Below are 72089 nucleotides of genomic sequence, written 5' to 3'. Positions count from 1 at the left end.
ATCAAAGTTAAGAGAAGAATTCTATTTGCCCTACTTTGGATTAGAAGTTTTTCTGTATTTTTGAAATATTATCCTTATAGTTTGATGTAAACCTTGTGTTATAATTGTTCTTAATAAAGTCAAACAATGTGGGTAAAAGACGATAAGATATAAGAGCAGAATTAGGCCATTTTGCCCATCAGGTCTGTTTCACCTTTTCGTCATGGCTGGTCCAATTTTCCTCTCAGTCCGATTCTCCTGGCTTCTCCCCTTATCACTTCATGCCCTGACCAATCAAGAATCTATCAACCTCCACCTTAAATATACATAAAGACTTGTCCTCTACAGCTGCCAGTAGCAAAGAATTCCACAGATTCACTACACTTGGCTAAAGTAATTCTTCCTCATCTCCATTCTAAAAGGAGCCCCTCTATTCTGAGGCTGTCCTCTGGTCTTAGACTCTCCCACCAGAGGAAACATCCATTGTATCAAGGCCTTTAACCATCTGATAGGTTTCAACGAGGTCACCCCTCATTCTTCTGAATTCTAGTGAATATAGGCCCAGAGTCATCAGATGATCTTCATATGATAGGCTATTCAATCCTGGAATAATTTTTGTTAGCCTTTTTTGAACCCTCTCCAGTATCAGCACATTATTTTTAAGATAAGGGGCCTAAAACTGCTCACAATTCTCCAAGTGAGGCCCCACCAATGTTTTATGAAGTCTCAACATTACAATCTTGCTTTTATATTCTAGTCCACTTGAAGTGAATGCTAACATTGCATTTGCCTTCCTCACCACAGACTCAACCTGCAAATCAACCTTTAGGGAATCCTACACAAGGGCTCCCAAGTCCCTTTGTGCCTCAGATTTTTTTTTGTATTTTCTCTTCATTTCAAAAATATTTGTCCCTTTCTTCTACCAAAGTGTATGACCCAGTAACCTCTTGTCATTTTGCCTTAAGTCTCCCCAAGCTTTGCTAAACCTGCAAATCATTATGGGCTTCAGTATTTAAACACTTGAAGGGTGAAACATCCTTCCACTTAATAATAATAAGAGGAAACCACTCAATCTCACTCTGTTATTCAATCTTAATGCCGCTTTCTCAGTACAGAACCTGTTCCCCTTAATAACACTGTATTCTTTGCCCATTCTCCTAATTTGACTAAGTCCTTCTGTAGCCTCTCAACCTCCTCAAAACTACTTGCTCCTCTATCTATTTTCATATCGTTCGCAAACTTTGCATCAATTACATTATCCTAATCATTGACACACAATGTAAAAGGAATTAGTCCCAACACAGACCCCTGTGGAACAGCACTAGTCACCTACAGCCAACCAGAAAAGGCTTCTTTTATTCCCTCTCTTTGCCTCCTGCCAATCAGCCACTGCATTATCCATGCAAGAATCTTTCCAATAATACAATAGGCTCATAGCTTGTTAAGCAGCTTCGTGTGGCACCTTGTCAAAGCCCTTCTGAAAATCCAAGTACACAACATAAACTGATTTTCATTTGTCTATCCTACTTGTTATTTATTCAAAGAATTCCAACAGATTTGTCAGGCAAGATTTTCCCTTGAGGAAACCATGCTGACTACGGACTATTTAATCATGTATCTTCAAGTACCCTGACACCTCATCTTTAATAATCAAATCCAACATCTTCCAAACCACTGAGGTCAGACTAACTGGCCTATAATTTCCTTTCTTCTGCCTCTCACCTTGAAGAATGAAGAGACATTTGCAATTTTCCAGTCTTCCAGAACCATTCCAAAATCTAGTGATTCTCAAAAGATCATTACTAATACCTTCACAATCTCTTTAGCCACTTGGGGTGTAGACCATCTGGTCCACATGACTAATCTACCTTCATACCTTTCAGTTTTCCAAGAACCTTCTCTCTTGTTATGGTAACTTCACACACTTCATGATCCCTGATACCTTGGAACTTTCAGCATACTACTAGTGTCTTCAACAGTGAAGACTAACACAAAATACTTATTCAGTTTGTCTGCCACTTCCTTGTCCCCCATTACTACCTCTCCAGCATCGTTTTTCAGCAGTCCAATATCCACTCTTGCCTCTCTATTACACTCTGTGTATCTGAAGAAACATTTAATATCCTCTTTAATAATATTGAGTAACTTACTTTCCTATTCTATCTTTACCATCTTAATAACTGTTTTAGTTGCCTTCTGTTGGTCTTTAAGAGCTTCCCAATCCTCTAACTTCCCATTAATATTTGCTCTGTTATATGCCTTCTCTTTGGCTTTTATGTTGACTGACTTCTCCTGTTAGCCCAGATGTATCATCTTTCCTTTTGTTACCTCACTGTTACCATCAGGTAGGAGGTACAGAAGCCTGAAGGCACACACTCAAAGATTCAGGAACAGCTTCCTCCCCTCTGTCATCCGATTCCTAAATGGATATTAAAGCTTTGAACACTACCTCACTTTTTTAATATACAGTATTTCTGTTTTGCATGTTTTTTAAACTATTCAGTATACATAACTGATTAACTTGTTTTTTATTATTATTATTTTTCTCTGCTAGATTAGGTATTGCTTGAACTGCTGCTGCTAAGTTAACAAATTTCACGTCACATACCGGTGATAATAAACCTGATTCTGATTCTGAATACTTCTTCCGCTTTGGGGAATATATAAATATATATATAAATATATTCTGTGCCTTCAAATTGCTTCCAGAAATTCCAGCCATTGTTGCTCTGCCATCATCCCTGCCAGTGTTCTTTTCCAATCAATTCTGACCAACTCCTCTTTCATGTCTCTGTAATTTCCTTCACTCCACTGTAATACTGATACATCTGACTTTAGTTTCTTTTGAAATTTCAGGGTGAATTCAATCTTATGATCACATAACCCTAAGTGTTCTTTTGCCTTAAGTTCTATTAATTCTGGTTTAGGGCACAATACTCAGTCCGGAATACCTGATCCCCTTGTGGGCTCAACCACAAACTGCTCTGAAAAGCTATCTCATAGGCAGTCAAGAAATTCCCCCTCTTGGAATCCAGCTTCAACCTGATTTTCCCATTCTACTTTTATACTGAAATTCCCCATGACTATTGTAACATTGGCATGGATTTTCTATCTAGAACATAGGAAATAGGTGCAGGACTAGGCCATCTGGAGGAACTGCTTTTCCCGAGTGTGGTGAATCTGTGGAATCCTCTGTCCAATGAAGCAGTGGAGGCTACATCAGTAAATATATTTAAGACAAAGTTGGATAAAGTTTTGCATAGTGGGGGAATTAAGGGTTATGGGAAAAAGGCAGGTAGGTGGAGATGAGTCCATGCTAGATTATTGAATGGTGGAGCAGGCTTGACAGGCCAGATGGCCTACTCCTGCACCTATTTCTTATGTTTCTTAGTTCTAGTCTCACCTACCAATGGAAACAATTTTCCTGCCTCTATCTTATCTATCCCTTTCATAATTTTATATGTTTCTATAACATTTCCTCTCATTCTTCTGAATTCCAGTGAGTACAGTCCCAGGTGACTCTATCTGTACTCACAGTCTAACCCCCTCATCTCTAAAATCAACTGCTGAACCCCCTCTGCATTGCCTCGAAAGCCAGTGTATCCTTCCTCAAGTAAGGAGACTAGAACTGCATGTGGTACTCCAGGTGGGGCCCTGTAGAGTTGCAGCATAACTTCCCGGCTCTTAAATTCAATATCTCTAGCAATGAAGGTCAGTATTCCATTTGCCTTCTTGATAGCCTGCTGCATCTGCAAACCAACCTTTTGTGATTCATGCATAAGCACTCCCAAGTCCCTCTGTACAACAGCATACTGTGATATTTTACCATTTAAATAATAATAACCTGATCTTCCAATTTTCCTTCCAAAGTGGATGGCCTCACATTTACCAACATTGTTCTCCACCTGCCAGACGCTTGCCCATTCACTTAGCCTATCTATATCTCTCTGCAGACCCTCTGTATCTTCTGCACAATTTTCTTTTCCAATTAATTTAGTATCATCAGCAAATGTAGATAAACTACACTTGGTCTCCTTTTCCAGATTGTTAATGTATTTTGTGAACAGTTGCAGGCCCAGCACTGACCCCTGCAGCACACCACTCACCTCTGATTGCCAACCAGAGAACACCCCTGTAGCCCAGCTCTCTGCTGTCTATTAGTTAACCAATCCTCTACCCATGCTAATACACCTTCTGCAAATCCAATTAAATAACGTCCATCTGTTTCCCTCTATCCACTGTTCTCGTTATATCCTCAAAGAACTCCAGTAAGTTTGTCAAACAGGACCTGCCTTTGCTGAATCCATGCTGCGTCTGCCTGATGGATCCATTTCTTTCCATCTCCCATTGTAATTTGTAGGCCACATGCTTACTACTGTTGTGGGGGGGGGGGGGGGGGGTCTGTATACAACTCCCATCAGGGTTCATTTATTTACCCTTGTTTTTCTTTAGCTCCTTCCACAATGATTCAACACCTTCTTGCCCTATGTCAGCTCTTTCTAATGATTTGGTTTAATTTTTTACCAACAGAGCAACGCCGCCCCCTCTGCCTTCCCGCCTGTCCTTTTGATGCAGTGTGTGTCCTTGGACATAAAGCTCTCAGCTATAATCTTCTTTTAGCTATGATTCAGTAATGCCTACAGCATTATTCATGGCAATTTGCAACTGTGCTGCAAATTCATTGACCTTATTCCGTATACTGCATGTGTTAAAATAAAATACCTTCAGTCTTGTATTCCACCTTTTCGATGTTGCCCACCTTTTACACTGCAAGTCATCCCGCAATGACTGCAATTTTGCCCTATCAACAGCCTCTCCTCACATCACATTGCCTCTGTTTGTAAACCAGCTACCTCATCTTCAGCATTATTATCTGCCTTTCCTACGATACTTCTTGCATTGAAACATGCACAGCTCAGGACACAGTTGCACCATGCTCAAGCTTTTGATTCCTAACTTTGTTTGAGTTCTTACCAACATCTACCTCCACAACCTCTCCACTAACTGTTCTGACACTCTGGTTCCCACCACCCCTGCAAATCTAGTTTAAACCCCAGCATGCAGCATTAACAAGTCTTCCCACTAGGATATTAGACCCCTCCAGTTCAGGTGCAAACTATCCTTTCGGTACAGGTCCCACCTTCCCTGGTAGAGAGCCCAATACTTCAAAAATGTTATGCCTACCCCCCCCCCCACCCCACACTAACTCATTAGTCAAGTATTAAACTACATAATCTTCTTCGTTCTGGTCTAACTAGCACATGGCACAGGTAGCAGTCCTAAGATCGCAACCCTGAAGGCCCTGCCCTTTAACTTAGCACCTAACTCCCTGAACTCCCCATGCAGAACATCATCTCTCATCCTATCCATGTCATCTTGGCTTCTGGCTGCTCACCCTTCCACTTAAGAATGCCGTGGATTTGATCTGAGACATCCCAGATCCTGGGACCCAGGAGACAACATACCATCTGGGAATCTCATTCTCACCCACAGTACCTCCTTTCCATTTCCATAACTAACAAATCCCCTATCACCACTGCATGCCTCTTCTTTCCCCTTCCCTTCTGAGTCACAGTGGCAGGTTCAGCGCCAGAGACCTGACCACTGTGACTTTCCTCTGATGGGTTATCCCCACCTCCCCAACACCCCCCCCCCCCAACAGTATCCAAAGTGATTTAGTTGTTGACAACTACAGGGGTTCTCTGCATTGGCTCCTTAACCCTTTTCCCCTTCCTGACTGTCACTCAGTTTCCTGTGTCCTGAACCTTGGATGTAACTACCTGTCTATATATCCTATCTATCATCCCTCAGACTCCAAATGATCTGGAGTTCATCCAGTTCCAGGTTCAATTCCCTTACACAGATTGTTAGAAGCTGCAGCTGGATGCACTTCTCACAGTTATAGTCATCAGGGACACTGGAGGTCTCCCTGTCTTCTCATATCCCACAAGAGAAGCATTCAAATATCCTACCTGGCATCTCTACTACTCTAGCTAAGCAGATATAAAGGAAGAAAGGAAAATAACTTGAGCTTTTCTTTTCATTTGCTTTCTCTGATTGAAACCTCACTTCGTGGAAGCCTCAAAGAGTTAAAGCCTCAAGATCATCACTCTGACTCTGTGCACTCAGAAGATGACCAGTGTGCTTGCCCCTTCCTTCCTTTACTTTGGTCTTCTGATCAATCCCAAATGCTGATTGGTGGCTGATCAAAGCTCTTTTTTTTTGCTGTAGTGACCCGCTACTGCTTTTTGCACTTAGGCAGTGAACTACTTTGAAGTCCCCTCCTCTCAGAACTTCCGATGTCCAGGTTGACTGCTAATTAAAGCTCTTTTTTGACACAAGCAAGTACTGTATTTCTTTACCAAACACTCCAGCAATGTCTTCAGCCAGACTCAAGAACATACAACCAGCTCCCCAATGTCACTTCCATTTCCAGGGTGAACTGCCTGCATTGCATGCCGGGAAATGAAGTTTGTTATTATGTACACACATAATAACACATCGTCCCCCTTTAAAGTAAAACCAAACACAATACTATGTCCTCATAAACCCACTGGAAACAATAATGTTTTACAACACAGATATTTACTTTAACTTCTATTGCAATGAGAAAATACAGACCTTTATTCACTCAACTACTTTCAAGCCATCTTTGTGGTGGTTCAATGATCCCTCTTGGTTTGCTATTTGTTTCCACAGATGTCTTGCTATCAATTGTTGTGCTAATATTAGTGTCTTTTCAATTTACATGTTCATTTCTTTCCCATCCGTCTGCCAAGATCCTATCTGTTTGTCTCTGTTCTTTTTCTTGCTGTGTGGCCATAAATCACTCTACATGCCTCATAATGGAGCCCTGGGCTACATCCATGTGATCAGTAAGTTTTTGCATGTGTTACAACTGATTCGGCTGCAATTCTGTTGACTGTGAATCATAGATAGTAACTCCTCATGTTGGTTTGTGTTGAACTGGTGCTTTTGTTCTGACCTCAGGGTCTGTGTGGTTTCATCATCTTCCTTTTGATTTTTCCTCTTCAACTTTGGAGAGGATCATGGAGATATTTTTGTTTTCCTGTCTTTAACCGGAAGTTGATGAGAGACAGATTTTGAAGCAAAGCTGCATGATGTGGAAGCCAGACATCATGATCATCATGATCACTCTGTTTCACACTGGTATCCTGACTGTCATGCTGGTGCAGCTGGTACGGATGTCTATGGAAAGTGGGGTTCTTGTACTTCTCTTGCGTAACCTCTTTGGAGCTCTCATGGATGTTGTTACGAGTTTGCCTGGTAAGAATCTGAGGCCCTCAAAGACATCTGCGTACTTTTCCATGAGTGATGCATGAACATCCTCAGTCTATGAAGCCACCACGAAAACTCTTTTCACCAGGTTGAGCTTTTCACATGCACTCAGACCTAATACTGGCTATACTCTCTTTACTACAATCAGTAGCTGTGCCTTTAGGTGTTGCCCCTTGTGCATGATGTTTACCATGTTATCCTTTTACTGGAACATTCTCTCCAGTGTAGCCTGTCACTTTTAATTTCACTAGATAAATCTTAATCTTTATTTTAAGAGTCTTGTAATCATCCATAGATAACAGACTCACCTGGGTTCCGGTGTCAAGCTTGAATGGAATTACTGTCTCATTCACAGTTACTGGGACAATCCATTCTGTTTGACCAGCACCAGCAGTCTGCAGAAAATCTACAAAGACTTCTGCCATTTCTTCAGCAATTGTGTGCACCTTTCTCTTGGTAGCCCCAGGTTTGCAGCACCTTTGCAGCAGGCTTACTGTAAAATGATTCTTCTTCCCACAATTATTGCAAGACTTTCCATCAGCAGGACACATCTTTGGAATGTGTGTACCTCCACATTTGCTGTACTTGCTGTTTGAGCCTAACTCTTTGCTTTGCTGTTACTTTAGGAAATGCCCTGTTCTCTGCTCCTCTGTTTTCATAGAATGCACAGTTGTTTCTGCCCTATGTAGCTCCTCAGCTTGTGATTGTGTGGGCTTAACTGCCATATGCATATCCACAGCCTTTTCGAGCATTAAAACTTTTTCATGTAGCAGTCTTTCTCTGAAAACATTATCTGGGATTCCACGAATATTTTGTCTCTAGCTAGTGAGTCTCTCAAATCTCCAAACTTACAGAACATACACAGTGTGTGAAGCTCAACTAAGTATTGGTCAAAGCTAACACCTTTTTGGTCACAGGAAAAGAGCTTACATCTTCCTAATGTTGTGTTTTTTACTTGGGACAAAATAATTGTCAAATTTTGTCATGAGAGTGTCCAATGTAAAAGCTGTCTCATTAATTTGAAAGCTGTTATAGATGTCCAAAGCATCTTCAATTACATGTAGAAAGATTGACACTTTGAAATGTTCATCAGCCCCTACCGCTCTGTGTGCTGCTACATATATATAGCCAGGTTCTCCACCACTAGCATCTTCTTCATAGTCACCTGTGATATTTAGATCTCATGCCGACTTCTGAAACCATTTCTTAATAAAGACAAACAGTGTGGGTAAAAACCCTAGTGCATATTTATTTACAGGACACTACAGTAATGCTTTAACCTGACCCGAGCGTATGTAGCTAGCTCCCCAATGTCACTTGCAGTTCCAGGGTTGACTGAAGTTCTCTAACACACCTTGTTCTTTTGACTGGAGATCTGTAAGCCAAAACTAACATTTTAAGACTCATTAAAACAGTTTCAGAAAATAATAGAGAAAGTTTATGAATATTTTGTGATCTTGAAAATTTGTAAATATTGGCAGGGTAAAGCACTGATATTGACAAAATGTGTGTGCAGATTGTATGTTCTTTCTGTGAGTGCCTGGGTTTCTTCTGGGTGCTCTGGTTTCCTCCCACAGTTCAAAGACATACCAGTTAGTAGGTTAATTGGTCATTGTAAATAGTCCTGTGATTAGGCTAGGGTTAAGTAGGTGGCTTGCTGGGCACCTATGATATGTTCCACACCATATCTCTAAAAAAAATATATGCACAACAATTGCTCAAGGCTACTCCTGCAGGACCTCCCAAGTCTATAACTTCACCACCAAGAATAACAAAAGCAAAGGGCAGATGGGAATGCTATTACCTGCAAATTCTCTTTCTATGTATCACTGTACCAGGATTTACAAGTACTTTTGCTGCTCCTCCATGGTTGTTGGGTCTAAATCCTAGAACTTCCTGCTGAACAGTACAGTCTGAATACATCCCCTATAGAATTACTATAATGCTATTGTGAATCACCACGATTTTTGAGATAGTTGATAGAAATTGACGTTAATAGTGATAGACTCATCACATACAATATGATTTTGTTTTCTCGCACAGATATTGTTTCCTACATGAAATCATTAACTAGGGAGTCTTCGTATTACATGTACTTTAAAAATTAATTCGTCTTTAACACATTGAAATACCTATGTAGCTTAACAACTGAATTACTTCAAAGGAGTTCATTTGTCCTGCAGGATGGTGGGCTTTGAAGCTGAATTTGCATTGAAATTGCATCTTAATTAAAATATCCTGTATTTACCGTGTATTGTTTTTTTTCTGCCCGTTTGGATTCTCATTCACGATTTCTCCAGATTGAGCAGTTAAGTTTGTAGATATTTTTTTCATTTCTGCCTCAGCAGCCTTTGTAATGAAAGATCATCAGCCTCCTACTTGCAATTCAAGTAGCTCCTGTAGACATGAGCCCATCACATTATATTTCCAAATAAATAACGAAAAAGTAGCCGGACAGATAGAAAAATACATTTAAAGCAACACATCACAGAAAAACAGTGCGTCCAGGCCAATATTTCTCCACTGATGAGTTTTCAAATTCAATTTTTGCATTAAATTGATGGCCCTAATCAGACACCATCTGGGACGAAGCAGGGATGCAGTGAAATTGCAGAGACGTCAAAGTCATTATTGCAGCTACCACAGCAAGTCCCTCACAACCAAGACTGACATGCTTCCTTTTCATTCATCAGCCAAATTGGAGGCTGGAGCAGAAAAGACTGCACACTTGCCAATTCTCGCAATCCATCTGATACAGTTCAGAGGTCAATTTGAAAATCACACATGGGTGCCTGTTGTGTTTGATAAAAGGAGCAGATGAGTGGTGCACTCTTTCCACCATTGACACTGGGCTTCTGTATGCTCCCCACTCTGAACTTTTATAGTACAAAGACAGTGTGATGCAGCTGGAGCAGGTTTGGAGTAGACCTTTGTCTTGAGGTTGTTGAGTGTAAGACCCATCTACTTATAATCTTCATGGAGTCATAGGGTACTACCGCACAAAAGCAGGCCCTGCAGCCCAACAAGTCTACACTGACCCTACTGCTCACCCAGGCTACTCCTAATTTCCTAGGTTTGATACATATCCCTCTAAGCCCCGTCCTTCCTTGTACATCTCCAAATGTTTCTTAAATTATACTATTGTACTGTACCTTCCTCAAAAAGTTCCTGTGGCAACTTGTTCCTTATAGTCACCACCCTCTGCATGAAGAAATTGCTCTTCAGATCCCTTTCAAATCTTTTCTTTCTCACTCTAAGTCAATACCCCTTTGTGCTGGTCTCCTCTACCCTGGAGAAAAGACTTAACATCCACCTCATCTATTCAGTGAAGGAGTTGACAGTGATTCATTTCAGTCTCTGAACATGCAAAACCAGGAGTTTCATCTGCATGCAGCAGCTCAGCTGCTGATTGTGGGGTGACCTTGGATGAGCAGTGTGAGCCCTTTTGATTGAACGGCTTCCTATTAACCCTGTGGACTGACTGCAGAATATTTACTGGAGGTGAAATGCCACAATGCAGTGGGATGAATGAAAGAAAAGTAAGGGCAATGAGACAGCCTCACTTGAAAACAATCTGTATTGAGATTGACACTGTTGGGGACAGATTGGTTACACGATGGCTTGCATGCCATCAAAAGCAAACAGATGATGGAGGGATATGTCTGAGACTATCCGCCTTCTTTCATGGCCTGTCCTGGTCAATGGTATCAAAGCCTTCAGTGAAACTGAAAATGGCCATGTGCCGTAGTTGATGCTGCTCCCTTAAGATAATGTCTCCAGGTGATGGAAACCGCAAATGATTTAGAGGGTATCTCTTAAGCCACAGGGAGGAGGTATTTGAGGGAGGCCTTGGTGATAATGTGGCAGAAGAAGGGGAAATCCCTCTGTAGTTATCACAGTCCAAGTCTCTTGATGACTTGGACTATGCTAACTGTAACCCCTTTTATGGCATTTTAGTGGTGTTCTGATATATTCTCTGTTTTTTCACAGATGGTCGTGGCAGCAAAGCTGGGCCAAATAGATGGCTGTAAAATTCATGTGACAATGCTCATGCCAGAGTTGAGGAAGTTTTCAGTATCTTTTTGAGTAGGTGTGAACTGTATCTCTGTCCTTGATGAGTTCACCTTTCTCCTTTGCTCCATGGGATGGGATATATACGTATATACCCATTGCTCTATCTCCAGCCACCATCTATTCTTAAGGTCATATGTCTTCAGCTGGACTTTAGCCTTCAGATGCTTTTGAAGCTGTTATCGCCCTTGAGGCATGGTGGATCTTCCAGTACAGTTAATCAACTTATGTGAATTTATTTCCCATCATAGCTGCTCAGTGCCTTAACAGATGTTAAATACATTTGGGATAAATATTGGTAATTGCTTAGATTAATCTCAAGAATTAATAGCAATAACACTGTACAGAGTTCTTCAAGAGATGGAAGGCTTATCGTTAAGGCTTTAATTTCCCCTTACATTAACCTTGGCTGAACTGCCAAAATATTTGACACCTCCAGTGTCTACTCATATATTATAAATATTACTTATTTATAATGCCAAAGCATCCTGTTGCTACCTATTAACCTGTCCACAGGCAAAAAGAGGTCATGTTTCTCATAAGCTGATAGGCTTCACAAGACATTATCTTCCTTTAATTAATTAGATTAATCTTGTTTTCTTTACAAACCTATTACACTTTGATGGAATACACACAAAATGCTGGAGGAACTCAGCAGGCCAGGCAGTATCTATGGGAAGGAGTACAGTCGATGTTTTGGGCAGAGACTCTTAATCAGGACTGGAAAAAAATGATGAGGATTTAGAAGTTGAGGGGAGGGAAGGGGGAAAGAAACACAAAGCGATAGGTGAAACTGGGAGGGAGGAAGGTCTGAAGTAAAGAGCTGGGAAGTTGATTGGTGAAAAAGATACAGGGATGGAGAAGGGGGAGTGATGAAGACTAGGAGAGGACAGAAGGCTATGGAAGAAAGAAAAGGGGAAGGAACACCAGAGGGAAGTGATGGGTAGGCAAGGAGATAAGGTAAGAGAGGGAAAAGGGGATGGGGATTGCTGAAGTGGGGGGGGGGGGGGTTGCATGGCCATTACTGGAATGCCATCAGGTTGGAGGTTACTCAGACAGAATATAAGGTGTTGCTCCTCCAACCTGACTGTGGCCTCAGCACGGCAGTAGAAGAGGCCATGGACTGACATGTCAGAATGGGAATGGGAAGTGGAATTGAAATGGGTGGCCACTGGGAGATCACGCTTTTTCTGGTGGACAGAGGGTGGGTGCTCGGCAAAGCGGTCTCCCAAACTACATCGGGGCTCACCAATATACAGGAGGCCACACTGGGAGCACCGGATACAGTAGATGTCCCCAACAGACTCACAGGTGAAGTGTCACTTCACCTGGCAGGACTGTTTGGAGCCCTGAATGGTAGTGAGGTAGGAGGTGTAGGGGCAGATGTAGCACTTGTTCTGCTTACAAGGGTAAGTGCCAGGAGGGAGATTAGTGGGGAAAGACGAATGGACAAGGGAGTCACGTAGGGAGTGATCCCTGCTAAGAGCAGAAAGTGGGGGGTAGGGAAAGATGTGCTTGATGATGTAATCCCTTTGGAGATGATGGAAGTTATGGAGAATTACCGTATGTGTTGGATGCGAAGACTGATGAGGACAAGAGGAACTCTATCCTTGGTGGGGTGGCGGGAAGATGGGGTGAGGGTGGCACCTGCAACAGGAGTTCAATTCCTGCCACTGTCTGTGAAGGGTTTGTATGTTCTCCCCATGATTACATGGGTTTCCCTTGGGTGCTCTGATTTCCTCCCACATTCCAATGACATACAGGTTAGGGTTAATAAGTGTGGGCAGGCTATGTTGGCCCCAGTCGTTGGGCAGGCTATGTTGGCAACTCTTGTGGGCAGGTCCACAGCACAGCCTCAGACTGTGTTGGTCATTGATGCAAATGACACATTTCACCATATGTTTCAATGTTTGCATGTACATGTGATATATAAAGCTACAGGTAATCTTTAGCTTTATTTGGATCTAGGGATCCCTGGGTTGTTCACGTAGTTCTGTTGACTTAATTAATGCCATCTATTCACCAAACAACAATCTCTTTAATATCAGGTCAATTTGTTTAAACTGGCTGATCAAGAGCCTGCAAAAATTAGTCTCATCTTCTCATTTGTATAAATTCCATTATGTATTTCCTGATTTGTATCATAATTTTATTATTTTATATTTCTGAACTTTTATTCACCTCCCTTTTTGCATTTTATTTACATGAGTGCTTTAGTTTTCTCTTTCATTTAAACTTGTGTCAAACATTTTCTTTTTGAATTTACCTGCTGTCTCCTAATTGTTTGTTTTAACTGTTCAAAGTTTTATTTTATCTTTATTTTATTTTGCTGTGATCATCTTTCAGTTTTAATGCCCTTAAATATTGTTGGAGGACAGGCAGCCCACATTAACATTCATTGACAAAACTGCTGCATTCCTTCAGTAACGCTGTATATTAAAGAGGTTCGCAGGGCTGCCTTGGTACTGTGTGTGGGACAGAACCGGAATGAAGGAGTTTTAATAAGAATTGAGGATAAGGTTAGTTTGATGCCAAGAAGTAAATTGTCGCTCAAGGAACAATGTTTTGGAAATGGATTGGTAAAACGCACATAAGATCAAGAGTGGAATTTTTGAAGAGGAAGTGGTGATAGTTTTAATGTTAATAAACATTGTGTTAAGTAACAGCAATTTTCTGGTCAATGTTGAGTTTGCATTTTTGGTTTTCATCATAGCCATGCAGAGAAAATAAGTTGGGGCTTGCACTTTTACATAGGCTCATGTGGAGTTCTGGCTTTTTAAATTTCTGATCCAAACCAATATGTCATTAAGCATAATCATAAAAAACAAAAAGTGTTGGAAATATTCTCCAAACCTGAGGTACTAACTCTCTTCCCACAGATACACCCTGATCTGCTGAATGGTTTCAGCATTTTCTGCTTTTATTATGTATCAATAGAAACATTGGTCATTCAAGATGAGGTTGTAAATTGGGTTAGTCATTGCCTTTGCAGGAGAAGCCAAAGTGTGGTACTAGATAATTGCCTTTCTGATTGGTGGCCTATCATGAGTGGTGTGCCTCAAGGATTGGTGCTAGGTCTGTTGTTGTCTGCCATCTACTTTGTATATCAATGATCTGGATCATAATATACAAACGCAGTAAACTGGATCAATAGATCTACAGATGATTTCTTGAAAGTGGTATCGCAGGTGATGGGGTTGTAAAGAAAGCTTTTGGCACAGTGGCCTTCATAAATCAATGTATTGAGCACTGGATATGGGATATTATGTTGAAGTTGTATAAGACATTGGTGAGGCCTAATTTGGAGTATTATGTGCAGTTTTGATTACCTACCTACAGGAAAGATGAATAAGAATGAAAAAGTACAGAGAAAATGTACAAGGATGTTGCCATGACTTGAGGGCATGAGTTATAGGGAAAGGTTGAACAGTTAACACTTTATTCCTTAGAATGTAGGACAATGAGAGGGGATTTGACAGAAGTATACAAAATGATGAGGGGGTGGTTGGGTAAATATAAGCAGGGTTTTTCCACTGAAGTTGAATGAGACTAGAACTAGAGATCATGGCTGAACGGTGAAATGTTTAAGGGGAACATGAGGGTGAACTTCTTCACATGAGAGTGTGGAACGAGCTGGCAGTGGAAGTAGGGGGTGCGAGTTTGATTTCAACTCTTAAGAAAAAATAAGATAAATACATGGATAGGAGTGGTATGGGGGACTATGGTCTGAATGCATGTCAATGGGACTAGGCGATGTATGGTTCAGCGTGGATTGGATAGGCTGAGTGTTTTTGTGCTGTAGTGTTCAATTCAAAAGAAGTTGATACAACAGCTGTCCCTTGAACCTGCATTCAGTGACTCATGACTGATTATCTACCTCATATCCATTTTCCCACTGATTCCCAGACATCTGAGTGTCCAAAGCTGTGTCCATCTCATTATCTGGTAAACTGAGTAGCTGAGAATCTACAACCGTTTGTAACGGAGATTTCCAAACAGTTCTTTGTGTGAGAATATTTGTCATTTTATTCCAGTAGGGCTGTCCCTAGATTTGTACCTAGTCCTCCACTCTCCAACCAGAAGAAATGACCTCTCTTTATCAATACTGCTGTTTCTGCTCAGAATGTCATATGTATGTCTCAGTGAAAATCCCTCCTATTTTTCTAAAGATCAATGAGTAAAGACCAATCTTTCTCAAACCCTATTCCTATCAGCCATTCTGCTCCCCTTTTATTAAAGATCTAAAACTGAGTATTCTGTTGCAATGAAGAATGGCTGAAGCTAGAGTCTAGGAGATTTGAAGTAAATTAGCAAAAGAGAATTTCAATTATTTTGAGAAAATATCCAAAATGTGAATATTAGAACAAAAAGGAGCTTGTTTGATAGGTCTCTGACACAACTTGTCGGAACACTAGCTTGTCTACTGGTAGGTTGAACAGAAGGTTGCATCTCCAATTCGCTTCCAACCTCCACTTTTCACATCACCAGTTTCCTGTGGTCAGTGTTTTCAATGAAATGCTATAAATATAGTTTGGACAGTTTTTTAAAAATTGTTTTGCAGTGAAGTAAGAAATGGAAGGAGGTTCAGCCCCTGTCTTGCTCCTGCATGCATTATAATAGATGGATTACTGAATGCCTGGGAACAATAATCTTGTTATTTTGGCTGGATTTGTGCTTATTTTTGGAAGTTCAGAGATTTTGTCTCTTGCAAATATACATATTTAATAAAAGTTTTAGTACTCAATCTTTCAGATTTAATTTTAGAGCAGATGATTATGATAAAAAAACCTCATTTAATTTGGAAGCAACGAAGCAAATCATGTTTATGTGATAAACTTCATCCTTCTTCCCACACTACTAGTTTAGACTGCAAGTTCAACAGGATGTTACCTAGAATGGACTATAAGGAGAGATTAGATAGACTAAGTTTATTGTCACTGGAACATATACCTAAAAACATTTATAAAATGATGAGGGGCATTGATTTTTTTTTCTCCAGGGTAAGGATTTAAGATGAGAGTAGAAAATTTAAAGAACCTATAAGGAGTAAGATTTTCACACAGAGGATAGTGAATATGGGGAATAAACTGCCAAAGGTGAAGGGAAGGGAAATTACAATATTTAACGGGCATTTGGACAGGTATGTATAAATAAAAGATGTAGACATAAATGTGTGAAATTTGGAAAAATGTTAGGCATCATGGTATGTATAAGGTGAGATGAAAGGCCCCATTTCAATGCTGTATGTTTCTGTGACTTTATATGTACTTTTTGCAATAAACTATTTCACAAATCCAGAAAAAATATTAACATCTTTTTTCAGAGGAATTAGTTGATGGTCTCTTTTAATCTATGCAATGGATATTGCATATTCTCACTACATATCAAGAAAAAGTAAACATATATCGTTTCCAGTTTAAGATGCCACTGGTAAAGCACACTGACAGCTTGCCAGTAGCAAACAAAACAAACAAAACTATAAATCACTGTATTAAACACGCTTTTTTCAGGTACGATCACTGCAATCGATAGCCTTTTGGAGTTGAGCACTTGAACCACCTATACGACCTGGCGTTTTTGCAGTGTGAACTGAAGTCTTCAAGGTGCACAATGGTTGCAGCATGGCAAGTGCGGGCTGAGTGGAAGCGGCCTGAGAGTGGGAAATGAGCCAATGTTTGTAACGAGATCCTGGACTGACTGCAATGTTGACTGGCTTCATTGCTGTAGACTCACTTTGTGAACTTCACTTCTGAATATTATTTGCTTACTTTTATTGCTTGCTCAGTTTGTTTATTTTATCTGCACACATTGGGTATTTGACGGTCTTTTTTAATGGGTTCTATTGGATTTTTTTTTATTTTGTGGCTACCTGTAAGGAGATGGATCTCAAAATTGTATATAGTATACATACTTCGATAAAGCACTTTACACTTTGAACCAGACGACAGACAATGCTTGTGCACAGAGCTTAGGTATTGAATTATACAGTAGCCTAGTTAGGCATGCAATATTTAAGCATCCCTTTCCAACCATATCATTGTTAACAGCATGAAACAGCATTATCAGAATAATTGATTGAAACAGCTGTCTTTTCCAAAAATACTAAAGTTTCTTGTATTTTAATGACTTAAATGATAAGAAATTAAAGGAAATTATTTATTAGATATTTGAACATGTAAATTCAGCATTATCAGTCTCATCAGTTTAATGGGAAAGAAAGCAGTGGTGTAAATGGCAAGTGCATTATTGTTATTCTCAGCTAAATGTTATTGCTTATATTTGTATCACCGTTATTATAATTCCAAGCAATTTTTGAGAGAATTTTGTTCTCTCAGTACCACTAAAACCACAATTGTTCTCATCATACAAAGATTCTATTGATTAAAATTTGGCAATTTGCTGCTATAGTCATATGGATTTTCCATAATTTATTATCTTAAATGTCATGTAAAGTCACACAATGCATCATTTTATAAAAGGATTGTTCTTGACAAAGCCTACGCAGTTATTTCTCAGCAACACTACGACGGGTGCTGAAACACTCCTTACCTCTACACTACACCCTGCAGCTGGCAATCTCAGATTCTAGTCAAAAAGATAGTACAAACTGTTGTTTAAGTCAGAATTTCCGTTAATTCATCACCTTAATTACTTGATCATAAGTGGAAAAAGTACATAATTTTAAATGAACACGAGAAAGTCTGCAGATGCTGGAATCCAAAGCAACACACGCAAAATGCTGAAGGAATTCAGCAGGCCTGGCAGGTGATGAATAACTTTAGGCACATCATATCATCTCTGTACCTAATAATAAACTTGGGGAATGATGGTATTCTACAACTATTGCAATTAAAGATAAATGAAAGACAAGAAATGTGTGTAACATCTTGACAATACATTTTCTCTTCACAGTCATATTGACATATCTCTGGACTAATACACACACAAACAATTTTAAGATGTGACACTACGTAGAACAACATAGGAGCTGCAAGTGGTTATAATAGGAGCCCCAGCATTTATGACTTGCATGTCAAACAAATGGATGTGTTCTTTGAAGAAAGTTAAAGGAAAATGTAATATCATAAGAGTATGAACAATTTAATATGTGAGCATATAAGAGCAATACCTCCAACACTGATGGGACAAAAAGCATGTTTTATGCTGTGTGACATTCTGCACTATCAAATGCAAAAGTCATGTTATTGAAAGATGTACAGAAAATGAGAGTTTATTTTAGTCCAAGTACAGTATACTTAGTGCAATAGCAGAAATAAGAAATTGCATCAGTTCTTTTTAATTGACAGATCCTTTATCCTAGTAAATGGCCTGAAACCACTACTAGTAATATCAAATCAATTATGTCTCTTATCGCAGTTTTTAGAACCCAAATTTGGGCAAATCAGTACGATTAGTTACAGTAAATCAGTTACAGTATGATTAAACAATCAAGCAAGGTATAAGAATTCCAACAGACCAGCCCTGTGAACGATCAGCTTTTGCATGAAGACTTTAGTCTTGGGAGTGAAAATGTAATTAACAGCTAAGTACTATCATAGGGGCTTTGCATTAACTACATGTGAAAGCACAGAATAATCCAAAAAGACAGGGTTTGAAAAAAAAAATGACAAAAAATATTAAAAATATGGACAGAATTTGATCTGTTTTGATTCACAGAACTGAAGCCCTTCCATAATGATTGCACTGAGTTATCAAGAGAACAGTTTATTAAGGGTGGCAAGAGAAAGGTGATATTACTACTGTGAGAAAAAGGAATTCAGGCCAAGCTGAAAGAGAACACATAGTCAGCATGAAAGCAACTTCAGGAAGTTTTCTTATTGGCTTCACTTGGATTGTGAGCTCAAGTCAGGCTAAGTTTATCATCACGTGCACCAGTCTGGTGAGTGAAAACTTGCCCCAGCACATAGGGTACAGGCATCACACAAAATATAAATTATCCATAAATTATACAAATTGATGAAGAGAGAGAGAGAAAAAAAAGACTGCCAAACAAGATTTTAGTGCAAAATAAAACCACAACCAGTTGGTAAGAAAAATATGGACAAAACTGCAGGAGAACCCAACAAGAGCTCCTTTATAATCAGCCTATGGTCTACAAGACCTTTGAAAGAGTACATGTAGATTTTTGTAAAAGGAAATTGACTTGGTAGTGGTTGATAGTCACTCAGTGGATTAGAGTGAAACACATGAGTTCATGTTGCACTATAGATGAACTGAGGCCTATATTTTTATGTTTTGATTTACCTGAAGAGCTTTCTTTCCAGTCAGCATTCCTCTTATGTCAGTATTTCATTGCCAAACTTTGATCAGAGAATGTTATCAAGTCCCTTCATATCCCCTAGATTCAAATAGAGAAATGGAAATGTAAGATGGAAAATAGATAAATAAGCTCTCAAGAAACCAGTGTTATGGTTTTAAACCTTACTATGTAGCCTAAGTGCTACACCTGTCCATTCACTTCCTCCCTCACCTCCATTCAGGGCCCCAAACAGTCCTTCCAGGTGGGGCACCACTTCACCTGCGAATCTCCTGGGGTTGTCTAGTGCATCTGATGTTCCTCTACACTGGTGAGGTCTGTCGTTAATTTGGGGGACTGCTTCATTGAGCACCTCCGCTCCATCCACCTAAAGTGAAAATTCCTGGCGGCAAAACATTTTAATTCCGATTCCCATTTCCATCCAACATGTTGGTCCATAACCTCCTCTCGTGCCATGATGAGGTCACCCTCAGGGTGGAGGAGCAGCGCCTTATATTCCATCTGGGTACCCTCCAACCTGATGGCATAAGTATCAATTTCTAATTCCAGTAAAAAAATTCCCTTCCACTCCCCTCTACTTCTATTCCCCACTCTGGTCTCTTCTCAACTGCCTTTCATTTCTACTTGGTGGCCTTCCACCTTTCTGTTTCTCCAATCGTCTGCTCACCTCTCCTATCAGACATCTTCTTCTCCAGCCCTTAACCCTTCCCACCCTCCTGGCTTCACCTATCACCTTTTAGCTATTTTCCTTTCCCTCGCCCCACCTTTTAATTCTGGCGCTTTCCCCCTTCCTTTCCAGTCCTGAAGAAGGACCTTGGCCTGAAATGTTGACTGTTTGTTCATTCCATGGATGCTGCCTGACCTGCTGTGTTCCATTAGCTTTTTGTACGTGTTGCATTGGGTTTCCAGCATCTGTGGAATTACTTGTGCTTCGTATGAAATGCTGCTTTAGGTAATTTTATTTTGCTGATGATCAGTCAGCTCTCTGTGTACTATCTCCTGTTGGAGAAAGATCTGAGAATGGTTGTGAACTTTGTTAAACTGAATTTATTTCTCGTGTTGAATAGCCATCAAATCGAAAAATAAATTACATCAAAATGATCAAGAAGGATGTTGTTTCAAACTAAATAAACATACTTGTGCTCTTTGTCTCCTGACTGATTAAACTTGCCATTGTGGTCAGTAGAAGTATTTAGAATGGTTGAAATGGATGGCAAAATTTAAAGCCTTCATACAGGTCAAAGGCTTCGCATTTGAGATGATCCCAAGCTGAACATGAGTCTGCATTGAATTCAATGCAGATCTAAGAAACTGACACATCAGATCCAAGCAAGTTTGACAGTAAAACAAAATCCAGAGCCAAATACTTAAGTAGCTTTAATAATGAAGCCACTAGGGTAATCTGGAAGACCCTAAACACAGAACACGAAAGTAAACGTATTTGTTTTCACTGAAGATGTATATTGATAAGCTATGTTTCACTTTTGTTTTGGGCTTAAAGAAGAGATTTCTGCTGAAGCAATGCTTGTTTCTACTTCCTACCCAAGATCCACAAACACAACTGTGACGGTAGACTCACAGATTTTGCCTGCTCCTGCCCTACAGAACGCCTGTCCACATACCTTGATTCCATTTTGTCCTCCTTGATTCAGTCCCTTCCAACCTAAATCTATGACACTTCACGTGCTCTCCATCACTTTCAGCTCCTTAGCTGTGATTGCTTTATTTTTACTATGGATAATTCCTCCCCCCATTAGGCACCCAACAGTTCCCCTCTGCCAGTACAGTTCCACTCTATCTGGCAGAAGTGGTTCTCACCCTCAACAATTTCTCTTCCAGCTCCTCCCACCTTCTCCAAACCAGAAGTATAGGCATGGGCACTCACATGGGCCCCAGCTATTCCTGCCTTTTCATCAGCTACATGGAACAGTCCATGTTTCAAACCTACACTGGTACTGCTGTCCAAATCTATCCCCATAACATTGACAATGGCATTCGTTCTGCTTCCTGCACCTATGCTGAGCTTGTCAATTTCATCAACTTGACCTCCCACTTCCACCTTGCCCTCAGATATACTTGTTTCATCTCTGACACCTCTCCCATCTTTCTCAATCTTTCTCCTTCTCTGAGAGACATTCGAATTTTTAAAATTGCAGCGAGAGACGGTCAAGTTACAAATAGCAGCTCAGTAGATGCAGACACATCGAGTTAAAAAAAAAACCAATGAACAGAAGAATTCAGGGTCCATAAAGAGTGAGTAATGGGTGATTATAATCATTAAAAAATCAGAGATGTCGGGCTACATCAGAAAGATTGACAAGTTTGATTACACAATGGGAAATTGGCTCATGTATACTTAGCTATTGGAAGAGTATTTTAACGCAATTGAAATGGCCACTGAGAAGTAAATGTCAATTTTGCTAAATGCCTTAGGTTTAAACAGGTATAGTTTGCTTCAAAATTTGACTGCTTCAACCAAACCTGCAGAAATGAGATTTGCTGATATTGTCATAGTGATGCTGGATCATTTAGAAACAAATCCATTATTGATTACAGAATGCTTTAGTTTTCATAAGTGAAATCAAAAAGAAGGGGAGACCACTTCAACGCACGTGACTGAATTGAAGAGATTATCTGAGCATTATCAGTTTAGTAATGGGCTTAATGATGCATTAAGCGATTGTTTAGTTTGTGGAATCGTACAAGAAAGCATTCAGAAATGGCTCCTAACTGAAGCACAACTTGCATTGAAAAGAGCAACTGAAATTGTTGTTTCAATGGAAACTGCAGAGAGAGATGCAATTAAGTTGCAGTCAGGAATGAAAATGAGAATGAATAACATTGCAGTGTCTAAACAGAAACCAGCCTTACTGAATATATTGTGTTACCATTGTACCAGGGGTTCACATTCACCAAACAAATGCAGATTTAAAGGCAAAACTTGCAAAAAATACAACAAAGTAGGACACATGCAAAGAGCATGTTGGGCAGGACAAAAATAACTGGACTGCTCAAGGAAGAGAAAAAGCTAAAAATTTAAGTTGCATTTTCAAAACGAGCACTAATCTGCATGCTTTTGATGAAAAGTCTGATAAAGATGAGAGTGAAACAGAACAACATACCCTTGAGATTTATAATGTGAAAGCTAACAATAGACCAGCAATATGACTTACACCAGAAATGAACAGCAAAATAATTAAACTGGAATCAGACACTGGTTCAACTGTTTCCGTCATTTCACAAAATGAGTTTGAACGGCATTTTAAAGACAGTAAACTGAACCCTGCAGATGTCCAACTAAGAAATTATATAGGAGAAAAGATAGCTCCTATAGGAATGACATTCACGACAGTGAAATACAACAACCTATCGTAAAAGCAGGAGGACTAGCATTGTGGGGCATGATTGGCTGAGACAACTATAACTTGATTGGAGATTGATCCACAAGTTGCATGCCCTGTTTCCAGCAATGAAGCTGTCTGAAAGCAGGTGTTGGTGCCAACCTCTGTGCCTCTGGTTGGAAAGCATATTGGACCAAGGAAGAGCCATGCTGGTCAGAGGAACTGTGAAAGTGATGAAAGCAGTGGTCTGACTACAACAGTTTTTGTAGGCAACATATCTGAGAAAGCTTCTGATATGTTAATCAGGCAGTTACTTGCAAAATGTGGCTTGGTTTTAAGTTGGAAGAATTTTCAAGGAGCTTCAGGAAAGTTGCAAGCGTTCGGCTTTTGTGAGTATAAAGAACCAGAATCTAAGGTATTGCATGAACTTCAAATGTGGAACAAAAAGCTGCTGGTAAAGTAGATGCAAAGACCAAAGCCCAACTGGATGAATGGAAGATCAAAAAGAAAGGAGTCAATGGAGTTACGAAAACAGAAGATTTGTCAGTTCATATTGTAGATGAGGAAACCAAGAGGAGGTATCAGATCATAATGGGAGCAGTAGAAGGATTAATAAGAGAACATTGCAGTGAACTAAATGCACCTTCCCAAGATCAAGATGCACAAACTAAAAGAAGAAAACGGAGAAACGGAGAGGAAGTCAGTGAACAAGAAAGAGAATGGTGTGAAAGGGAGAAGGAACATGAGAAATAAAAAGAAAGGGATCAAAGTAGATCCAAAGAGAGAAAAAAGAAGAAAGGTGCCCAGAGCTATCAGGACCACTTCCTGCAGTCTCAGAGTCAACTCCTACAATCATCATGGAGGAAGCCCCAGAAACAGAGACTGTTTCACAGCCACAAGTCTCACCTGCCAAGCAAAGGGATCCTTGTCAGGAAAGACACTATCCAACAAGGGTAAGAAATCCTCCACAGTGATTAAATCTTTAAGTCTGAATGTGACAGTTCAAAAATTTACTATGCTGTGTTTTTCTGTATATAGTAGCTGTATTATATAATACACTGAAGTCATTCTACTAAGTTGGAGTTTATAGCCAAGCAGAGAGGTTTAAAGTTAAAGTCTGTCACGAGCCTTATAGGCTCATCAGGCCAGTGCTTATGCTGGTTTCTGTGGCGTGAAGCGGCTGAGAGTACGAGACTCCCCCCCCACCCCCCACCCCCGGATAGGACACCAGTCTATCGCGAGGTTAACCCCCAGCATTTTGCCTGTACCCATTTTGCTGGGTGGACTGGAGCAATGTGTGGTTAAGTGCCTTGCTCAAGGAAACAACACGCTGCCTCAGCTGAGGCTCAAACTCAGAACCTTCAGATCGCTAGTCCAATGCCTTAACCACTTGGCCACGTGCCACACTAAGCACAAAGGAGTGTTGTGTATTTAATATTTCAGTTATGTTTGAGTAATCTTGTGTATATATATTGATTGATTAAGCATTCTTGTTTGTTTAAATAATTCATTATTGGTTATATGCAAAAATATATTAATGTATACAGCATCACACTACCATGTGATACATGTGTGCCTTGTTTAAAGTAAACTTGAAGTTAGACCCACATTTCAGACTTGCGTGTTTTCCTTTTGAATTAATTTAATGTTTTACATAATGCTCCTGGCAATTATCCCTGTAAGTGAGACATGTACTACACCTATCCCTACACCTTTCCCTCACTGCCAATCAGGACTCCAAAGAGTAAGGCAACACTTCATCTGTGAGTCTGTTGGAGTCATCCAGTGCTTCAGGTGGGGTCTCTTGGGCATTGGTGATATCCAACACAGATTAGAAGAGGGCTTTGTTGAGCATCTTCACTCTGTCTACCGCAAAAAGCAAGACCATCCATTTGAAATTGACTTTCCATTCCCATTCTGACATGTCTGTCCATGGAGTCCTCTACTGCCACAGTGAGAATTCAGGTTGGAGGAGCATCACTTTGTATTTCATCTAGGTAGCCTCCAAACTGATGTCATGACTATTGATGTTGGCATTTTCAGATGATCATTTCTCCTCCATTCTTCTCTCTTTTTCCATTCCCCATTCTGCTTACAGTCTCTCGCCTTCTACCCTCCTGCCCGTCATCTCTTTCTGGTTCCCTCCTCCTTCCCTTTCTTTCAAAATCTACTGTCCTTTCCCATTAGATTCCTCTTTCTTCAGTCCTTTACCTCTTCTACCTATCTCCTTCCAATTTCTACCTATCTCCTCACTCCAACATTCACACATCTCCCCACTTACCTGGTCTAACTTATCACCTGCCAGATTGTAAACCTTCTCCTCCACCTATCTCTTAAATCTAGATTCTGCTCCCTTCCTTTTCAGTCGTGATGAAGGGTCTCTGCCTGTAGCATCAACTGTTTATTTCCTCCATAGATGCTGTCCAACCTGCTGAGTTCCTCCATCATTTTGATTGTGCAGCTTGTAAACTAGCCCCTACCTTTTGGATGTCATATTGCTGTGCATCAATGCATTCATCAATTCATTAGAGCCACTCTGTTGTCTCCCAGATTCTCTCAGCTCACTCCAGGAACAGTGGAGGAATGTGAGAGATGTAAATGTGCTTCAGAACTGTCAAGTAACTAGTATTCCAGAGGGCCTTGAAGTTGAAACTTGAACAGTGAGTCTGGAATCACCTACTGGAAAGAAAGCCACTCCATTTGGGACAAAGGTTCATCTTTCCTCTTGGATTCACCTGTCAATCACACGTTAAGGGGTTTGTTTCCCTTCTGCTCCAAGTATGTCAGCAAAAACTCCATGAACACTTTGCACCGTTTCACAGCATTCAGCATGAAATATGACCACCAGTTTGTACTTTATCTGGAAAGGTGTAAGATTGTATCTTAAAGTAGGAAGAAATTGGATTAGGATTACCAATCCTGGCTGGTATATTTGAAGGAAAGGTGATCATTATTCCTTTAAATGTTGTTACATTTATAATGTTTGCATATATTGTGTGTGACTAAGAGGCAACTTGTGAGAGAAACTAAGGAGAGAGGAACTTCGATCTCCACTGCAGTTACACAAAGTGATGGGATTTAAAATTAAAATGCTACACAAATATAATAGCCAAAGAACCAGTGGGGATCAGAGGCCTCATCTCTCAGGTTACACATGATTATTACCAGGAAAACAAAGGATGAAAGAGCAGAATAAATAGCAATAATATGTAAGAAAATGGGATCCATGTTTAAATAGAAAGCTAGGTTTTAATACTGAGGTAACAGCACATGGGGAGAAAGATTTAGTAGTTTTCCCTTTCAAATGCTGTAACAATGGGCTGAATGATCTCATATCTTCAATGTGTGTCAATTGTAGGTAGGTTCCAGATCAGTGGTAGGAAAATTGTCAATAATCTGATTCATTTGGCTTTTATGCTGGTGGGTAGAGGGGCAAATAAAATGGGCATTTCAGGTGTAAATTTTCAGTCAAAACAAGAACAAATATAGACCACAAAGAAAAAAATCTGCAGATGCTGGAAATCCATTCAGCATGCACAAAATGCTGGAGGAACTCTGCAGTCCAGGCAGCATCTATGGAAAAAAATACTGTTGACATTTCAGGCCAAGACCTTTTGGCAGGACTCAATGGAATAATCAACAAATGTGGATGATATTTTTGAAATGTAAACTAATACAACCAAAAGGAAGGTGAGAAAAATCATTCCCTAGTATAAGTGCTTACATTGGTAATAAGGAATGTAAGAGTTGGCTGAAAAAACTTTGCCAACTCTGAGAAGTGTTAATTCTTTACAGTACTTGTCTATGTTGTCTTTGATGACAATTTGACCAAGATAGAGAAGACATGAGTTGCTTGATACAAGGGTTTGAACTGAGAAAATACTGCTTTATTTTTGTAACATAATGTTGGCCTCTCAGTCAAGTAGTTTGACCAGTGTCCATTCTAAAAGATAGCACAATTTCTCAGGAAGGGCAGGAAATACAGTACCACAGAATACAGTTTTATATCCATGGAACATGAAAGAGCACTTGGACACTTATAATTTGCTAGAGGGTCTGTGTTTGGCTGGAGTCCAAGAAAATAACATTAGAGATGCCAGGCAGGATAGTGGAATGCTCCTCTTGTGGGATGTGGAAAGGCAGGAAGACCTCCAGTGTCCCTGATTTTTACCCCTACAAAAAGTGCATCCAGCTGCAGCCTCTGAAACTACGTGTTAAGGAACTGAAGCTGGAGCTGGGTCAACTCTGGATCATTCGGAGGCTGAGGAAGTGGTAGGTAGGACATATGGAGAGGTAGTTACACCCAAGGTGCAGGATACAGGAAACTGCATGACAGTCAGGAAGGGGAAAAGGGTTAAACAGCCAGTGCAGAGAACCCCTGCGGCCATCCCCCCTGCCCCTCAATAACAAGAATACCACTTTAGATACTGTTGGAAGGGATGACCTAACAAAGAAAAGTGACAGTGGACAGGTCTCTGGCACTGAGTCTGACTTTATGACTTAGAAGAGAAGGAAGGAGAAAAGGTGAGGCTTGGTGATAGGGGAACAGAAAGGAGGTTCTGTGAACAAGAACGAGATTACCAGATAGTATGTTGCCTGCTAGGTGCCAGGTGTCAGATCGAGTCCTCAGCATCCTTAAGTGGGAGTCAGAACAGCCAGAAGTTGTAGTCCTTGTAGGTACCATGTTTGATCGAGGCACAACTGCGCAGGCGTGTGGATGTCAGCAAGTTAGACCGGCAGGAAGAACTTAAAAAGAAGACAGCTTTATAGAGTGTGTGACAGAATAGGAGGGATTTGGCTCAATGGGGCTTCAGCGATAACGGGTTGAGACGAGGTAAGTTACTTGTGAAGAACAGGAATAGGAAGTGTATCTGTGAGGCTGATGTTCTGTACTGGGTGTCAGATGTGAGATGTCCGGGAGACTCCCAGCATCCCGGACGGATACATCTGCTCCATGTGCTTCAAGCTGTAGCTCCTTAGGGACCGGATTAGGGAACTGGAGATGCAGTTCGATCACCTTCGCTTGGTCAGGGACAGTGAGGAGGTGATAAAGAGGAGCTATAGGCAAGTAGTCACACGGGGGTCTCGGAAGACAGATAAGTGGGTAAGAGTCAGGAGAGGGAAGGGCAAGAGTCAGATGCTAGAGAGCACCCCAGTGCTGTTCCCCTTAACAATAAGTACTCCTGTTTATTGGGTCTGGCCCCTTTGGCTCAGAATGGTAGGGAAAGGAAGAAGATGGCAGCAGTGATGGGGTGATTCCATAGTTAGGGAGTCAGACAGGATAGAAACACAGATGGTAGTTTGCCTCTCAGGTGCCAGGTTTCAGGATGTTTCTGATCGCGTCCACGATATCCTGAAGTGGGAGCCTTCATGATATCCAGAGGTCGTGGTACATATTGGTACCAGCAACATGGGTAGGAAAAGGGAGGAGGTCCTGAAAATAGACTACAGGGAGTTAGGAAGGAAGTTGACAAGCAGGACCTTAAAGGTAGTAATATCAGGGTTACTGCCTGAGCCACGCGACAGTGAGTATAGGAATAGAGCGAGGTGGAAAATGAATGTGTGGCCGAGAGATCGGAGCAGGAGGCAGGGATTCAGATTTCTGGAACATTGAGACCTCTTTTGGGGCAGGTGTGACCAGTACAAAAAGAGCAGGTTGGACTTGAATCTGAGGGGAACCAATATCCTGGCAGGGAAGTTTGCAAAGGCTGTTGGGGAGAGTTTAAACTAGAATTGCAGGGGGTTGGGAACCAAATGAAAAGACATAGGAAGGGGCAGTTGGCTCGCAAATAGAGAAAGCTTTGTAGGCAGTGTGAGAGGGAGGATAGGCAGGTGATAGAGAAGGGATACGCTCATACTGATGGCTTGAGATGTGTCTATCTTAATACAAGGAGTACCATGAACAAAGCGGATGAGCTTAGAGCGTGGATCAGTACTTGGAGCTATGATGTTGTGACCACTACAGAGACTTGGATGGCTCAGGGGCAGGAATGGCTACTTAGAGTGCCAGGCTTTAGAAGTTTCAGAAAGGACAGGGAGGGAGGCAAAAGAGGTGGGGGCATGGCACTGCTGATCAGAGATAGTGTCACGGCTGCAGAAAAGGAGGAAATCGTGGAGGGATTGTCTACTGAGTCTCTGAGGGTGGAAGTTAGAAACAGGAAGAGGTCAATAACATTACTGCATGTTTTTTATAGACCATCCAATAGTAACAGGGACATCGAGGAGCAGATAGGGAGACAGATTCTGGAACGGTGCAGGGTTGTCGTGATGGGAGATTTTAACTTCCCCAGTATTGATTGGCATCTCCCTAGCACAGGGGGTTTAGATGGGGTGGAGTTTGTTAGGTATGTTCAGGAAGGTTTCCTGACACAATATGTAGATAAGCCTACAAGAGGAGAGGCTGTACTTGATCTGGTATTGGGAAATGAACCTGGTCAGGTGTCAGGTCTCTCAGTGGGAGAGCATCTTGCAGATAGTGATCACAATTCTATCTCCTTTACCATGGCATTGGAGGGGGATAGAGCAGACAAGTTAGCAAAGTGTTTAATTGGAGTAAGGGGAAATATGCAGCTATCAGGCAGGAACTTGGAAGAATAAATTGGGAACAGATGTTCTCAGGGAAATGTACGGCAGAAATGTGGCAAATATTCAGGGGATATTTGTGTGGCATTCTGCATAGGTATGTTCCAATGAGACAGGGAAAGGATGGTAGGGTACAGGAACCATCGTGTACAAAGGCTATTGAAAATCCAGTCAAGAAGAAAAGAAAAGCATATGAAAGGTTCAAAAAAACTAGGTAATGATAGAGATCTAGAAGATTATAAGGCTAGCAGGAAGGAGCTCAAAAATGAAAATAGGAGAGCCAGATGAGGCCATGAGAAGGGCTGGGCGAGCAGGATTAAGGAAAACCGCAAGACATTCTACAAGTATGTGAAGAGCAAGAGGATAATATGTGAGAGAATAGGACCTATCAAGTGTGACAGTGGAAAATGGAATCGGAGAAGGTAGCAGAAGTACTTAATGAATACTTTGCTTCAGTATTCACTACGGAAAAGGATCTTGGCAATTGTAGGGATGACTCACAGCAGATCGAAATGCTTGAACATATAGACATTAAGAAAGAGGATGTGCTGGAGCCTTTGGAAAGCATCAAGTTAGATAAGTCACTGGGACCGGATGAGATGTACCCCAGACTACTTTGGCAGGCAAGGGAGGAGATGGCTGAGCCTCTGGTAATGATCTTTGCAAAATCAATGGATGAAGGAGAGGTTCCGAATGATTGGAGAGTTGTATATGTTGTTCTCTTACTTAAGAAAATGAGTAGAGATAGCATAGGAAATTATAGACCAGTGAATCTTACTTCAGTGGATGGTAAGTTGATGGAGAAGATACTGAGAGGCAGGAATTTTTTTATAAATGACCTGGATGAGGAAGTGAAGGGATGAGTTAGTAAATCTGCTGATAGCACAAAGGTTGGGGGTGTTGTGGATAGTGTGGAGGGCTGTTAGAGGTTACAGCGGGACATTGATAGGTTGCAAAACTGAGCTGAGAAGTGGCAGATGGTGTTCAACCCAGATAAGTGTGAGGTGGTTCATTTTGGTAGGTCAAATATAATGGCAGAATATAGTATTAATGGTAAGACTCTTGGTCATGTGGAGGATCGGAGGGATCTTGGGGTTCGAGTCCAAAGGACACTCAAAGCTGCTGCGCAGGTTGACTCTGTGGTTAAAAAGGCATACAGTATATTGGCCTTCATCAACTGTGCGAGATTGAGTTCAAGACCTGAGATGTAATGTTACAACTATATAGGACTATAGAAAGGGTGCAGAGGAGATTTACAAGGATGTTGCCTGGATTGGGGATCATGCCTTATAGGAATGGGTTGAGTGAACTTGACCTTTTCTCCTTGGTGCAACGGAGGATGAGAGGTGACCTGATAGAGATGTATAAGATGATGAGAGGCATTGATCATATAGATAGTCAGAGGCTTTTTCCCAGGGCTGAAATGACTAACATGAAAGGGCACAGTTTTAAGGTACTTGGTAGTAGGTACAGAGGAGATGTCAGGGGTAAGTTTTTTTCTGCAGAGAGTGGTGAGTGCTTGGAATGGGCTGCCGGTGATGGTGGTGGAGGAGGATACAATAGGGTCTTTTATGAGACACCCGAATAGATACATGGAGCTAAGAAAAATAGAAGGCTATGGGTAACTCTAAGTAATTTCTGAAGTCAGTACATGTTCAGCACAGCATTGTGGGCCAAAGAGCCTGTATTGTGCTGTAGGTTTTCTATGTTTCTACCAATGACATGGGTAGGAAGAGTGACAAGGTTCTGCAAAGTGAGTTCAGGGCAGGACCTCCAGGGTTGTGATCCCAGGATTGCTACTCGTTCCATGTGCTAGTGTGGCTAGAAATAGGAAGATCATACAGTTTAACACATGGCTAAGGAGTTGGTGCAGGAGGGAGGGCATTAGATTATTGGTTCATTGGGCTCGCTTCTAAGGAAGGTGGGACCTGTACCTGAAATGTAAGGGGTTAATATCCTAGTGGGAAGGTTTGCTAATGGTGGGGTTTAAACTAGAGCTGCATGGGAATGGGAAACAGGGTGCCAGAACAGATAGTGGAGAGGTTCTGGAGCCAGATCTTGTTAACACCTCAGACGATGTCAGGAATCGAAAGGTTGAGCATGATGCGACTAATGTCTTGAGCTGCGTATGTTTCAGTGCAAGAAGGAAAGGCAGATGATCTCATCGCATGGATTAACCTCTGTAATTATGTTATTGTAGTCATTAGTGAGATTTGGTTGCAGAAGGGGTGTGGTAAACTATGTATACCTGTCTGGACACGCCCCTCTGCTGACTGCTCCTGTGGCTCCTCCCACAGACACCTGTATAAAGGTGATTAGAGGTACTGCTCCCCCCTCAGTCTCCACGATGTCGTGGTCCCTTTTGCTGCTAATAAAAGCCTATCGTTCACCTCCTGTCTCCGAGAGTTATTGATGGTGCGTCAAGGGGCAAGACTGGCAGCTCCAGTTTCTGGGGTTCTGTTGTTTTAGACTTGACAGAGCAAGAGGAACTGAAGGAGGGAGGGTGGCATTACTAGTCATGCAAAATGTCACGGCAGTGTTCAGTCAAGACAGACTGGAGAATACATCTAATGAAGCTTTATAGGTGGAACCGAGTAATAAGAATGGTATGACCAGATTAATATGGCTATATTGCAGACCACCAAGAGGGCTAAAAGAAGGATTAAGGTTGCCTTAGCGGACAAGGTGTAGGAGAATCCTAAGGGGTTCTGCAGATACGTTAAGAGCAAAAGGACTGCAAGGGACAAAATTGGTCTTCTAGAAGATCAGAATGGTAATCCACGCTTGGAGTCAAAAGAGATGGGGGAGATCATAAAAGATTTTTTTGCATCTGTGTTTAATCAGGAGACGGACACAGAGTCTATAGAAGTGTGGCAAAATGTCAGAGAAGGAGGTGTTTGCTGCCTTGAAACAAACTAGGGAGGATAAATCCCCAGGGCCTGACAAGGTATTCCCTCAGACCTGCGGGAGGCAAGTGCAGAAATTGCCAGGGCCCTAGTCGAAATATTTAAATCATCCTTAGCAAAAGGTAAGTACCTTACGATTGGAGGATACCTAAAATGTTTTTGCTGTTTAAGAAAGGCTCTAAAAATAAACCAGGAAATTGTAGGCTAGAGTGACTGACATCAGTAGTGGCAAAGCTATTGGAAGATATTCCAAGGGACCAGATTTGTGAGTATTTGGATAGACAGGGACAGATTAAGGATAGTAAACATGGCTTTGTGCGTGATACGTTGTGTCTAACTGATCTTATAGAGTTTTTCGAGGTAGTTACCAAATAAACTGATGAAGACAAGGTCATAGATGTTGTCCACCTGGACTTTAGCAAGGCCTTTGACAAGGTCCTGCATGGGAAGTTGGACAAGAAGGTTAAGTCGCTCGGCATTCAAGATGACGTAGTAAATTGGATTAGACATTGGCTTTTTGGGAGAAGCCAGAGAGTGATAGTACATGATTGCCTCTCTAACTGGAGGCCTTTCTACTAATGAAGTGCAACAGGGATCGGTGCTGGGTCTGTTGTTGTTTGTCTTCAAAATCAACAGTCTGGCCGATAATGTGGTTAACTGAATCAGCAAGCAGGTGGACGACACCAAGATTGAGGGTGTAGCGGAGAGCAGGGAAGACTATCCTGGCTTGCAGTGGGATCTGGACCAGCTGGAAAAATGGCTGAAAAATGGCAGATGGAATTTAATGCAAATAAGTGTGAGGTCTTTCACTTTAGGAAGACCAACCAGGGAAGGTCTTTCATAGTTAATAGTAGGGCACTGAGGAGTGCTGTAGAACAAAAGGATCCAGGAATCCGGGTCCATAATTCACTGAAAGTGATATAACAGGTAGATAGGATCGTAAAGAAAGCTTTTGGCATATTGGCCTTCATAAATCAACTTATTGAATACAGGAGATGGCATGTTATGTTGAAGTAGTGTAAGACATTGGTGAGGCCTAACTTGAAGTATTGTGTACAGTGTTGGTCAATTACCCACAGGAAAAATGTAAATAAGGTTGAGAGATTACAAGAATATTACATAATATTGCCAGCTTGGATGACCTGAATTCTGTGGAAAGATTGAATAGGTTAGGACTTTGTTCCCTGGAACATAGAAGATGCCACACATGAGGCTGCTTAGCAAACTATGAGCCATGGTATTACAAGAAAGATTCTAACATGGATAAACTAATGGCTGACTGGTAGGAGACAAAGAGTGGGAATAAAGGGAATCTTTTCTAGTTGGCTGCCGGTAACTAGTGGTGTTCCACAGGGGTCTGTGTTGGTATCAATTCTTTTTATGTTATATGTCAATGATTTGGATGATGAAATTGATGGCTTTGTTGCAAAGTTTGCAGATAAGTGGAGGGGCATGCAGTTTTGAGGAAGTAGAGATGCTACGGATGGATTTAGACATCAGACAAATGAGAAGTGGCAGATGAAACAGAGTGTTGAGAAGTGTATGGTCATGGACTTGGAGAGCAGAAATGAAAGGGTTGACAATTTTCTAAATGGAGAGAAAATACAAAAACCTGAGGTGCAAAAAGTCTTGGGAGTGGTTGTAATACACATGGAATGCTGGAGAAATTCAGAAGGCTAGTCAACATCTGCGTAAAAGAGTTAACAGACAAGATTTTGCACCAAGCCCCTTCATCAGGACTGGGAAAAGAAGAGATGAGAAGTAGGAGAAAGAAGATCGTGGGAGGGAAGGAAGGAGTACAAGGTAATAGGTGACAGGTAAAACCAGGAGGGGGAGGGGGAGGGGAGAATGAAATAAAAAGTTGGGAAGTTGATTGGTGAAAGGATAAAGGGCTGGAGAGGGGGGAATCTGATTAGAGAGGACGGATGGCCATGGAAGAAAAAGAAGGAGAGGAGCACCTGAGACAGGTGATGGAGATAAGGTGAGAGAGCAGATTGGAATGGGGAATGGTGAAGAAGGAGAGGGTGGGGGACACAGTTACTGGAAGTTTGAGAAATCGATGTTCATGCTATCAGATTGGAGGCTAACCAGACAGAATATAAGTTGTTGCTCCTCCAGCCTGAGTGTGGCCTCATCACGGCAGTAGAGGAGGCCAAGGACTGACACATAGGAATGGGAATGGGAAGTAGAATTGAAATGGACGGCCACTGGACTATCCGGTTTTTCTGGTGGACAGAGCATAGGTGCTTGGCGAAGCGGTCCTCCGATCTACACTGGGTGTCACTGATGTAGAGGAGGCCACACTGGCTGCACCGGATACAGTAGATTACCTCAAAAGACTCAAGTGAAACGTTGCCTCACCTGAAAGGACTGTTCGGAGCCCTGCGTTGTAGTGATGGAAGAGGTGTAGGGGAAGGTGTGGCACTTGTTCTGCTTGCAAGGATAAGTGCCAGGAGGGAGAACAGTGAGGAGGGACAAATGGACAAGGGAGTCACGTAGGGAGCGATCCCTGTGGAAAGCAGAAAGTGGGGGGAGGGAAAGATGTGCTTGGTGAAAGAATTCCACTGAAGTTTTGGAGAATTATGTACTGAACACGGAGACTGATGGGGTGCTAGATGACGACAAGAGGAACCCTATCCCTGGGGGGGTGGCAGATGGATGGGATGAAGACAGACGTGCATGAAATGGAAGAGAAGCAGTTGAGGACAGCATTGACGGTAGAGGAAGGGAAGCCCCTTTCTTTGACAAAGGAAGACATCTCATTAGCTCTGCAATGAAAAGCCTCATTTTGAGAGCAGATGTGATGGAGATGAAGGAATTGAGAGAAGTGGGTGGCATTTTTACAAGTGACAGGGTGGGAAAAGGTATAGTCGAGATAGCTATGAGAAGCAGTGGGTTTATAAAAAATATCACTAGATAAACTGTCTCCAGAAATAGACAGATTGAGAAAGTGGAAGGAGGTGCAGGAAATGGACCAGGTAAATTTGAAGGCAGAGTGGAAGTAATAGGCAAAGTTGATGAAGTCGATGAGCTCAGCATGAGTGCAGGAAGCAGTACCAATGCAGTTGCTGATGTAGTGTAGGAAAAGTTGGGGAGTGATACTGGTGTAGGCTTGGAACATAAACTGTTTCATGTAGCTGACAAAAAGGCAGGCATAGCTGGGACCCATAGGAGTGCCCAAGGCTACACCTTTTGTTTGAAGGAAGAGGGATGAACCAAGGGGGAAATTATTGAGAGTGAGGCCCAGTTCCGCCAGACAGAGGAGAGTGGTGGTGATTGGGTCTGGTCGCCAGAAAGAAGTGGAATGCTTTGAGGCCTTTCTGATAAGGGATAGAGGTGTATAAGGACTGGACATCTATAGTCAAAATGAGATGACCAGGGCCAAGAACTTAGTCATTGAAAAAATCAAGAGCATGTGAAGTGTCATTAATGTAGGTAGGAAGGGACTGAACCAGGGGGAATAAAACAATAAAGCAATGCAGATATTTAGGGAGTCCTCGTGCAGGATTCCCTGAAAGTTAATTTGCAGGTTGAGCCTGTGGTCTTCTTCTTATCATGTCCACGGTCAGTCTATACATGGCCCAGCCAGAACTGGACACATTTTTGGGCCTTGTTGTTGAATTCAGCAAGATCTGCAACAGTACAGGGTTCCTCTAGCGATGGGCATTGCAGGAGATGTTGCATAGTTTGTGGCTCAGTTCCACATTCACAAGTTGTCAGGCTGGTTGTATATCTCCATTTGTTTAGTGACACCTTTGAATGACCTACACCAGTCCTGAGTCTGTTAAGGCACTTCCTGGTTGCCCAGTTGCAATTAGCTCCTGGAGAAAGGCTTTCATCCAGTGGAATTTCCATCGTTGGGGATTGTTTGAGACTGGCAAGCTGGTCTTTCCACAAGGTGATGTGGGCTTCAGATGGGGTTGGTTGTAATGGAACAACACTGTTCATGAAGCTCTTCCTTGACTTTCAGCGCTGGGTGTGGGTGTATGACCATGTAGAGGGAGCCTGTGGTGAGGAAGGCAAATGCAATGCTAGCATTCATTTCAAGAGGACTAGAATATAAAAGCAGTAAGGCCTCACTTGGAGTATTGTGAGCAGTTTTGTGCCCTTTATTTTAGAAATAATGTGCCGAAACTGGAGAGGGTTCAAACCAGATTCATGAAAATGAAACACAAGGAAATCTGCAGATGCTGGAAATTCAAGCAACTCACACAAAAACCAGGTGGAACGCAGCAGGCCAGGTAGCATCTATAGGAAGAAGCACTGTTGACGTTTCAGGGCGAGACCCTTCATCAGGACTAACTGAAAGAAAATATAGTAAGAGATTTGAAAATAGGAGGGGGAGGGGAAATGCGAAATGATAGGAGAAGACCGGAGGGAGTGGGATGAAGCTAAGAGCTGGAAAGGTGATTGGCAAAAGTGATACAGAGCTGGAGAAGGGAAAGGATCATGAGACGGGAGGCCTAGGGAGAATGAAAGGGGGAGGGGAGCACCAGAGGGAGATGGAGAACAGGCAGAGTGATGGGCAGAGAGAGCGCAAAAGGGGGAGAGGGGAAATAAATAAATCAGGGATGGGGTAAGAAGGGGAGGAGGGGCATTAACGGAAGTTAGAGAAGTCAATGTTCATACCATCAGGTTGGAGGCTACCCACACGGTATTTAAGGTGTTGTTCCTCCAACCTGAGTGTGGCTTCATCTTGACAGTAGAGGAGGACATGGATAGACATATCAGAATGGGATGTGGAATTAAAATGTGTGGCTACTGGGAGATCCTGCTTTCTCTGGCGGACAGAGCATAGGTGTTCAGCGAAATGGTCTCCCAGTCTGCGTCGGGTCTCACCAACATATAGAAGGCCACACTGAGAGCACCGGACACAGTATACCACACCAGCCAACTCACAGGTGAAGTGTCACCTCACCTGGAAGGACTGCCTGTTCCGCTTACAAGGATAAGTGCCAGGAGGGAGATCGGTGGGAAGGGATGGGGGGGATGAATGGACAAGGGAGTCGCATAGGGAACGATCACTGTGGAAAGCAGAAAGAGGGGGGAGGGAAAGATGTGCTTGGTAGTGGGATCCCATTGGAGGTGGCGGAAGTTACGGACAATTATACGTTGGACCCAGAGGCTGGTGGGGTGGTAGGTGAGGACAAGGGGAACCCTATCCCAAGTGGGGTGGCGGGAGGATCGGGTGAGGGCAGATGTGCGGGAAATGGGAGAGATGCATTTGAGAGCAGAGTTGATGGTGGAAGAAGGGAAGCCCCTTTGTTTAAAAAAGGAAGACATCTCCTTTGTCTTGGAATGAAAAGCCTCATCCTGAGAGCAGACGCAGTGGAGACGGAGGAATTGTGAGAAGGGGATAACATTTTTGCAAGAGACAGGGTAGGAAGAGGAGTAGTCCAGGTAGCTGTGAGAGACTGTAGGCCTATAGTAGATATCAGTAGATAAGCCGTCTCCAGAGATGGAGTCAGAAAGATCAAGAAATGGGAGGGAGGTGTCGGAAATGGACCAGGTAAATTTGAGGGCAGGGTGAAAGTTGGAGGCAAAGTTAATGAAGTCAACGAGCTCAGCATGCGTGCAAGAAGCAGCGCCAATGCAGTCGTCGATGTAGTGAATGAAAAGAGGGGGACGGATACCCATATATGCTTGGAACATGGACTGTTCCAGAAAGCCAACAAAAAGGCAGGCATAACCGGGACCCATGCGGGTGCCCATGGCTACACCTTTGGTTTGGAGGAAGTGGGAGGAGCCAAAGGAGAAATTATTGAGAGTAAGAACTAATTCAGCTAGATGGAGGACAGTGGTGGTAGAGGGGAACTGGTTAGGTCTGGAATCCAAAAGGAAGCGGAGAGCTTTGAGACCTTCCTGGTTGGGGATGGAGGTATATAGGGACTGGATGTCCATGGTGAAAGTAAGGCGGTGGGGGCCAGGGAATTTAAAATCATTGAAAAAATTCAAAGCGTGAGAAGTGTCACAAACATAGGTGGGAAGGAATTGAACAAGGGGGGATAAAACAATGTCAAGGTATGCAGAAATGAGTTCAGTAAGGCAGGAGCAAGCTGAGACAATGGGTCTACCTGGACAGGCAGGTTTGTGGATCTTGGGTAAGAGGTAGAAACGGGAAGTGCGGGGTGTGGGAACTACAAGGTTAGTGGCAGTGGATGGGAGATCCCCAGACCTGATAAGGTTGGTAATGGTGTGGGAGACAGTGGCCTGGTGATCTTTACTGGGGTCATGATCAAGGGGTAAATAAGAGGAGGTATCAGCAAGTTGTCACTGTTCCTCGGCCAGGTAGAGGTCAGTACGCCAGAATAAATGTCTTCTCATATGAAGAGCGTTTGATGGCTCTGGGCCTGTCTTCACTGGAATTCAAAAGAATGAGGGTGAGGGGTGACCTTGTTGAAACCAATCGAATGGAGAAAGGCCTTGATAGAGTGCATGTGGAGAGGATGCTTCCTATGGTGGGAGAGTCCAAGACCAGATGACACAGCTCACAATAGGGGTCATCCTTTTAGAATGAAGATAAAGCAGAATTTCTTTAGCCAGAGAGTAGTGAATCTGTGGAATTATTTGACACAGACAGCTCTAGAGGCCAAGTCTTTATTTATATTAAGGCAGTGGTTGATAGATTCTGGATTGGTCAGGGCATGAAGAGATTCAGGAAGAAGGCAGGAGACTGGGTCTGAGAGGAAAATTGGATCAGCCATGATGAAATGATGGAGCAGACACGATGGGCCAAATGGCCTAATTCTGCTCCTATGTCACATGGTGTTATGGACCTAAGATTGAGAGGAGATTTGATGGAGTTACACAAAATTATGGGGGGTATAGATAGAGTAAGTGCAAGCAGTCTTTGTCCCCTGAGCTTGGTTGGGACTACAACTAGAGGTAATGGCCTAAGGGTAACCGATGAAAACGTGAAGGGAACAACATGAGGGGAATCTTCTTCACTCAGAGGGTTGTGAGTGTAGAACGAGTTGCCAGTGAAAGTGGTGCATGCAAGCTCAAGAAAGTCTGGATAGGTACATGGATGGTAGGGGTATTGAGGGCTATATATGGTCCCAGTACAAGTCAATGGGAGTAGGCAGCCCAGACTAGATGGGCCAAATGGCCTGTTTCTGTGCTGTACTTTTCTATGACTCTATGAAAACATATGTTTCACCCTGAAATCATGTCCTAAAAGAGTATTTGCTTTTCGATACATTTCATGTTAAAAGGGGTACTACCTAATTAGGGCAGACTGTTCTCCAAATATTTAACACTGGGAAAATAAAGAAAGTCACAGCCTTGTGGAATCAAGACAATGATACTCACCACTGTTTTGGGATTTCCATTGGCTATATAAACAACCTCATAGAGTTATGAAGCCTCAAATTGTAATAGTCTCACTGTTCATATTTTAGATAAGAAGTATTCAAACTTTTCACTTGTGTTATTCATAATTTAAGTCAATAATTGAATTGCCACTGGCATTCAGAAGGAAAGATCTGCAGCTGCACTTATACAGTACAGTACATATAAAATATAGCTAGGGTGCCTAAGACGTTTGCACAGTGCTGTATTTAATAACATTGAGCCGAGAATCAGTTTTAAAATCTGGCAGGACCAAAGGATGTAGGGAATGGTGAGGGTGGAGCATCGTGGGATGAGTGACAGAGAAGGAGTGTCGGGACAGGGGATGGTACAGATGCAGGCACACCCAGCTCTGAGACTCTAGGTAAAGTCATTTGATTCCAAACAATTGGTTTATTGATCATTACAGAATGCCTCTCTGGTGCCTCCTGCTCCCTTTCCCTTTTCCTAACCATGATTCCTCTCTCTCCTGCCCTTTTCCCACTCTCAGACCATAATAGAGACCCACATCAGATTCAGGTTTATCATCACTTACATATCATGAAATGTGTTTTATTTTGCTGCAGAAGTACAGTGCAATACGTAAAATTACTGCAGTACCGTGCAAAAGTTTTAGGCACCCTGGTTATATACTGACAATATATGTGCTTAAGACTTTTGCTTAGTACTGTATTTCAAAGTAGAGTTCAAAAAGACAACACTATCTAAATAGTTACATGACTCAAGTATTTTCTTTATGGAATTACAAGTCTATGATTCATGTCAAATCTCATTTGTTTGTATTTTAACAAAGGAACACTGCAACAAAATGACAAATAGATGAAGTCCTAGGGCTTGTTGTACTGAATATCATATGCTTACAACATCAAAGATGTCACAGATCCCTCAGAGCTTAAGTTTATAACTGCATTGGCATCATTAAGGTTTAATGAGCCACTTCCCTACTTACTGCTCTTTTGATGGAATGATGAATGAGGCTGAAATGGTCTTGGAAGAATTCACAAAGCTAGTCCATGCAGATACTTCTGTTTTTGTGATAACATTGGACAAAGTAAATCCGACTGCTGCATGTTCTCAAGGATGATACTCAACTACTTAGCTTTCAACTCAACTGGCAGGAAACCAAAATGCATTATATCAGAGTCATAAAACTTCAAGATTCAACCACAGAAGGAATAAAAAAAAAACTCAAATATTTTATACTGCTGTTTATAGTTGGGAGATGGGAAGGATAGAAAATGGAGATTGTTGAAGGCATTATGTAAATCCATGATATGAACATGAGAAAAATTAAAGAAAAGAAACTTTGAGAGAACAATGCAGCCGTACAATGTTACACTTAATTGGTTCACCCAGTCCGCAATACTCTTTCAAAAGGCAATCCTGTTAGTTGTTTTCCTGTCTTTTTGCCTGATAGTCCTGGTGAAATTTCCACCTACAAATAAATATTCCATTTCTTTTTAGATTAGCTTATTGTAAATTCCCTTATTAAAAAGTAGTTCTTCATATTACGTCTGATTTGTTTTTTGTCATTTTCGTTCTGTTTGCATCCACCGGGTGCTCTGGTTCCCTTTCACAGTCCAAAGACACACCGATTGGTAGGTTAGTTAGTCATTGTAAATTCTCCTGTGATTAGGCTCAGATTATATTGGGAGATTGCCGGGTAGCATGGCTCAAAGTCACAAAATAATTATCATCAACAAGTCATTTGCAGTACAAAGGAAACAATGCACACTGGACCATTGATTACATCAAGAATAATTACTGTGTTATTCCACACCCACACTTCGGAAAGTCCGATCACCTGATTGTAGGTCTACTCCCCGAGGAAAGGCAGAGACCCAAGACTGCATCACCAGTAGTGAGGACCAAGAAGGTATGGACAAGGCAAGCACAGGATTGCTTACAAGACTGCTGTGAATCAGTGGACTGGGCTGCATTCAGGGATTCATCTTTGAGTTTGGATGAGCATGCCACAGTTGTTGTCAATGACACAATTAAAACCTGTGTGGATGAGTCTGTGCCTACAAAAACTTACTGTACATACATAAATACAAAGCTGTGGATAAACCAGGAGATTCGTAGTTTGCTGAGGGCTAGATCTGTGGCATTTAGGTCCGGTGACCCAGATGTGTACAAGAAAACCAGTTAAGACTTGCGGAGGACTACTTCAAGAGCCAAGAAATAATTCCGACTGAGGTTAGAGGCAACGTCGGATGCACATTGACTCTGCCATGGATTGCAGGCCATTACTTCCTACAAAGCGAAACTCAATAGCATGAATGGTGGTGATGCTTCACTCTCAGACAAGCTCAATGTATTTTATGTTCACTTTGAAACTGAGAATAAAGTTAACAGCTGTGAGGATCCATGCTGCAGCTGGTGATCCTGGAATCTCTGTCTCGGAGGCTGGCCTTCAGGAGGGTGAACCTTTGCAAGGTGGCAGGCCCCAGTGGAGTACCTGGTAATGTTCTGAAGACTTGTGCCAGGTGGGGGCATTGAAGAATATTTTCAATTTCTTAATGCTACAGTCAGAAGTTCCCATCTGCTTCAAAAAGGCAACAATTATACCAGTGCCCAAGAAAAGCAGAGTGAGCTGCCTTAATGACTATCGCCAAGTAGCACTCACATCTACAGTGATGAAATGCTTTGAGAAGTTGGTCATGACTACAATCAACTCCTGTCTCAGGAAGGACATGGATCCACTGCTATTTGCCTATTGCCACAATATGTCTATAGCAAATGTGATCGCAATGCCTCCCCACACGTTCTTGGATCACAATACAAATACCTTTGTCAGGATGTTGTTCATTGACTATAGCTCAGTGTTTAACACCATCATTCCTACAGTCCTGATCAAAAAGCTACAACTCTAGGCTTTTGTACCCATCTCTGCAACTGGATCCTCAACTTCCTAATCAGAAAACAACAACCTGTGTGGATTGGTAGTAGCATGTCCACCTCACTGGCGATCAACACTGGTGCACCTCAGGGACATGTGCTTAGCCCACTGTTCCACTCTCACTATGCCCATGACAGTGTGGCTAGCCACAGCTCAAATGGCATCTATAAATTTGCTGATGGTACAACTACTGTTGGCAGAATCTCAGATGGTGATAAGAGGACATGCAGGAGCGAGATATATTAGCTAATTGAGTGGTGTCACAGCAACAAACTTGCACTCAACATCAGTAAGATCAAAGATTTGATTGTGGACTTCAGGAAGGGTAAGATGAAGGAACACAAACCCATCCTCATAGAGAGATCAGAAGTGGAGAGAGTGTAATTTCAAGTTCCCAGATGTCAATACCTCTCAAGAACTAACCTGGTCCCGACATATTGATGCAGCTATAAAGAAGGCAAGACAGCAGCCAAATTTCATTAGGAGTCTGAGGAGATTTGGCTTATCATCTAAAACACTCTAACTTTTAAAACTGTACCATGGAGAACGTTCTGACTGGCTGCATTACTGTTTGGTAAGGGTGAAGAGGGGGTGCTACTGCACAGGAATGAAGTAAATTGCAGAAAGTGGTCAAATTAGTCAGCTCCATCATGGGTATTAGCCTCTGTAGTATCTAAGACATCTTCAAAGAGTGGTGACTGAGAAAGGCAGCATCCATCATTAAAGACTCCCACCACCCAGGACTTGCCCCCTTTGCATTGCTACCATCAGGAAGGAGGTACAGAAGTTTGAAGGCACACACTCGGTGATTCGGAACAGCTCCTTCCCCCCTGCCATCCACTTTCTAAATGGACATTGAACCCATGAGCACTAGCTCACTACTTTTTTTTTTAATTTCTGTTTTTGCACTACTTATTGTAACTATTTCATGTACACATATACTCAATGTAATACAGGAAGTTTTCTATATTTATCATTATACTGCTGCCGCAAAGTTAACAAATTTACAACATTGCGGTGATTTTTTTTAAATAAATTTTTTTATTGAATTTTCAAATGGTTACAGAAGGAAAAAAAAATTATCAACCCTTTCCCCCTCCCCTTAACCCATCCCCCCTAACATATCCCTGTAGAAAGAGAAAAAAAGAGAAAAAAAAAAGAAAGAAAAAAAGAATGACTGGATATCAGAAGATCCCCACATGCTCCATGGAGTTCATAATAGCTTTAGTATATATATTTATTTCTTTCCCCAAATAACCAATAATTTTATCTTCGGAGCACCTATATACTTAATCCTATCTTTTGTAAATAAGAACGCCAAATTTTCAGAAATATTTCATATTTATCTCTTAAATTATAAGTAATTTTTTCAAGTGGAATGCAGCTAAAAGCTATATCTATTTTCATTTTCTTAATGTATGTTAAAATTATTTTTCTTTTCACCGGTCCATTAAGCCCATTAACATTAAAACTTTAAAAATTCAGTAAATTAGTTATTATTTTTAACAGGGTTACTCCAGTCTATAGTAATCCCTAACTTTTCAACTTTCGTAGTACCTTGGGGAATCTTTTTAAAATTCTCCATGTTGCTATGTGTCTCCCCCCCACCCCACCCCCCGATTGTCCAGGCAAAGAAAGAAAGATTAAAGAAATATAGATTATAAAGAAAAAAAATAACAAAATACCCCCCTACTAATGTTGTGAATTAAAAAAAACACAACATTACCCCCCTCTATTGTACGGGTAATGGCAATCGCCATGATTACTCACGCGAATCCCGTAGCAATTGATCCGAAGTTCCCCCAGCTCCCCCGTAACATAAAAAAGTATTTATGAGAGAAGAAAAAATAATATCACTACTCTCGATTAATATTTCTCAAATTTTTACCTTTCTCCCCCTGTATCATATAATTAAGAATATGTTTAAATATTCTTCTGTCCTTAAACATCCATCAACTCCATTCACTGTCCCTGTCTTCATCTTTAATCTGTTTCACTTTTAAATCTTTGGCTGTGGTTAGCGAATATTTGGGAGTTCTTGTGCAAATTCTTCCGCATCCCGATAATCAGTAAAAGATCTTCTTTTTCCGTCATCCAAAAAAATTATCAGGGTTGCCGGGTGGTGCAATATAAATTTATAACCCTTTTCCCATAAAACTTTTTTCGCTGGGTTAAATTCCTTCTTTCTCTTCAAAAGGTCATAACTTATATCAGGATAGAAAAGAACTGTTTTCCCTTTTATCATCAATGGCCCATTTCTCTTTCTGGCATGTTGGGCAGCCGCCTTCAGGATCTTTTCTTTATCTTGATATCTTAAGCATTTTATCAAGATTGATTGAGGGTTTTGATCAACTTGAGATCTTGATCTTAAGGCTCTGTGAGCCCTTTCAATTTCAATTAACTGGGTTCCTTCTTCCATTTCCAAAATTTCCAGAATCCATTTTTGAAAAAAATTTATTGGACCCTCCCCCTCTATACCTTCTTTAAGTCCAACAATCTTAATATTATCTCGTCTGGTAACATTTTCAAGTACATCCTCTTTTTCCAACAACCGTTTTCTTTCTGATGTCCAGGCAGAAATATTATTCATTTTATTCACTCTATCAATGGTGTCTCCCGTTGTTTCTTCCAAGTTTTTAATTTTCTTGGCCATTTTGTCCTGTCTTTTCATCATTTTATCAAACATAATCTTCATATTTTTAATATCTTTTTTATTACTTTTAATGCTTTTAATTCATGCATTATTTGCACCAAAGATTTTTTTATGTCTCCAATATCACCTCCAACCTCTTCCTGTTGCTCTTCTTTGTTTGTATCTTCATCTTTGTCTGATTTATCCAGAGAATCTGATTTTACCTCATATTCACTTTCACTTTCAGTTCCGATCATAGCTGGGATTTGTAGTTTGGGTTGCTCGTGTTTGCGCATGCCCTTTCCTTCACGCATGCGCAATTCCTGTTGCTCTTTTTTTTTGGAAACGTTTGATGTTGCCGCAGTTTCCTGTTCTGTATCGCCGGAGGTAAAATACACTTGAGCCCGAGGCTCTTTCCTGGCGGCCGGCCTTAATTCTTTTCCAACTTGTGTTGTCTTCAAAGTAGTAGTTTTCTTCTGCTTCTGTTTAGGAGACATATCTTAAGACAATCCTGAGTAGTTTATAAGTAATTTTTAAAAAGTATTTACTAACTTTTCTTCACTTAAACATTATTTTACTGGTTTTTTACGGGAGAGCTGGATTTCCACGTCTCGATCCTACGTCATCACGTGACGTCCCCCCAACATTACGGTGATTTTGAACCTGATTCTGAATATGAGATATAAGGAAGTGGGTTTAGTAATAACATGAATGAGCCTGGATACTTAATTCATGTTCAAATAGGAAGCTAAAGGTGCAATTTCTTAAGCTTAACCTCAACTTCAGTCACCAAGGAGATGGATAGAGCTGACAGCTGTGGAATGGAGTTTGTGACAGGATTTGAAGTCAGCAATTTTCCTTTGCTAATATTTTGTTGGAAGAAATTTCTGATCGTCTGAATGAGGTGCCATGACATCAGGGTTACAATATTTTCTTATGTATCAAATAAGCTACTTATTATAAATTATGTTTTTCCCAAAAGAAATTATGTTTTTCCAAGAAGAAACCCATGTAAATGAAGAGAGAGCATTTCTAACTTGGGTGTCAAAGTCTTTGCAAAAAACTCAACGGACTGGTGCCTCGAAAATCAGAAATTCTTCTTCTGAACAGTTGTTCTGATTTAAGAAATCAGTAGATGAAGAAATGTGAAATCAAAGGATTGCCACAGATTAGTTCTACTTCCCACGTGATTTGGGAGGGATTTGTTTCAGTTAAAAATAATTAGCCACTAGAAAACAAAATTAATTATCCCCACACATAATTTCAAGTATACAATTCTTTAGATCTCCATTTTCAAAACAATACACATAATTACTTACATTCACCAAAAGCATAGATTTATCTACTGGTGGAGAGCATTCATTGACATCTCAATAGTCTCTCAGGTGACCCTATGCCTGGTGAGAATCCTTGGATTAGTTGCATTTATAATGAAGATGGATAAAGTGTTTGTTCTTCAAGCACTTAAACTATCTTTATTATATATGCAATACATTACTTCAAAGGAAGGTGTATTTACAGAAACCTTGGACTGTAAATGCAGAGTGTTACATAGGATTGTGTAAGAACTTATTACAACTTTTATTGCTCCCTACTATAAAACCATTGATCATGAATTAATTGACCCTTGTATGACTACATTCCCCCACTCTGCCTTTCTCAGCATTGCCCACTTTGACTCAGATACAAAGGATCTCTTGCAGTATTGAGGCATGTCCTGGGGTGGTAGATTTCCGCATTGTCTTGAAGTTACACAAACACAAGAATGAGAAATCTAGATGTGCGGTTTTGGAGGTGGAAAATAAAAAGCCACCATTTGTGCTAGGATATTTTAAATTTCTATAAATTATTCCAAGAGTTCCAATATGACTATCAATTTATGACTGATAGCCAGATGGCATCATAACATAATGCAAGCAGCATGATGATAATTTTTTACATTGTCTGAAGCTTAATATTATGAATTGGATTTGCTCACATTTCTGTCAGTATTTTAATTTGGTGTACTTATAGAGATACACTGTATCTAGTTTTAATTGTGTTAAATGGCCAAAAAATAGGATAATAATATAATCAATATATCACAATGCTATATTCAAAAGGCACATTATCTTTACAATTCACAAGTGGGCCATTTAACTTCTTAAATGAATCTGATTAAAACTAATAAAGTGATGCAATCATGAAAATGAAGTTTTGAAGTGACTGTCTAAAGACTATTTAAGAACTGTAGAAAAAATACTCAACTATTGGAATCTTAAAGTAGGACACTAATATCAATATGTAACATAAATGTTTTGAAAGTTATCGGCTTCAACAAACAATTGGTAATATTCCCAGTTATGAGTAGTCCATGGCTTTAAATTAAATATCAAATATTAAGTATCAAGGGAATATTAATAATTAAATATCAAGGAATATTAAATATCAAGGGAACCCCAGTCTGGGGTTCGTGGTTTGGTTGACAACCATATAAAGCTATAGGGAAAGGAATAAGGTAGTGATCATTGGCCTCTACATCTGGAATGGACAATAGAGTGTATAGAATAGAGGTATATTGAATGGTTTGCGCAAATGACTGTCTGACAATGGGCAGAAAGTGCTACAGATGGAAAGCAAGCTTTTAGAAAGGGGTCATATAGTATTCTATAATATATATTCAATAATTCTATCAGGTGTGATGTCAGTCCAAAAATGCCATCTACCTGTTTTGATTATTCTTGACATTGTTGGAGATCTTGTGGTATTATTGAAGAAAAGTGAATGTTATTTGCTGATGTAAATTATACTCTTTCATCAATCAACATGAAACCTGACTTTTTTGTTGTGTATTTAATATTTTAGTTATAAAACATAATATTTGCTTTCATAAGAAAACAGATATTTAGAATTTTGTTCTCATTTTGGGCCCATAGCTGGGGACATAAGAAATGTTCTTTGAGTTAGAAAGCTTTCGGACACCAGGATCAACATGGTATTAAAAATGCTTGCTTTGTCCTCACTCAGTATGCATTTCCATGGAGGTCACTGGCAACCTTTTAGCTGGAGGTCTTCCTACACATTGCAGAAAAGTGGTTTCGAAGGACGACAAAGCTTTTAATGAACAAGAGCTGCAGCCCCCAAAGCCACACGTTCATTTGGATACATCAATGAAGGCTGTTCTCCAACACTGCACTTAGTGTACTCCTTTACAGATGAGTCTGCACATATTTGATGACCAGAACTTCAAAATGTTGATGGCATTTCCTCAGTAATGAGTACGTAAGCAGCAAACACTTATCTTGTACTCTTCCAGCTCTGTGAAATCCCCCAGTTGCCGAGGTGCTTCATGGGAGAAAAGGCACAATATTTAGTAGGACATGAAAAGAAGCCATGTCTGGATAAATCTGCAAGTTTTAGAGAAAACATCTCAGCTCTTATATTTCTCTTTTTACAATAATTCTCAAATGTTCCTATCTCTTGGTCCTTTCTGTCCTTCCTGGTGTTCTTAATGTAGTGAATCTGGAGAGTAGAATGCAAGAATGGATGACTTACATCCTTGAAATTAGAAATCAGAAATTGTCTCTGAAGAGATCCAAGCAGTGTCAGGGAAATGGCATTCATATTAACTTGGCACCAAAAGACCACTATAAATCTCTTAGAATTACATTCAAAAGTTATTAGCTTAATTGTTATTTTATTAGTATCATAAAATTTCATTTCCATCTAATATAGACAGGTTTAATTATTCCATTCAACATAACTCGTGAATAAAAGAAATCTTTTTCCCGTTACTATTTATCGCTGATAGTGTGGCAGCAAGACTTTTTTCTCCCCCCTCTTCCACCTCTACACAAAAAGCAAATTCTCATCAGTTGTAATATTAGGCAGTAGTAAATCAGAGATAAGTAGTTCAATTTAAATTCTGTTCTTCATGAACAAGTGATTGAAATATCCATCAGATATTTCTCATAAATTTTCATTTCATCTGGGCCCAATGCCAGTTTTTCCCTTTCCAATGTAAACATTCTTGCCTCAGGCAAGCAGTGATCTTGCTAGTGTTGAAATTGAACCCCTGATGATTTTACATTGTAATGAACCTTAGTGCCACTCTGCCAACAAAACTTCTACATAATATTAGAGAGATACCACGTGAACAGTCCCTTTGGCCCACCGAGTCAATACTCAGCATTAAACACCCACTTCCACTAATCCTACCCACTGCCATGTTTGCTGTCTCAGCCAGTGGAAGCCCAACTAAGTGGAATTGTCAATTAGTCTTTCTGGGCAGGAGGAAAGATTGCTGCAGCAAGTCCCAAAAGAAATGATCCATTGGCATTGTGTTCCAAATTTATTATCAGTGCTGCAGAGTGCTGAATGTGTCCATCTTCCACTTCTGCTTCCTGACCTCCAGTTTCTACAGGCAGTGCTGACTGCACAAAATCAAGATGAGCTCATAAAAATTACTCATCCCAATGTAGTATTGGATGCTGTCTATCCACCCAGCATTCTTGATGGTACATTCTGTCAGCTGAACATCCAATACAAGATTCTTCCATTTTCTCTTAACCAAGGGCATAAATAGAACATGAATTTCACAAGCCTACTGCCTGTACCACTGACTTTAGCCTCTGCCCCAAAAGCCAGGTGAATTTCAAACTTAAAATGGATATTAAGTTTTTTGAATCACAACTAAATTGGTCGAAGGCTGTTGTAACTTTAGTAGAAACTCATCGGTAGCAAGTGCTAAAGCTTTTTAAAAGTTGTCAACTGCCTGAGATTTGCAATCCCACTTCCTTGTCACAGTTGCTCTAGCCTTGGCAGTTGAATGTTTCTTTAAAGTTCAATGGTTCTATGGTTCCATTTAATATCAGAGAATGGATATTCACAAAACAGAAGAAAAATCCCAAGGAATGAATGACAGGAAAAACATGAGAACCCAAAACCCCTCCCCCATGCAAAGCATCAACCCTCTCCCTCCTCCTCTCCTCCCCCTACCCCATATATTCCAGACCATAGGTTTCAAAGCATGTTTGAATGTAATTCTAACAAGTAAGTTAGGATGTGTATCTAATGATAGTGAATTGACCACTTGGAATAACAAAACAACAATCACTAAAGGTATCATCATTTTACTCAAGCATTTGCCATGTGGAGTGAAAATTGTGGACGAATCTCAAAGCATAACAGATCAGGTTAATTCAAAGTTCTTTTGCCATCTTCAGAGAAGTTTAATTGATGAGGGGAAGATAAATCTGTAAAAGTAAACCAGAAATAAAACAAAGTAGATCAACATTGACCAAAGAGTTCTATTTTAAAAAGGATTTCACTTTGAAGATGACAAAATCCCCATTGTTTCTGTAAAATTCTCTTAAATATTTGGGCCTTCTAATTAATGTGTGAGAGCTGACCTACAGACCAGTCCTGGAAATTATCTTTTCATCGCAATATTACCACAATTAGACTGAAATAAACCATTTTGAGGAGGAAGAAGCACAGGATAAACAGAAAATGTGTCTGCATCACAGGAAAATAGTTCATGTCCTCTTCCAGATAAAGTTAGCAATTCATTATGAAAGAAATGCTACTCTGTCAGGAATGTCATCTTTCAGATTGGACATTTAGACTGGTCAAGGCTGCTCAAGTGGGCATTTGATCCATCACAATATTAGGGAAAAAAAGCAGAGGAAGTTCTCACAAGATCCTGAGGTTTTAGTTATTCCTTGGCAATATTAAAATGGATTGCCTGGACTTCTATTTTGTTTATTTGTGTGCAGTTGGCTCACTAACAATAAACCAAAACTGTCAAAATAATGAAAATACGAATGCTATTAATATTTAATGAGTATCATCAGATGAGCATCACACACGATTAAATTCAAATTGTCAAAATATACTGAGTGCATTCTGCCATTAGCTTCATGGAAATATCAAATTTTTATTCTCACCAGTGAAAGCTTTTAAATGCAGTGATGTCCATAAGACCACAAGACATAGGAGCAGAATTAGGCCTTTCGACCCATTGTGTCTGCTCTGCCATTTCATCATTATAACCCCTCTCAACCCCATTCTATAGACTTGTCCTTTTTACCTTTGATACTCTGATTAATCAAGAACCAATCAACCTCCACTTTAACTATACCCAATGACTTGACGTGCACAGCCATCTGTGGCAATGAATTCCACAAATTCACCACCCTCTGGCTAAAGTAATGTCACTCAATTCAGAGGCTGTGTCCTCTCATCCTATACTCCTTCACATTAGGAAACGTCCTCTCCACACCCACTCTCCCTAGGCCTTTCAATATTTGATAGGTTTCAATGAGATCCTCCTCTCATTCTTCTAAACTCTGACGAGTACAGTCCCATGGCATCTAAGGGTCCTCATATGTTAACCCTTTCATTACTGGGATCATTCTCATGAACATCCTCTGGATCTGCTCCAATTCCAGCACATCTTTTCTTAGACAAGAGCCCAGAACTGTTCACAGTACTCAATGCGGTCTGACCAATGTGTTATAAGGCCTCAGCATTACATCCGTGCTTTTGTATTCTAGTCCTCTCAAAATTAATGCTAACATTGCATTTCCCCTCCCTTATCATCAACTCAACCTGCAAGTTAATCTTCAGGGAATCCTGCATGAGGACTCACAAGTCCCTTTGCATCTCTTATTTTTGAATTTTCTCCCAGTTTAGAAAATAAATCATGCCTTCTTTCCATCTGCCAAACTGCATGGCCATGCACTTCCCTGCGCTATACTCCATCTGCCACTTTTTTGACCCAATCCGTCAGAGTCCTTTGGCAGACGCCCCACTTCCTCAACACTACCTGCCCCTCCACCTTTCTTTGTATTGTCCACAAACTTGACCACAAAGCCATCAATTCCGTGATCCAAATCATTGACATATAACAGAAAATAAGCGGTCTTCACACGGATTCCTGTGGCATACCACTAGTCACCAGCAGCCAACGTGAAAAGGTCCCCTTTATTCCCACTTTTTGCTTCCTGCCAGCTAGTTGACTATCTATCCATGCTAGTACCTTTCCTGGAAATCCATGAGTTCTTATCTTGTTAAGCAGCCTCACGTCTGGCACTTTGTCAAAGGCCTTCTGAAAATCCAAATAAGCAACATCCACTGACTCTCCTTTGTCTATCCTATCAGTTACTTCCTCAAAGAATTCCAACAAATTTGTCAGGCAATATATCCCCTTTAGAAAACCATGCTGACTTTGGCCTATCTTATCATATGCCTCCAAGTACTTCAAAACCTCATCCTTAGTAATAGACAACAACATCTTTGCAACCACTGAAATCAGGCTAACTGACCTATAATTTTCTTTCTTTGATCTCTCTCTTTTCTTAAAGAGTGTAGTTACATTTGCAATTTTCCAGTCTTCTGGAACCAATCCAGAATCTAATGATTCTTGAAAGATCATTAACAATGCCTCTATAATCCCTTCAGAACCCTGGATTGTGGTCCATCTGGTCCAGGTGGCTTACCTACCTTCAGACTTTTCAGCTTCACAAGCACATTCTCTTTAGTAATAGCAATGTTACTCACTTCTGCACCCTGAGACTTCAGCATTTCTGGCATTCTGCTAAAGTCTTCCACAGTGAAGACCAACAAAAAATACTTACTCAGTTTTTCCACCATTTTGTTATCCCCCTCTACTACCGCTCCAACATCATTTTCCAGTAGTTCTATATCCACCCTCATCTCTCATTTGCTCCTTAAATATCTGAAAAAACTTCTTGTATCCTCTTTTATATTATTGGTTAGCTTACCTTCATATTTTATTCTTACTCTCTTTATGGCTTTTTTTAGCTGCCTTCTTTTGTTTTTTAAAAGCTTCCCAATCCTCCAACTTCCCACTAATTTTTGCTATATTATATGCCCTCTCTTTTGCTTTTAAGCTGTCTTTGATTTCCCTTGTCAGCCACAGTTGCCTCATCCTCCCTTTAGAATACGCCTTCATCTTTGGGATGATTCTTTCCTGTACCTCTGAATTTCCCCCAGAAACACCAGCCAATATTGTTCTGCCATCATCCCTGCTTGTGTCCCCTTCCAATCAATTTTGGTCGGCTCTTCTCTCATGCCTCTGTAATTCCCTTTACTCTACTGTAATACTGATACATCTGACTTTGTCTTCTCCCTCTCAAACTGCAGGGTGAATTCTGTTATACTATGATGGGCATTCTATAAATTCCCTCTGTTGGGATCCAGCACCAACCCAACTTTCTCAATATACCTGCATATTGAAATCCCCCATGATTATCACAACACTGCCCTTTTTACATCCCTGTTTTATCTCCCATTCTATTGCGTAGCCTACATTCTGGCTACTGTTCAGAGATCTGTATATAACTTCCATCAAGGTCTTTTTACCCTTACAGTTTCTTAGCTCTACCTACAAGGGTTCTACATCTTCTGCTCCTATGTCACCATTTTTGATTTCATTTCAGTTTTTGACAGTGGAGGCATGCCATCAAATAGGATGATGAAATTTCTCCAAAGCATCTTCCTCAATCACTGACAATAATTTTAGATTTCAATTCTTCATCACAAGCTCTTCAAATACTGTTTGTATCACATTCATTCCTAGAGAGTCACATTACAATTCCTTGTTGCCTTTTCTGCTTTAGTGGAAATTGTTTCAATAAACCAGGAGCACTATTCTCATAAATATACGAAAGTCTTCCATGCCTAACATCATCGTACTTTAGTAAGCCTGTTGTATTACAATGTCCAGTGAGCTACAACTATGTGGAGAAATCCTTAACCAAAGACAGCAATAATTACATGCTTTGTTTACCCAAAGCTTTCTAAATCACCCTAAGTATCTTCCCAGTTAGTGTATTGCTCAATACGAGGAACTGCTACTGAGTCCATTATCATGTAGCAATAGCAAATGATCAGTCCCCTTTCTACACACTTCATGCTTAGTTTTTAATTTATTAAATGCTTTTGCTAGGAACAGTGTTATTTTCAATTCACTCAGACCCCGCTTAACGCTGAGGATGTGTTCCTCGGAGGTGGACCACTACGTAAATCAGCACCATGCAGGGTCATTATAACTTTATGGAAATGGATGTGTGCCTGATTTTTTAAAAAAAGAAACCTGAGATATATGATATTTTATGTATACACAGTAATTCATGGAGTAACAAACACGCAAATAGGCCTAGCCTGTACATCAGTGGAGCAGCAACACATCGCAGCAGCACCGGAGGGAAGCGGGTGGGTTGTGGTTACATCTTAGAGGAGGGACCAGCCTGTGGGTCTTCCTCTAACGTTGGCTTCTTCTTCAAACAGGCATTGAGATTTACCGGCCTTTTCTTAAGTTTCTTATCATGAAGTTCTCAGTAGCAGGAAATCATGTCCAGAACACCCCTTCTTTGCTTTATTGCTTCGCTCCCAGTCAGGGTCATTATGGATGAACTGGTCCATGATTTGTGTGATCGTGGTGATGCTAGTGCTGAGGAATTTTGTGGTGAGGTTTCTTGCTGGTGTTTCCTCTTCTCCATCCGTGTCTTCAGGTTTACCCGGGATGCATTGCTCTGCCAATTCTCGACGCTCTGTTATTAAGAATGAGAATGAAACGACTCTTCAACATTAACCTGACACTCACCAGCTTCCAAACGCCGTATCACTTGCAGTTTCGCACCCATGCTAATGCTTTTCCTAGACATCTTGGATGCACGACCATCACTGGAAGTTTCTAGAAATTATAGATGCAAAAAATGAAATATATTGGTGACGGAGCAAGAAATTTTACACATGCAGGGGAAGCAGAGCCTGAACTAATACGCGATTGGCTGTGAGTGGCTCAGAGTGTATGTAAAGCATTCTCATTGGCTGATTGAGTGTTTAATGTAATGGTGGTAACTCCTGAGAGGTTTAAGTGTTGTTTAGAATGAATTTTTGTCATTTTAAAAATTTCAATAAAGAATTGAATAACCGCGTTGTAACAAATTAGTGCTATGTGGGGTCTTAGTGTATAGTGGAAGAAAATTAAATATAAATTGCTAAAGTCATAGAGTTATAGAACACTATAGCACAGAATCAGGCCGTTTGGCACATCTAGTCCGTGCTGAACTGTCAATCTGCCGAGTCCCATCGAGCTTCTCCTGGACCATAGTCCTCCATACACCTCCCATCCATGGACCTGTCCACGTTTCTGTTAAATGTCGAAATCGAATCCATATATACTATTTCTGCTGACAGCTCATTCGGCACTCTCACCACCCTTTGAGTGAAGAATTTCTCCCTCATGTTCCCTTAAACCCTTAACCCACGACCTCTAGTTCAAGACTCACCCACTCTAGATGGAAAAGGCCTACTTGCAATTAACCTGTCATCATCATTTTTTATACCTCTGTCAAATTTCCCTTCATTCTCCTATGCTGTGGAGATTGAAGTCCGAACTTATTCAAACGTTCTCTATGGATTAAGGTTCTAGACTATTCAACCTTTCCCTGTCACTCAAGTTCTGGCAACATCCTTGTAAATTTTCTCTGCACTCTTTCAATCCATTGACATTTTTCCTGTAGGTAGGTGACCAATTTGCACACAATACTCCAAATTAGATCTCACCAATGTCTTATACAACTTTAATGTAACATCTCAACTCCTGTACTTATGATGTCACTTACAAGTAATTGTGGATCTGTATTCCCATCTCCCTCTGTTCTACCACACTCCTCAGTACCATGTACTTAACATATAAATCCTACCCTGGCTTGTCCTCTCATTGTACAATTCACACTCATCTGCATTAAGTTCCATCTGCTATTTTTTTAGCTCATTTTTCTAGTTGGTCCAAATCCCACTGCAAGCTTTGATAGTCTTCCTTACTGATTACCACACCCCTAATCCACACGTTTGCTGATCTACAAACAGTAGTTTACCACATTATCCCTGTGGCACACTACTAGTTACAGGCCTCAGAGAAGCAACCATCTATTATCACTCTCCGGCTTGTCTCACAAAGCCAACATCTCATCCAATTTACTACCTCATTTTGAATACAAGTGACTGAGCCTTCTTTACCAACCTCCATACAGGACCTTGACAAAGGCCTTGCATAAGACCTTGTAGACAACATCCGCTGCCTTGCCTTCATCAATCTTCCTAGTAACATCCTCGAAAAACTCTATAAGATTGGTTAAACACAACCTACCACACACAAAGTCATGTTGACTATCCCTAATCAGTCCCTGATTGAAATACTTATATTTTATATATTGTGTCCCTTAGAATACCTTCCAAAAACTTACCCACTACTGAGGTCAGGCGCACCAGCATATAATTTCCTGACTTATTCTTAGAACCTTTCTTAAACAATGGAACAGCATTGGCTACCTTCCAATCCTCTGGCACCTTACCCATGGCTATTTTGATTAACTCTACTAGTGCACCTGCAGTTTCTGCACTAGCCTCCCAGAGGCTCTGAGGGAACATTTCATCAGGCACCGGGGATTTATCCTGCCTAATTTTTTTCAATACAGCAAAAACCACTTTCCTTGTAATCTGTTCATGGTCCCTGACCTCACAGCAGTTTTGCCTCACTTCCATTGACTCTTTGTCCATTTCCCAAGTAAATATAATTGCAAACAATCCATTTAAAATCTGCTCTTTCTCTTTTGGCTCCATGGATAGATGACTACTCGTGTCTTCCAGAGGACCAATTTTGTCCCAAGCTATCATTTTGCTTTTAGTACATCTGCAGAAACCCTTGAGATTCTCCTTCACCTTGTCTGCTAGAGCCATCTCATGTCTTCGTTAGCCCTCCTGATTTGCTCTTTAAATGTTCTCTTGCATTTCTTATACTCCTCAAGTACCTCATTTTCTCTTTCTTTCCTGTATCTGCTATGCACCTCTTTTTCTTAACAGGGCCTCAATATCTCTCAAAAACCTAGGTCCTCTAAACCTGGTATCCTTTCCTTTTATTCTAACAGGAACACACAAGCACTGTACTCTCAAAATTTCACTTTTGAAGGCCTCCCACTTACCAAATACACCTTTGCCAGAAAACAACTTGTCCCAATTCATATTTGCTAGATTCTTTCTGACAGCATCAAAATTGGCCCTTCTTCAATTTGGAATCTCAACCTGGGGACAAGACCCATCCTTCTCCATAGTAACCGTGACAATAATAGCATTATAATCACAAAATGCAAAGTGTTTCTCTACTTCTATCACCTGCTCTGTCTCATTCCTTAACAGGAGATACAGTAATGCTTTCTCTCTCATTGGGACTGCTGCATACTGATTAAGGAAGCTTTCCTGAACACATTTGACAAATTCTATCCTATTCTATCCTATCCTGCCCTTTTATAGTATGGGTGTCCCAGTCAATATGTGGAAAGTTAAAATATCTCTTATCACAACCTTACATTTCTTGCAACAGTCTATGATCTCCCTACCAGATTTCCTCTAATATCCATAGACTGTTGGCTGGTCTAAAGTACAATCCCATCCCTTTTTTATTCATTAGTTCCACCTATATATCCTCAGTAGATGACCTCTCCAGCCTGTACTGTCTGAGCACTGCCGTGACATTTTCCCCGACTAGTAATGTCCCCTCTTCCTTTAATTCCTACTGCTCTGTCGCGTCTAAAAGCAAAGCACCCTAAAACATTGAGCTGCCTGTCCTGCCCCTCCTGCAACCACGTCCCACCAATGGCTACAGTCACATTTTCACTTGCTGACCAATGCCCTAAGTTCATTAACCTTTTCTGCAATACTTCTTGCATTGAAATATACACAACTCTGGATATTAGTCCCACCATGCTCAATTTTTTGATTCCTGGCATTATATGAGGCTTAACAACACTTTTTCCCACAGCCACTCCACTATCAGCTCTGCTGCTGTGGTTGGTTAAACTTCCCAAGCCCATGCAGCACTAGCAAACCTTCCCACAGGGATATTAGTCCCCCTCCAATTCAGGTGAAAACCTTCCCTTCTGTGCAGGCCCCACTTTCCCTGGAAGAGAATCCAATGATCCAAAAATGTGAAGCCTTCCTTCCTGCACTATCCCCTTAGCCACATGTTATACTCTGTCATCTTCCTAATTCTGGCCTCATTAGCATGTAGCACTGGAAGCAATACTGAGATCACAACCCTGGAGGTCCTTTACTTTATCTTTGCACCTAACTCTCTGAACTCACTTTGCAGGACCTTGTCACCTTCCTAACTGTGTCATTGGTACTAACATGGACCACACCTCTGGCCGCTTCCCTTGCTCTTCAGAAAGCTGTGGACTCAATCTGAGACGTCTCTGACCCTGGCACCTGAGAGGCCACATACCATCCAGTAATCTCATTCTTGTCCACAGAACTTCCTGCCTATTCCCCTTACCAATGAATCCACTATCACTACAGTACATCTCTTCTCCTCCTGTCTCTTCTGCACTGCAGAGCCAGACTCCGTGCCAGAGACCTCCAAAGATTAAATGCAGTTTAAAATTCTTTGAAAGAAGTTCTGCTACTTCCGGCTATGTGAAAAAGATGCTAAGTTAGCACATAATTCAGATAATGGTAGTAGAATCATTTCAAGCATGTATAAGGGGTTGTCAAATCTTAAAACACATTTGACTTCATACATTAAAACAAAATGGGAGAAGGAAGGAGGGATAATTATATCTGAGGAAGAATGGACAATAATATGGAGGTGTCAATGGAAGTGTACCAGTTCACAGAAATGGAGGGAGTTTGGATGGAAAAACTTGATAAGATATTTTATTACACCCTCTCAGAAATCCCATTATGATAGTAACCTCCCTGTTTGCTGGAGAAATTGTGGAAATCAAAATGCAAATCATTATCATAATTTTTTGGGACTGCCCTGTTATCAAAAACTATTGGAGGGGGATACACAATGCCCTACAAGACATCTTTAAATGTGAAATACCCTTAGAGAGTAAGACCATATATTTTGGATATATACCTCAAGAATGGTTGAAAAGAGATAAATATTTAATGAATATACTGTTGGTGGCTGGTAAAAAGACTCTTACTAGGAAATGGTTATCACAGGAGAGCCCAACTTTAAATACATGGATGGAAATTACAATGGACATTTACAAAATGGAGAAGATAACAGCATCTGTTAACCATAAGCTGGAACAATTTGATTCATACTGGGAAAAATGGTTTAACTACATAATGCCTCATAGGCCTGGTTTTATTCTCATAAATCAATGAATCTGTTGTAAAAAAAAAAGATCACTCCCTACTTGTACATAGTTCTTTCCTTTTGCTTGTTTTCTCTTTCCACTCTTTTCTATAAGTGTATACCTCAGATAAATTCTTTGTGGAGATTTGTGATATATATGATTATATGATGTATATGTACAATGTCTGAAATACATCTTATGGAAATGTTTGTTTGATGATGAACTTCAATAAAAAAATAAATTACAAAAAAATACATAAGTAATTCACATTAACATTGTTATTTTATATCATGGGGATTTGAGGCATGAATTTTCGATAAAAAATCTAAGGATAATTATTTACCTTGATGGTAGGAAATTAAATTTAATAGTTGAATAATGATTTTATAACTGCAAGGCTGTCACAGTGAATGTATACAATGCTTGGTACTTGGTTTCTTGTTTACACATTAACTATTTATATGTAGCTGATGTCAGCAGCTGATATAAAGATGTTCGATGTTGTGTTAGGGTTTGCACGCCATCACTTGCTGTAAGGAGAAACCTAACAGCATTAATGTCAGTGATGCTTCACACCTTGATGAGCCCTATGCCATTTATACACACTTTGAACAGGAAAATAAAAATTCTCCTGTACGAATCCCTACAGCAGCTGGTGAAACAACACACACAAAATGCTGGTGGAATGCAGCAGGCCAGGCAGCATCTATAGGAAGAAGCACAGTCAACGTTTCGGGCCGAGACCCTTCATCAGGACTAACTGATGCACCATCAATAACTCTCAGAGACGGGAGATGAACGATAGGCTTTTATTAACAGCAGAAAGGGAGCACGACCATGTTGAAGACTGAGGGAGGAGCAGTGCCCCAATCACCTTTATACAGGGGTCTGTGGGAGGAGCCACAGGAGTAGTCAGCAGAGGGGCGTATCCAGACAGGTATACATAGTTTACCACATTCAGCCCTCCTTTGTTTTAAAAGAGAGTCCCCATGGGGTGAAGTTTCTTACAAGTATATTTACAGGTCAAGTCTATCAGGCGGTCGAGTCTGTCGCTGCGATCTACGTAGCACTGGTGGCGATTGCACAGGTGCCGGTGGTGATTGCACCGGAGACGGTGGTTGTGCTGGCTCCGGCCTGACTTGAGGTGTCAGCCCGTTAGGCGTCAGTAACCCCTGACGCGTGTGCGTGGCGCCCAGTATGGGAGTGTCGTGAGGAGTCTGTGTAGGGCTTGTCGTGCACAGTGTCTCATGGGTATATACATCGGTGGGTACGGGGTTCATAGTCACCGTGGAGTGTTCAGGGTAGGGGTCTGGTGCTCCTGCGGGTGCCAGGTCGCGGACAGAGAACGTGTCCTCCCGCCCATCAGGTAAGACCATGTAGGCATACTGGGGGTTTGCATGAAGTAGGTGAACCCTCTCGACCATCGGGGAGTACTTATTGCTCCTCGCATGTTTCTGGAGCAACAGTGGCCCTGGGGACATCAGCCAAGCCGGTAGGGTGGTCCCAGTGGCAGACTTCCTGGGAAAAGAAAAGAGTCACTCATGAGGGGTGGCATTGGTGGACATGCATAACAGGGAGCGGATGGAGTGGAGTGCCTCGGGGAGGACCTCCTGCCAGCGAGAGACCGGCAATCCTTTTTGACCTAAGGGCTAAGAGTGTGGCCTTCCACACTGTGGCATTCACCCTCTCCATCTGTCCATTTCCCCGGGGATTATAGCTCATGGTCCTACTAGTAGCAATACCCCTAGCCAGCAGGTACTGGCGCAGCTCGTCACTCATAAATGAGGACCCTCTATCACTGTGGATATAGCAGGAATATCCGAACAGAGTGAAGAGCTGGTGCAAGGCTTTTATGACGGACGTGGTAGTGGTATCAGGGCAGGGGATGGCAAAGGGGAACCGCGAGTTCTCGTGGATTATGTTAAGAAAATAGACATTGCGTTCGGTGGAGGGAAGGGGGCCCTTAAAGTCGACACTCAGTCGCTCAAAGGGGCGGGTGGCCTTGATAAGTTGTGCCTTTTCAGGACGGTAGAAGTCCAGTTTGCACTCAGCGCAGACTTGACAGTCCCTGGTCATCGTCCTGATCTCCTCAAGGAAGTAAGGCAGGTTCCAGGCTTTCACAAAATGGAAAAGCTGGGTGACCCCCGGGTGGCAAAGATCTGCATGGAGGGCGTATAGCTGGTCGAGCTGCGTGCTGGCACACGCTCCCCGGGATAGGGCATCAGGGGGCTCATTGAGCCTTCCAGGCCAGTACAGGATATCATAGTTGTAGGTGGAGAGTTCGATACTCCACCTCAAAATTTTATCAGTTTTGATTTTGCCCCGCTGTTGGTTGCTAAACATGAACACAGCTGAGTGCTGGTCGGTCAGCAAGGTGAACCTTTTGCCGGTGAGATAGTGCCTCCAGTGCCTAATAGCTTCCACTATGGCCTGGGCTTCTTTCTTCACCGTGGAGTGCTGAATTTCAGGGCCTTGAAGGGTACGAGAGAAGAATGCTACCAGCCTTCCTGCATGATTGAGGGTAGCAGCCAGCGCAAAGCCGGAGGTGTCACTCTCTATTTGGAAGGGAATGGTTTCGTCCACCGCATGCATCGTTGCTTTGGCAATGTCCCCTTTAATGCGGCTGAAGGCCACGTGGGCCTCAGCTGAGAGGGGAAATGTGGTGGACGACCAGGGGGCGGGCCTTGTCTGCGTAGTGAGGGACCTATTGGGCGTAATAGGAAAAGAAGCCCAGGCACTGTCTGAGGGCTCTGAGGGTGGTGGGAAGAGGGAGTTCCAACAGGGGGCGCATACGGTCGGGGTCAGGGCCAATGACTCCGTTCTCCACGACATACCCAAGGATAGCAAGTCGGGTGGTTCCGAACGCACACTTGTCCCTGTTATAGGTAAGGTTAAGAGCTTTGGCCGCTTGGAAAAATTGTTGGAGGTTGGTGTCATGATCCTGCCAGTCGTGACCGTAGATGGTGATGTTATCCAGATATGGGAACGTGGTTTTCAGTTGGCACTGGTCCACCATCCGGTCCATTTCCCTCTGGAAGACAGAGACACCATTTGTGACACCGAAGAGGACGTGCAGGAAGTGATAGAGCCTGCCACCCGCCTCGAAGGCGGTGTAGGGGCGGTCCTCTGGGCGGATGGGGAGCTGGTGATAAGCGGATTTCAGATCTATTGTCGAGTACACCTTGTACTGAGCTATCTGGTTGACCATATCCGCGATGCAGGGTAGGGGGTACGCATCAAGCTGCGTGAACCTATTGATGGTCTGGCTATAGTCCACGACCATCCTATTTTTCTGCCCGGTCCAAACAACAACCACCTGGGCCCTCCAAGGACTTGTGCTTGGCTCAATGATCCCCTCCCTGAGCAGCCACAGCACATCCGACTTAATGAAGGCCCTGTCCCCCGTGCTGTACCTCCTGCTTTTAGTTGCCACAGGTTTACAGTCGGGGGTCAGGTTGGCGAACAGCGGTGGGGTGGGATCTTGAGGGTGGAGAGGCTGCAAGTGGTGTCAGTAGCGCAGCTGTTGGCATGGTGTTGGGTGGGATGTGCAGGTCGGTCGGTGTGTGTGTGTGGTCAGTAGCGGGGTATGTGATGAAGTCCTACAGAACTAGGGATTTCTGACAGTGATTGGTGGGAAGGGCCCGTCATACTCCATTGTCACACTTTTCAGGTGGCTCTGGAAGTCCAGCCCCAATAGCACAGGGGCACACAGTTGAGGCATGACCAGTAACGCAAAGTCCTGATATTCTGTGCCCTGCACCACTAGTGTCACTACACAACCCCCCCCCAGATGTCTGTTGTATGCGACCCAGAAGCCAAGGTGACCCTCTGGCTTACCGGCCGTGTCATGAGTCCGCAGCGTTACACCGTGTCCGGGTGAATAAAACTCTCAGTGCTGCCCATGTCAAACAGGCAGCTAGTCCTGTGCCCCTCCACCAGGATGTCCATCATTGACCTTGCGAGCTGGTGTGGAGCGCTTTGGTCGAGGGTTACGGAGGCCAGAGTTGAATCGCCGTCTTGGACCAGCGCGGTGGGGTGCCTGGTAAGCACCCGTGGGTCGGAGGCGGTGCAAGGTGACGCTGACCAAGATGGCCGCCCCCATGCCTCGCACACGGCGCTGCTCGACCCCGCTCGATGTTTGGATTTACAACCCTTGGCGAAGTGGCCCTTCTTTCTGCAGCTGGAGCAGGTAGCTTCTCGGGCCGGGCAGCGTTTTCGGGGGTGCTTTTCGAGTCCGCAGAAGTAATACTTCGCCAACTCGCGAGTGTCAGCAGCCGTGGTCGATTCGCCGGCAGGTTGCGGGGTCTGCGGCGTCCACGAGGCCAGCAGGAGATCGCGTGCCTGGAGAGCGTCAGAGTTGTGCAGAGCGGCCTCCAGCGTGTCGGCCAGCTCGATCGCTGAACGTAAGGTAAGATCGGCGTGTTCCAGCAGCTGCTGGCGCACATACACTGACCTGATCCCCGTAACGAAGGCGTCTCGTACTAGGAGCTCCGCCATCAGCCACCTGCAATCGCAGGCCCGCACGAGTGTCTGTAGGGCCCGGGCAAACTCAGCGCTCGACTCTCCTGCCCACTGCTGCCGTGACACTAAGCGATGTCTTGCATACGGTGTTCACCGGCCGCCGGTATTGTCTTTTGAGGGCGTCCATCGCGCCCTGGTAGTTCAGTTGGTCTCTGATCATCGAGTAGAGCCGTGGACTGACCCTGGAGAGAAGAACCCTGCACATCGTGGCAGGCTCGGTCACTTGAATCTCCTCCAGGTACGATTCGAAGCATGCTAGCCAGAGTTCAAAAGCGTTGCCGGCTTCCTGGGATTGAGGGTCAAGATCCAATCTGTCGGGTCATAAAATGGATTCCATATTTTAAAATCACTGTTAATAAAATTCATGCACCATCAATAAGTCTAGGAGACTGGAAGTGAATGATAGGCTTTTATTAACAGCGAAAAAGGAAGCACAACCATGTTGAAGACTGAGGGAGGAGCAGTGCCCCAATCGCCTTTATACCGGGGTCTGTGGGAGGAGCCATAGGAGCAGTCAGCAGAGGGGCGTGTCCAGACAGGTATACATAGTTTACCACACTAACTGAAAGGAAAAATAGTAAGAGATTTGAAAGAGGAAGGGGCAGGGGAAGATCCGAAATGATAGGAGAAAACAGGAGGGGGAGGGATGAAGCTAAGAGCTGGAAAGTTGTTTGTCAGAAGAGATACACAGCTGGAGAAGGGAGAGGATCAAGGGACGGGAGGCCTAGGGAGAAAGAAAGGGAGGAGGGGAGCCCCAGAGGGAGATGGAGAACAGGCAAAGAGTGATTGTGAGAGGGACAGAGAGAGAGAAAAAAAAGGGAAAATAAAAAATAAATAAATAAGGGATGGGGGTGCGAATGGACAAGGGAGTCGCTTAGGGAGCGATCCCTGCAGAAAGCAGAAAGGGGGGAGGGAAAGACCTCAAAACTTGCTCTTTTGTAAGCGTTTGTACATGAGCCTGACTGAGAGATACAAGCAACATCCTATCTGTGAACTACTTCATCATTAATTTAATTAGCGTTACAATAGTGTCTCCAACAGGATAAATATTAAATGTTGCTGTCACTATAATGCTGGAAATGGGAATTTTCTGTAAAATATTACAGAAAGGTTTTTGGGAATACTACATGTTCAATTAGATATATTTGAATTATCATTACATTATACATAATTTATGTGATTCCTTACACATTAACATTATGCACCAGTAGTAATAAAATTGGGGAACATTACAATATGTAAAATAGGTGAATTTTAGAATTATGAATACTAACATCATGGAATCAAAGAAATAAATAAGATTATGCAATAATGGAATTGGATAATTAATTCTGTAGTACCTGCTGTCTCCATTTCATAAAGCAAATGAGGCAATCCTATTCCTTACTCCAAAATCAAATTTTTTTTGGCTTTCAAGCATCAAATAATTATTTTTTGTGCATTACAGTACTTCCAGGGTTAAAAGAAAATTGGAGAATCAGATTAAATGGCAGGGTTTTCTTTCCGGAAAACCCATTATAATCAAGAAGAAGGCCTTGATTACGTGAAGAAAGGTAAGGTCATGGTGAAGGGATGGAACAAGCAAGAAGTTCATGTTTACACCATTGAACAATAAGTTGAGTTTGAATCCCATCGTGGCAGCAATAGAATTTAAATTCAGGTGATCAAAACAAAGATTAGTGACTGCAGAACAACTAATTCAGTGACTGCTGTACACTAATCTGAAAACCTTACTCAGGCTGGTCTTAATCAGACTCCAGGTGATATCAATATAATTGATTATTAATTACCCTGTCAGATCAGGGTCCGATTCTGATGGACAATAAATGCCAGACTTGCCATCAATGTCCTCATTACTATAGATGAAGGCAAATAAAGCTTTGCCTGCCAATTTCCTCATTGCTTCTAGTTCTGTTGCTCATCACTTTAAGTCTATGTCTCTTGCTCACTAACTTTCCAAATGATGCAAATACCTTTTGCTTACAGAAATGCTTCATGACTTTAACATTTCTTTCAAATCTCTGCACTCTGAAGAACAGACTGTGGTGAACTAGATATACCTGTCTGACTGCTCCTGTGGCTCCTCCCAAGACCCTGCTGACTACCCCTGTGGCTCCTCCCACAGACCCCTGTATAAAGGCGACTGTGGCCTGCTGCTCTCCCTCATTTCCCCAGGATGTAGTGTTGTTCTTCAGTCAATAAAAGCCAATATCTCGCTTCCTAAGTCTCGGCGTGAGTTATTGATGGTGCATCAATTTTATTGACTGAAAGTTACAACATGGAAACCGCTTTACGCCCAGAACGCCTAGACTTGGACCCCCGAGACCCTGGAGCAGCTCTTGCCTTTGAACACTGGCTGGTGTGCTTCCAATCGTACTTAGAGGAGGTTCGTGCCACCGACTCGGCTGTTCGGCACAAACTTCTCTTCTCGAGGGTCGCCCCAAAAGTTTATTCGTTCATCAGGGACATATCCACCTACGAGGAGGCGCTTGCCGCCCTCCAAAGACAGTACCTGCGGCCAGTAAATCCAGTTTATGCACGGCACCGCTTGGCAACGCGAAAACAGCGGCCTACGGAGTCGACTGCTGAATTTTTCCGCGAGTTACTAACCCTAGCGCGGGACTGTGACTGCAAAGCGCTCACAGCGGAACAGCATAAGGAACTCTTGGTCCGAGACGCTTTTGTGACTGGGGTTCGGTCAGTGTGTATCCGCCAGCGGCTGCTGGAAAAAGCTGATCTTACCTTACGCTCCGCGATAGAGACGGCCGATTCGATAGAGGCTGCGCAACTGTACGCCGAAGAAGTCCAACCGAGCCATTCCCCGGTTCCGAGCGAATTCGCCAACGCCGCTGCCAGTCGCGGTATCTCAAACCCCACGAATTCGCCAGGTACGAAACTCTGTTACTTTTGTGGGCTTCGGAAACATGCCCGGGTAAGCTGTCCGGCGCGCGAAGCGACGTGTTCCAGCTGTGGGAAGAAGGGCCATTTCGCCAAGGTCTGTAAATCTAAACCGCGCCCGGGGTCGAGCAGCACCGCGTCTGAGACCTGGGGGCCGCCATTTTGCATGACCTGATGTGGACAACCATCTTTGCCGACGTCACCAGGCCCCGCCCCCGACTCGCCATCTTGCATGACCGGATGTGGACAACCATCTTTGCCGGCGTCACCAGGCCCCGCCCCTACCTACCCGTGTGCGACCTGGGAGCCGCCATCTTGCATGCCCGGATGTGAGCGGCCATCTTTGCCGGCGTCACCAGGCCCCGCCCCCGCCTCGCCATCTTGCATGCCCGGATGTGAGCGGCCATCTTTGCCGGCGTCACCAGGCCCCGCCCCCGACACGCCCCGTTCAACGCTGGCTTCCGTGACCCTCGATCAAAGCGCTCCACACCAGCTCGCAAGGTCGATGATGGACATCCTGGTGGAGGGGCACAGGACTAGCTGCCTGTTTGACACGGGCAGCACTGAGAGTTTTATTGACCCGGCCACAGTGAAACGCTGCGGACTCGTGACACGGCCGGTCCGTCAGAAGATCACCTTGGCTTCAGGGTCGCATTCCACAGACATCCGGGTGGGTTGTGTAGCGACATTGGTGGTGCAGGGCACAGAATATCGGAACTTTGCGTTCCTGGTCATGCCTCGGCTGTGCGCACCTGTGCTGTTGGGGCTCGACTTCCAGAGCCATCTCGAAAGTGTGACTATGGCATATGACGGGCCCCACCCACCACTCACTGTCAGGAATCCTCAGTTTGGTGGGACTTCGCCATATACTCCGTTACCACACGCACATACACCCCGAACCCCACATCCCGCCCAGCACCATGCCGATAGCTGTGCTGCTGACACTATTTGCAACCTCTCCACCCTCAAGATCCCTCCCCCATCGCTGTTCACCAACCTGACCCCCGACTGTAAACCTGTGGCAACTAAAAGTAGGAGGTACAGTGCGGGGGACAGGGCCTTTATTCATTCAGAGGTGCAGCGGCTGCTCAGGGAGGGGATCATTGAGCCAAGCACAAGCCCATGGCGGTCCCAGGTGGTCGTTGTTCGGACTGGGCAGAAAAATAGGATGGTTGTGGACTACAGCCAGACCATCAATAGATTCACGCAGCTTGACGCGTACCCCCTACCCCGCATCGCGGATATGGTCAACCAGATAGCTCAGTACAAGGTGTACTCGACAATTGATCTGAAATCCGCTTATCACCAGCTCCCCATCCGCCCAGAGGACCGCCCCTACACCGCCTTCGAGGCGGGTGGCAGGCTCTATCACTTTCTGCGTGTCCCGTTTGGTGTCACAAATGGGGTCTCGGTCTTCCAGAGGGAGATGGACCGGATGGTGGACCAGTACAAACTGACGGCCACATTTCCCTATCTAGATAACATCACCATCTGTGGTCGCGACTGGTCGGACCATGACGCCAACCTCCAACGTTTTTTCCAGGTGGCCGATGCTTTGAACCTGACTTATAACAAGGACAAGTGTGTGTTCAGAACCACACGACTCGCTATCCTTGGGTATGTCGTGGAGAACGGGGTCATTGGCCCCGACCCCGACCGTATGCGCCCCCTGTTAGAACTCCCTCTTCCCACTACTCTCAAGGCCCTCCGGCGGTGCCTGGGTTTTTTTTCCTATTACGCCCAATGGGTTCCCCATTACGCAGACAAGGCCCGCCCCCTGGTCAAGTCTACCACCTTTCCCCTCTCTGCCGAGGCCCGCGCGGCCTTCAGCTGCATTAAAGGGGACATTGCCAAAGCAACGATGCATGCGGTAGACGAGACCATTCCCTTCCAAGTAGAGAGTGACGCCTCTGACGTCGCGCTGGCTGCTACCCTCAATCAGGAAGGCAGGCCAGTGGCGTTTTTTTCCCGTACCCTTCAAGGCTCTGAACTTCGGCACTCCACGGTGGAGAAAGAAGCCCAAGCCATAGTGGAAGCTATTCGGCACTGGAGGCACTATCTCGCCGGCAGAAGGTTCACCTTGCTGACCGACCAGCGCTCGGTTGCGTTCATGTTCAGCAGCCAACAGCGGGGCAAAATCAAAAATGATAAAATTTTGCGATGGAGAATAGAACTCTCCACCTATACTTACGATATCCTGTACCGGCCTGGCAGGCTCAATGAACCGTCTGATGCCCTATCCCGGGGACCGTGTGCTAGTGCCCAGCTCGACCAGCTGTATGCCCTTCATGCCCAACTTTGCCACCCGGGGGTCACCCGGTTTTATCACTTCATTAAAGCCCGGAACCTGCCGTACTCCCTGGAGGACATCAGGACCATGACCAGGGACTGCCAGATCTGCGCTGAGTGCAAACCGCACTTCTACCGTCCTGACACTGCGCAGCTTGTCAAGGCCACCCGCCCTTTTGAGCGACTGAGTATTGACTTTAAGGGCCCCCTTCCCTCCACCGACCGCAATGTCTACTTTCTCAGTATTATTGACGAGTACTCGCGATTCCCCTTTGCCGTTCCCTGCCCCGACACTACTACCACGTCGGTCATAAAAGTCCTGCACCAGCTCTTCACACTGTTCGGATATCCCTGCTATGTCCACAGTGATAGAGGGTCCTCCTTTATGAGTGACGAGTTGCGCCGGTTCCTGCTTGCTAGGGGCATAGCTACTAGTCGCACCACGAGTTATAATCCCCGGGGGAATGGCCAGGTGGAGAGGGAGAATGCCACGGTGTGGAAGGCCATACTTTTAGCCCTTAAGTCACAAGGGTTGCCGGTCTCCCGATGGCAGGAGGTCCTCCCTGAGGCACTCCACTCTATCCGCTCCCTGTTGTGTACGTCCACTAATGCCACCCCTCACGAACGCTTATTCTCTTTTCCCAGGAAGTCTGTCACTGGGACCACCCTGCCAGTTTGGCTGACGTCCCCGGGGCCAGTGCTGCTGCGTAAACATGCGAGGAGTAATAAGTACTCACCACTGGTCGAGAAGGTTCACCTCCTGCATGCTAATCCCCAGTATGCCTACGTGGTCTTGCCTGATGGGCGGGAGGACACGGTCTCTGTCCGCGACCTGGCGCCCGCCGGAGCAGCAGACCACTACCCCGAGCACTCCACGGTAACTTTGCACCCTGTACCCGAAGTGACTCCGCGCGCACCGTGCCCCACACAGACTCCGTATGCGTCTGTTCCAGGGCCCTCGCTCACACGCGAGGGATCCCTGACACCTCCTGTTGGGACAGAATTAACCCACTCTCCGCCTTCGGAGCACACACCACCTCCGGCACCTGTGCCGTCATCACCTCCGGCTCCTGTGCAATTGCAGCCGGAGCTCCGTAGATCGCAGCGAACGATTCGACCACCTGATCGACTTAACCTGTAAATATACTTGGGAATTTTTTTTAAACAAAGGAGGGGTGAATGTGGTGAACTAGATATACCTGTCTGACTGCTCCTGTGGCTCCTCCCAAGACCCTGCTGACTACCCCTGTGGCTCCTCCCACAGACCCCTGTATAAAGGCGACTGTGGCCTGCTGCTCTCCCTCATTTCCCCAGGATGTAGTGTTGTTCTTCAGTCAATAAAAGCCGATATCTCGCTTCCTAAGTCTCGGCGTGAGTTATTGATGGTGCATCACAGACCTAGTTTAACCTGTGACATGTGTAATACTGTATAGTGGATTCTGGTTAACTGTGCCATTGGTTAATCAGGGTAGCCATTTATTTAAGACAATTCTTAAAAACAAAAACTACTTGAGAAAAGAACCAGAATTCCCATTGTTTATTTGGGAAACTATGCCACCTAATTGGGACAGGAGACTGTTGCCAAGCAGTTTCCAACTAGTGTCAGTCGTATGTTTATCGTGGCTATTAGACCCTATACAACGGTTAGAGTGAAGAGTCTGTAAATAGCATCAGTTGCATGTGTTTGTGTTCAAAAAGCAGTGATTTTTGTCGCTGACTGTTGGCAAGAAATAAGCAGTAAAACAATACAGAGCTGTTCTGTTCACTACAGTTTCCAGCATTCAGGCTTGGAGAAGCCAGAAATGGCCAAAAGTGAAAATGAAACTGTTTCACTACTTCAACGAGTCAGGAACTACAAAGAACTTGAAGGTATCGAGATTCACCTTGAATGTTACAATGAAAATGAAGATTTGGAGGATGCAATCATCTAAAGCATTCTGCGAAAGCAGTCCTATCTGCAACAGGTGGCTGCAATGATTTTGACAGCCGAGCACACTGGATGAATTCCTTCGTCAATAAATATTAGGAAATAATACAGTTTTATAATACTGTAGTAGTATTTGTTGTGTTCTAATTTGTTCTGTATTCCACTTAAGTACATAATTTGTGACTCAGTTAAATGGTAATTTGTCTTTTTTATGCCTTTTTAACTAGTTCCATGAAACTTCTAATTGACCCAACTGCTTAGTTGGGCCAAACTGTTCTGGTCCTGATTTGTTCCAATTAACTGGAATCCACAGTATTTGTTAGCAACCACCAGGTATTTGTACCATATGGGCTAGAGCTCTCTGTATTGTCACATCATTATTTAAAGTGTAACTTTTCAGGATTCTGTATTTATCTATGGAGAAAGTGGCACAAAGTAAATACCATCCCTGATACTAAGGTTATTTCTATTAAATAAAGTGCACTTGTTGTTAAGTTTGAATACTGACTTTTTGTCCACTACCTTAAAAAAGTACACTGAGACATAGTATCAGAGTGGTGGAAGGTGAAACTCGGAAATATAGATGCTGTGCCTGAATCAGAGGCTGGTGGAAAGCCACCCAGTTAAGATAATACCAGTGACACCAAGCTGTGATTCGACCAAGTTCTTTCAGGAGGGAACAAATAAAAATGAAACAACTTACAGGTTGAGTCTGTGGTAAAGAAGGCAGTTTTGCAATTATTTCAAGGGGAATAGAATATAAAAGCAAAGAGATAATGCTGAGCCTTCATAAGACACCAGTCAGGCCACACCTGGAGTATTGTCAACAATCTTGGGCTCCATATCTCAGAAAGGATGTATCGTCATTGGAGAGAGTGCAGAGGAAGTTCTTAAGGATAATTCCAGGAATGAAGGTGTTAACATATGAGGAGTGTTTGGCAGCTTTGGGTCTGTA

This window comes from Hemitrygon akajei, chromosome 13 (genome assembly GCF_048418815.1).
Source record: "Hemitrygon akajei chromosome 13, sHemAka1.3, whole genome shotgun sequence".
In the NCBI taxonomy this organism is placed as follows: domain Eukaryota; kingdom Metazoa; phylum Chordata; class Chondrichthyes; order Myliobatiformes; family Dasyatidae; genus Hemitrygon; species Hemitrygon akajei.
Note: the sequence above shows the minus strand (reverse complement) of the source record.